The sequence below is a fragment of the Arachis duranensis genome, chromosome 9 (genome assembly GCF_000817695.3).
Source record: "Arachis duranensis cultivar V14167 chromosome 9, aradu.V14167.gnm2.J7QH, whole genome shotgun sequence".
Taxonomy (NCBI): domain Eukaryota; kingdom Viridiplantae; phylum Streptophyta; class Magnoliopsida; order Fabales; family Fabaceae; genus Arachis; species Arachis duranensis.
Genome location: NC_029780.3, coordinates 88,256,167 through 88,325,479, shown reverse-complemented (window position 1 = coordinate 88,325,479; position 69,313 = coordinate 88,256,167). Strand labels below are relative to the sequence as shown.

The following is a 69,313-nucleotide window of genomic DNA, read 5'->3' as shown; positions in this document are numbered from 1 at the left end:
AATTAAACAGAGACATAATTATTTAATATAATAAATTATTATAATTATTAATAAATTAAATACTGTTCTTGTGAGAGTAACCTGGATATAGCTCGGTCTCCGAAAGTCAACGCCGAGTTATTCCTTCAGCGCCGATCTATGAGCTTGAGAAATTCGAGCGTTCTATCTAGGAAGGCGTCACTGCATGGAGAGTATGAACAAGGGGGGATGTACCTGCAAAAGGCACTCTGATGCTTAAGTCAGTATTGAGAATTCAGTGTGTCTGTTAAGGATAAAACATCATACCTTTATAGGTGAGAAGTTATTAGGTTTAATAAGTAATAAATACATGGTCAGACAATTTTATTCCAGGATGTAGTTTGTTGAGTTTGTTTGTAACGCATAACGACTGAGTTATAACGCCAAATGCCAATTTATTACTCATATTGCCGAGTTATAGCTATTAATTTGTAACAGCCGTATCATAGCTCCTATGTTTAGCTTGAGGATTTTTAATGGAGCAGGTTGAGCTTTTAGATGAGCTATAACTCGGCGAGTGGGGTAGTTTTGGAGCCCCCAGTTCAACTTGCTTTATTAAAAATAATATTAAATAATTACTGTAAAAAAGGAATGTGGTTTTAAATGATGGCATTAAAAGGTTTGTCATTTCCAATGTCACTTAGACCGGTGAGTTGATGGATGGAGTGGATGTGGGGAACCTAACTAGTGGGGGTTACTTGTGGTTAATTTTATTGGAATGTAAATAGTTTCTTCCCCTATACCATTATTTCATTTTGGTTAAAAATTGCTTGTGAAGGTTGCTGAAAAAGGAATGAGTAAAAGAGGTATGTTCTAGCTTTCTCCCCCTGTATTTTGCTTCTACATCTTTTGATTTTGTTTATTTAGTATGGGTTTTGAGAGAGAGAAAGAAAAGAGGGAGATGGTGGACTGGTCAGACGATTAGGTGAGTGAGGATGTTAAGATGCGTACATCATTGTTCACGGATGTAGAGGCTATGAAGGAAATAGATTTGAGGAAGATAGTGAAGCTAGGTTTAGGAATTCATGTGAAACTGTTACCATGTACCAGCGATGACCGTGTGTATCATAGAGCAAAGGATTTTGAATTTTTCTTCATCAATAGTTGTGTCATGGAGGAACTGAGAGTGAAACTTCCATTCTCAGAGTTTTAATGTCAGGTGTTGAGGTAGTTGAATTGTGCCCCCTCTCAGCTTCATCCCAATGAGTGAGCATTTTTACGAAGTTTTGAGGTGTTGATGGAGTATCTGGAAGAGAAGCCTTCTTTGGAACTTTTCTTCTCGATGTTTCAAGCAAAAGGGGTTTGGAAGGGTGGGTGGATTAACTTGAATAGTTCTCCAGGTTTTGCTGTGTTTAAGCTGTACAAATCTTTGTTCAAGGATTTTAAAGAAATATTTCTAAAGGTGGCGAGTGTGGAGGACGAATTTCCTTTCTACTTAGATGAGAATTTGGGGGAGAAATTTCCTTTGTTTTGCTGTTCGGAGCCGTAGAATATTCTCGGCTTTGATCAGATTAGCCCAAAAAGTGAATGTATAATTGAGTATTCAGTTGAGGGTGTTGGCCGACAACAATTAATTTTTGCATTTGATCTGCTACAGTGGGATGAAAATAGGCAAGCAGTGATAGATTATTTAGGTAAACTTTTCGAGAAGTTGTGGTTTGAAATAAAATATGAGTATCTTGCAGACTTATTCAATTTTATTTCATTTTCAGGAGGAGAATATCCCGGGGTGTCTGCGGCAACCCTTAGAGCTCGGTTGAAGAGCAAAAACTGGAAAAGGAGGGTTCGACCTCTAAAGCTGAAAAATGGTTGCTGCTGGCGAAGTGAACTAGCCTAGGTCGAGGAGGAAGAAAGTTATTTTGAAGAAGAGGAAAACTGATGTGGTGGGCCTTTCTGAAGGGTTCGAGGAAGATAGGGATGCAGTCCCAACTAAAGAAATACAAGGTTTTTATGAGAACCAAAAGAAGTTGCATAACATTACCGATCAAAGTGATGGCTCGTCACTGCAGGGGAAGGAATATCCTTATATGGTAGTTGCCGATGAGGTTTGCCAGACGTCGGCAGATGTGACTATGGCAGACGAGGTTGGAGACATCTCCATTGATCAATATATGCAGGTAACATTTGATTTTGATTTGCATATTGATATATGTAGAAATATGTCTTTTATGTTATCTGTTTGGTTTTTAAAGGTATTGGTCTTCGGCTGGCGAGCATAGGGCGCAACCAAGAGAAGAAACATCGGAAGTCTGCCGAGCAAAAGCAATACCCAATTTTGGAAGAGGAATTGGCTTTAAAAAATAGCAAAGCTGCCGAACTCGAGGCTAAGTGATCAAAAACTGAGAAGGAGTTGAAACTGATGAAAGAAAATTATTCAAAAGAAGTGGAGGATCTGAAGAAAAAGGAAGTTGACCTTTCCACCATGAGTGCCTAGGTAATTGAGGTGACAGCAAGGTTGAAAGAGGTGGAAAAATAGAAGGGAATAGAGATCCTTGATTCGTTTGTGGAAGGGTTTGAGCAAGCATTATAGCAGGCCAAGTTTCTTGCTCCTGACTTTGATTTTTGTCAGATGAATCCAGGGAAGATCATCCAAGATTGAGCTATGGTGAAAGATGATGATGCTGCAGAAGAAGAAGATGAGAATGTTGAATAGTGTTTGCTGTCGTGTTTGTGTATTTGGTTTCAATGAACTATGTTTATTTGTTTTGAATTTTTTTTTTGCTTAAGATAGAGCTATTTTTTGGGACTTCGTTTATTTGACAGATTGTGAGCCCTTGTTGTGGCTGTGTGAAACTTTGCAAAGTTTAATATCTAAACACAATGTGACGGTTTAGATGCAACGGTTATAGTTTTTTTCGATTGATAGTATCTGTTTGGCATTTACGTTAGGTGCCCGATAGTGGTAGTTTTCACTGTATGTTTGTTTTGACCTTAGTCAGTAGTTGTTTGATAGATTCGTCTGATATAGATAATTTGATCAGTAAGGTCCGATTTGTTTGATTTTGGGTACAAATCCGCAATTTGATTAAAGATCGATAATATGTTTATCCAATTTGATTCTGGATAAAGATCAGTAATTTGATTATCCAATTTGGTCATGGATAAAGATCGGTAATGTGTTTATCGAAATTGTTTGATAAAGATCGGCAATTGATTTATCCAATTTTATTTGATTAATGGCGTCTAATTTGTTTGATAGATCGGTAATTCGTAATATGATCAGTGGAGACTGATTTTTTTGATAGATTGGTAGTATTTAATTTGATCGATGGAGACCGATTTGTTTGATAGATCGGTAGTTTGTAATTTGATCGGTGGAGGCCGATTTATTTGTTAGATCGGTAGTTTGTAATTTGATCGGTGAAATTTGATGAGTTTGACTCTGAATAAAAGTCGGCAGAATGACATCTTAAATTTGAAAAGATATTAAAATTCACAATGAAAGATAGTAAAGTGAAAAATGTTAGTTGTATTGATGGACCTTTGATTACAAAGGTGCAAGTAGGGAAGCCTCGTTAAAACCTCTCCAAGTAAAACCTTTGTGGGAAATATATTCTGAGTAGGAAAAAGTACTTGCCTATCCCTGACTTTTAACTGTAATATAGCTTTAGTGATGATACATTCCAAGTGTTTGGGAGAGTGTTACCATTTAAGGTTTGTATTCGATAGGCACTATTGCCGAGAACTTCAACAACTCGGAAAGGACCTTCCTAGGTTGCTGCTAGTTTACCGTGCGTTGAGGCTTATGAGATTTCAACAGGTATCATTGCATCTAAACCATAGACTAGACGGAAAAACGTTTCTTTTGTTGTTGAGTGTACCATTGTGTTGTAGCCCCATATAACCTTTGGGACTAATTCAGCCCAGAGACCCTTTACATTGTCAAGTTTTTTTCTCTAAGCATGTAATATGACTTTGTTGGCAACCTCGGCTAAGCCATTTGTCTGCAAGTATTCTACAGATGAGAAATATTGTCTGATCTTTAAATCCTGAAAGTAGGATGTGAGTTTATGATCGGTAAACTGGCGACCTTTATCAGTGATAATGTGTTGAGGTATGCCGAATCTACAAATAATATGTTTCCATAAAAAGGAAACTATTTGTTGCGATGTGATCTTTGCTAGAGGTTGTGCCTCTATCCATTTGGAAAAGTAATTAATTGCTACAATTAAGAATTTTACCTATCCTGTTGCTAGAGGGAAAGGTCCGAGGATGTCGAGCCCCCATTGATTGAAGGGCCAACTTACCTCGGAACTGTGGAGAAGTTCGGCTGGAAGGTGTGTAATCGGACTATGTTTCTGGCAATTGTCACAGCTTTTCACTTTTGTTTTACAGTCTTGTTGCAATGTCGGCCAATAGAAACCAGCTCGGAGTATCTTTGTAGATAAACTATGGGCTCCGAGGTGTGTGCCACAAATTCCTTTGTATGCCTCGACAAGCGCAAGTTCGGCCTCCAACCTGGAAAGGCATTTAAGCAAGGGACGAGAGAATCCCTGTCTATAAAGGCAGTTGTTATATAGAGTTTCTTTTATATTCGTGAAAATTTTTTTACATTCATCAGTCCAATGGAAAGCTTTTTTCTTTTTCAATGTTTGGAAAAAACAGAAAGAGTTAGAAGCTAGGCACGGTAGGAATTTAGAGAGTGTACCAAGTATCCCTGTTAATTGTTGGACTTCTTTGATAGTTTATGGGCTTGTCATATCCAACACAACTCAGCATTTTTCTGAGTTGGCCTCGATTCCTCAGTTGGTGAGCATGAAGCCGAGGAATTCGCCCTATTGTACACCAAAGGCACACTTTTCGGGGTTTATCCGCATGTTATATTTTCCGATTTGATCGAATATTTCTGCAAGGTCGTCAAGATGGTTGTCGCCGAGCTTTGTTTTGGCTACCATGTCGTCGATGTAGACTTCGAGGTTTCCACCGATCTGTGTGGCAAATACCTTGTCCATAAAGCGTTGATATGTTGCACCTGCATTCTTAAGACCAAATGGCATAACTTTATAATACTAATTTCTGTATTCAGTAATAAAAGCAGTCTTATTTTGATCGGATGGATGCATTAAAATATGATTATAACCAGAATATGCATCCATGAAACTTAAGTTTTTATAACCTGAAGCATTATCTACTAATGAATCAATAGATGGTAAGGAGTAGGAATCTTTTGGGCATGTTTTGTTGAGGTCGGTGAAATCGACAGACATGCGCCATTTACCGTTGTGTTTTTTTACCATGATGACATTTGCCAACCAAGTTGTGAATCTGATCTCTTGTATGAAGCTGGAATTGATTAACTTTTTGGTTCCTTCCAAAGAGGCTTGTTTTCGTTCAAGTCCAAGGTTTCTCTTCTTCTGTGCTATAGGTCGAACAGATGGGTCCAATGCTAGCTTATGAGAAATTATAAAATGGTCAATTCCTGGCATATCTAATGGGGTCCAAGAAAACAAATCGGCATTTTATTGTAGAAATCCTTGAAATGAGGTTTTCTCTTTTGAGCTTAGTGTAGATCCAACGATATGGGGTTAAGGTAGTTGATAGGGTGAACCTTCTGGGCAACACGAAGTTCATCACCTTGGCCGTGAATAGCCCAGGCGAATTATCTGGCTCGTCATCTTCATTTTCTAGCTGAGCTTCTTCATTTTGCTTAGGTTGGGCTTCTTCATGCCGAGCAGTTTTAGAGACGTGCGTCGGTCCAGATTGATATTCGGCTTCTGCTGTTCGCTCTTGCCAATCATTGTTGTTTTTAATCCGAGCATTGGTTAGCCTGGTGATCTAGTTTGCCATTATCTGGTTCTCCTCCGCCGTGTATTGGTTAGCTTGTTGTAACTCTGTTACCATCCAAAGGAGCTCGGATGGTGTAGGTGGAAGTTGTTCAGCCATGGTTGGAGGTGAAAATGTCGAGGCCGATGAAAATGAAAATAATTATATTTTCAGGCCCACTGTGGGCGCCAATTGTTCTTGTGAGAGTAACCTAGATATAGCGCGGTCTCCGAAAGTCAACACCGAGTTGTTCCTTCAGCGCCGATCTATGAGCTTGAGAAATCCGAGCTTTCCATCTAGGAAGGTGTCACGTCATGGAGAGTATGAACAATGGAGGATGTACCTGCAAAAGGCACTCCGATGCTTAAGTCAGTATTGAGAATTCAGTGTGTCTGTTATATCTTTATAAGTGAAGTAAGATAGGTCAGTTACGTTCTTGTTGATTATCTGAATTGATGAGCAGTTATTAGGTTTAATAAGTAATAAATACCTGGTCAGACAATTTTATTCCAGGATGTAGTCCATTGAGTTTGTTTGTAACGCATAACGACCGAGTTATAACACCAAATACCGATTTATTACTCATATTGCCGAGTTATAGTTATTAATTTGTAACAGCCGTATCAAATACAATTTAGTTATTTAATGTAATTATTTAATTAGTTATTATTTAAATAATTTTATTAAATAATTAACATAAATTAAATTAATTATGATTTAATTATTTAATATAATTATCTATTAATTATAAATTTATATAATTATTTATTTTTATAATAACTTACCAGGTGGTAAGTTATTATTGGACAATAAAAGTCCCTGCTCAAATGCACTCTCTCCTCTTGAAAAGCACGCAGGGACTCTCTTTTTTTCTTTTCCAATGGCTGGCCCCTGTTTTTGTAAAAAATAGGGCCTCATATTTCGGCCGTTGGAGTTACTCTAGATTTTCCTTCTTCTCTCACCATCTTTTTTCAATTCTAGATTTTTCTTCTTTTCTCACAATCTTTTTTCAATTCTGTATACAGTCTTATGAGACTTTTTCTTTTCTTTTTTTTTCTCTCACACTTCAACACCTCTCTTCTCATTTTCTCATATTATTCTTCACCTTTGTGGATCTCAGTTTAACACCTAGCCTCTACTTTAAACGTATTTCGTTGTCAATAAACCTAATATAGTTTAACATCTATCTCGCAGTGACAACAAAATATACATAAAATTTTATTACTTATCTCATTTGTAAAGGAGATATGTGTTTTATATTTTTTATTTATCTCGTTGTTAGTAAAAATGACATACATGTTTAATTTTATCAGACTTAATGACAACGATATAAGTAAAAAGATATAAAAATTTAATTTCTTAACATTACGTTTAGAGATGGAAATGGGTCTCCATGGGATAGTGACCATTCTCCTACCTCCCGTCCCTGTTAGTAAAATGTCTCGTCCCTGTCCATCCTATCATAAATCTCCATTTATTTTTTGGCGGATACCCGCGTATTCGTGGATACTTGGATATTATTAAGTCTTAAATTTTTTTTAAAAAATTAACACAAACATAATAAAATTCTATACACAATTTAAGCACAAATTTAATATAAGAACATACACAAAAATTTTTTAACATATAAATTAAAATAAAATAAATTAAAATTATTTATGCAACTTATATATATAAAGACATTTAAATAAATTTTTTTTGCGAGGATTTTTTGGATTCCTGTGGGACCAATACTTCAATCCTCCCCCTTGTTTCCGTTTTTATTTATTTGTGAGAAAGAGTTTCCATTAACTTCTTCTTTGTGAGAATGGATCCTCTCAATTTTTTTTTAACAATTGAAGGAGTAAAGTGTGATTTTTCATCGTTAATTTTATAAGACAAAAAAAAAATATGAGAGAAAGAACAATGAATGGTTAGAGATCACACTTTACTCTTTCAATTTTTTTTAACAATTGAGAGAATCCATTCCTATCCGTTACAGATAACTATGGCCAATGCGAGTTTTTGTTTTTTTTTTTTGTCATTCCTATGTACGTAATTATTTTAGTTATTTTATTTATTTATAAAAAACAAAAAGCCAAACGATGACTGATTCTGGGTGGCACCAACTGGTTGATTCAGGCTTTTTTTGAACCTTTAGAGTTTAGAAACAATAGCATAGCATAGCGAGTGAACTATCAATCTGGCTCTTGTCCATTTTTAAGAATGACAACGCGGCCTTTCAAAATAAAAATAGTTCACTTTGGTCTCTGTCCTCTAATTCCATCATACAATGTGGTCTTTGTGGATATTTTTCCGTCAACTCTGAACAGAAAATGCTGACGTGTTAGGTTCAGAAATGGATAGGGGTATAATTGTCTCTAAATTTAAATTGGTTAGGGGTTTATTTGTCCTTATTATTCTTCAAACAATATTTTTTTAAATTATTTTTTATTCATTATATTGATATTCTTTTTTGAATAAATTATCAAATATATGGTATAATAAGTACAAACTAATTAATAAATTATTAAAATTTAAAAATATTATTTATTATAAAATTAAATAAATAATTCTCAAATATAATTTTTAAATATATAAATAATAAATTTTAAAATACGGTTAATACATTAATAATAATAACCCTATGATATACTATTAGTATTATGATCTAGATAATTTTAACAATAAATTAAAAACTAATGAACATATTATTTGATATATAGTAAAATATTTTTGAGTAATAACAAATTTAATTTTTATCTTCTTTAAACTAAATTAATAATTCTAGTTGATATCTTTGTACTAAAATACACTATGACGAAGCTACTAATACTTATTCAGAGATTCATTTTCCGTTCATAGGCTCGGAGTTACCTCCTGTGAATTTCTTTGGAATAGCACGTCGATATCTTCAGAGATTATCTCTTCCTTCTGAAAAGATTCTTCCTCATGTAAGCCGCATATATGAATGGGCCATGCCTCCAGATTTGTGGTTATCCTTATCCGAAAGACATTTTAAGCTACCTATTCATGTTTGTGTGATGTCAATTCTGGTTGTAGCAATAAGAATGTTGTTTAACATAAATGGTTCGGGAGAATGGGAGAAAAGTTTGTCCAAAAAAAATAATATTAATATAACGAATAAAAAAATAAATTTAAAAAATATTATTTAAAAAATAATAAGAACAAATAAATTCTTAATCAATTTAAATTTAGAGACAATTAAATATTTGTCTATTTTTAAATTTAATACGTTAGCATTTTTTGTTCAAAGTTGATGAAAAAATATCTATAAAAATTACTTTAAGTGATTAAATTAAAAGACAAAAACTAGAATAGATCGATTTTATTTTAAAAGATCGGATTATAATTCTAAAAAATAGATAAAGACGGGATTGGTAATTCCTCTGGCATAGCCGGGCGTGTTGTATTGTTCCGTTAAGGCGTTCGGCACTTCGGCAGAAGGCTTAATAAGAATAAGTATGAAACAATGGAACACACTAATGCCACTGCTGTCCCTGGGAATTCTCGTCTCCCCAACAAGAACACACAACACCCAATTTTGAATCCCATTCCTTAATATTATTCTCAATCATCCCCCTTTCTCTTCTGCTTCTGCTTCCGCTTCCATTTTTCAATTTCATGCTGATCTCTTTCGTACTCTTTCTGCTCCGGATCTCTCGCGTACCCCAGGTTGTCATCTACTCTTTCTTTCTTTCTTTCTTCGGTCAAACACATTTTGACTTCCTTTGACTTCTCTCCTTTCCTTTTATGTCTTTTTTTTTCCTTTTCAATTTTTTTCTCGGTTATATATTCTGTGACATATGGTGTCCTATCTTTTTTAATTAGTCTCTTTTTTTTTCATTTGGGGAAAAAAAACTGCAAGATTTTGTGATGATAGGAATAGACTCTGTTTGTTTCGTTACTTGAGGGTGTGTTACTAATTTCTTTCTAAAGTGCTTTCTTTTTGCTCTCGACATTTATCTACTATGCATGTTGAACCGCCTCGAAGAAATTATTAATCATGTATGATTGCTGTTCTCTTTCGTGTTTCTTGTCTTCTTTGTTTGATGTCGTGATGGAGTAAAAAGAAGAAAAAAAATAGTAAATTTGAGTAATGATTCATTTTTTGTGAGCTTATTAGATTTTTGCATCTGGTAGTATCTAATTAGGAAACACTGTTGTGTATTCACAGTTCCAAGGATTTTGTGATGATGGATTTAAAAACAAAGAGGAGAACTATTACAGACAATGGTGATGGAGGGGATGATTTAGTCCTTGCTAATTTGATTGCAAATGGGGATGAGGTAGGTCCTCTTGTCAGGCTCGCCTTTGAAACAGGGCGGCCACAAGGGCTCCTTCACCAGCTGAGTTATGTGGTTAAGAAAAAAGAAGCTGAGATCGAGGAGCTGTGCAAAACCCACTACGAGGATTTCATCCTTGCGGTTGATGAGCTTCGAGGTGTGTTGGTTGATGCAGAGGAGCTAAAGGGCGAGCTGCAAAGCGACAATTTGAAGTTGCAGCAGGTTGGCAGCACCCTTCTAGTGAAGCTTGAGGAGCTTCTTGAGTCTTATTCTGTTAAGAAGAATCTGACCGAAGCTATAAAAATGTCAAAGAAATGTATGGAGGTGTTGGAGGTATGTGTCAAGTGTAACAGTCACATTTCTCAAGGCCAGTTTTATCTTGCATTGAAATATGTCAACTTGCTTGAGAAAAGTTACTTGCAGGATATTCCTGTAGACTCTCTCAAAATGGTCATTAAGAAGAGAATTCCGATAATAAAATTGCACATTGAGAAGAAAGTATGCAATCAGGTTAATGAATGGATGGTTCACATAAGGAGTTCTGCTAAAACTATAGGGCAAACGGCTATTGGTCGTACTGCAACTGTTCGTCAGAGGGACATGGAAATGCTGGAACAGCAGAGGATGGCCGAGGAGCAGAATGTTTCGGGAGTAGGGGATCTAGCTTATACTTTGGATGTAGAAGATATTGAAGAAGATTCCAACTTCAAGTTTGATCTTTCACCTCTCTATCGTGCTTATCATATTCATGATCATCTGGGTATCAGAGCGCGGTTTTGTGAATATTACTACACTAATAGACTGTTACAATTGAATTCAGACCTGGAGTTATCTATGGCACAACCTTTTGTTGAATCATACCAGACATATTTTGCTCAAATAGCCGGATTCTTTATAGTGGAGGATAGAGTCCTGAGAACGACTGGGGGGCTTCTGACAGTTGATCAGGTTGACACAATGTGGGAGACAGCTGTGACTAAAATGACATCTGTGTTGGAGGAAAAGTTCTCCCTTATGGACTCTGCCACTCATCTTCTCCTAGTGAAGGATTACGTCGTTCTCTTTGGGTTTACTCTCAGACAATGTGGACGTGAGATCGGCACACTTCTTGATATGCTCGATAGCAACCATGACAAATACCACCTTCTTCTTTTGGAAGAATGTCGGAAACAATTTGTTGATGGTCTGGACAATGACTCATATGAGCAACTGGTGATAAAGAAGGAAACTGACTATGAGAGTAGTGTTTTGTCGTTTAATCTTCAGACTTCAGACATCATGCCTTCTTTTCCATATGCTGCACCGTTCTCCTCCATGGTACCCGATGCTTGTCGCATTGTAAGATCCTTTATCAAAGGCTCTGTTGATTACTTGTCTGATTGTACGCATACAAATCTCTTTGATGTTGTGAGGAACTATTTGGATAAGTTCCTGATTGATGTATTGAATGGAACATTACTCAATACTATCAACAGTGGCAAGATAAGTGTACCTCACGCCATGCAGATTGCTGCAAATATAGCTGTTCTTGAAAGAGCTTGCGATTTTTTCCTTCGTCATGCGGCTCAACTGTGTGGCATCCCATTCCAATCAGTTGAAAGGCTTCAAGCTACTTTGACATCAAAGTTGGTCCTGAAGACGACAAGAGAAGCAGCTTATATTGCTGTGCAGAGTTTGGTAGACTCCAAAATTGACGAGTTTATGTCTCTTAGTGAAAGAGTCAATTGGACTTCTGAGGAGACAAATCAGAATGGGAATGGCTACATGAATGAAGCTATCAATTACCTCGAGTATGTTCTATCCACCGCGCAGCAAATTCTATCCATGGATGCTATGTACAAAGTTGGGGTTGGTGCTTTTGAGCATATTTCCAATTCCATTGTGGCTGCTTTCTCTAGTGATGCCGTCAAAAGGTTTAATGCAAACGCAGTCATGAACATAGAGAATGACCTCCAGATCATAGAGAATTTTGCAGAAGAAAAGTTCTATTCTCTTGGTTTAGGTGAAATTTACGCTGAAGCTAGTTTTAAGAGCTGCTTGATTGAAGCACGGCAATTGATTAATCTTTTGCTAAGTAGTCAACCAGAGAACTTCATGAACCCTGATGTGAGGGAGAAGAGTTACTATGCACTGGATTATAAGAAGGTGGCTGCTATTTGTGACAAATTCAAAGATTCTCCAGATAGAATCTTTGGGAGCCTTTCAAGTAAAAATGCAAAGCAAAGTGCTAGAAAGAAATCACTAGATGTGCTCAAAAAGAGGCTTAAGGATTTCAACTGAATGATTTCATTGCAGGTAGTAGGGCATATTTGAAGTGTTTCGTCTTGTTATGGATGTTTAACTTCAGGTTGATGTACTAGTTTTTCTATATTGTTCGACAAGATTGTTTGGAAATCTTGGAAATGAATTCATTCTAGAAATCGAATTCCATTCTTTCAAAGTACCCAAAATTAAATCTGGTCAAATAAAGGTCTAATTTGCTATAGTAACTCAGTGAATTAAAGTGAAGAATATATATGCTAAAAATGCCATTAAACCATAATGAATGAATTTGTTCTAGGTGAGTTTGTTGTCTTAATGAAGGGCAAAATAGTTGAAATAAAAAACAACTCATTTTTCATATATGTGATCTATTGATTTATTCCAAGGACATTTTAAATCATAGCTAAATGAAATTGTCAAGAACCAGGGCTTGCTCAATATAAATCATATGGGATTTACCTAAATTATATATACTTTTGTAGAGTATGTTAAGCATCAATTTGTCTGGTTTGAAGTTAATTTACTTTGCATTTGAGCATTTAAGGATCTATTTTCTAATGCAATAATTCAAAGTCTATATCTGAGTTTTATGGGACTTAATTAATAAGAATCTGGCCTAAGCTTTGCTTATGCCATAAGGTACTTCAATTTCAATTCGATTTTAATCTCCTCCATTACAAGTTTAAATTGTTAAACAAAATTTATTCTGAATTGTGGAGTACCACATACAAGAATGCTGGATCATAACCAAATCACTACCAACTAATGACCCTTTATTTAATTCTTCCTAGTTTATTCTTTTAACTATATCAAAGCCTAAGCCTTATAACATTAAACTACAATGGGTTGTTCTCCTTCAAGCTCAGATATGACTATCAATGAATCAGTCAATGCAAGAAAGAGAGGTTCAGACTTTGGAATTGGATTGATCACCTGAAAAATGGGAAAGCTTATGAGTGTGTTTATATATATTGGATGCCAAAATGAATTATTCAGAACAGAATAAATGTGAATTCACATCATTGGCATACCTTTCTGTCATTTTTTACATAACCTATGGCTACTTCTCTCCTTAAATGAGCTCTCTCAGAAAGCTCTGAAAATGATGGTTTCTCTCCTTCTTTCATGTAAAGGCCAATATCCTGTAAAACAATAAAAAATAAATAAAAAAAGAGACAATGATAAAGCTCCAAAGAGGAATTAAGCCCAAAATGGTCCCTGAGATTAGCCGCTTGCACTAAAAAGGTGCCCGAGATCCCAATTGCACCATAAACGTCCATGAAATTGAAAAAATTGTACCACATTAGTCTTCCACTCCCTTTTTGTCGAGTTACTCCGTGCGCCGTGGGTGATCTGGCACATCCTTTCCATGTTGGATTATAGACAAAACAATGTCGCTTCAGTTTTGGCACTAAATGCTTGATGAAATGACGCCGTTTAACCTTAATGGCCATACATTTGTTGTGGGGAATAAGACATTTTGTGGTATATTAAGGTGAAATGGCATTGTTTCATCAAGCATTTGGTGCCAAATCTAAAGTGACGTCGTTTTGTTTAGTCTAGCATGGAAGGTTATGTGTCAGATCACTTACAGCATGACAAGTATCTCGATGGAAAGAGAGTAGGGACCAACATGGTGCAATCTTTTCAATCTCAGGGACCTTTGTGGTGCAATTGGAATCTTATGGACTTTTTGGTGTAAGCGGGCAATCTCAGAGACCACTTTAGGATATAACTCCTCCAAAGAGCTACACTGAATGGACATTGATCTACATTGATCTAATTTCAAGGCCATATACTGCAATAGGGCAAGTAACATGTTTAGTTGATCACGTTTACATTTCTCAAGAATTGTATAATCAAAGGAATAGAGTGCTGAAATTATTTATATGATAAAACCCTCGTACATATTACTAGGAGACTAATCATTTTGATACACTTTCAGTATATAGAGTTTTATGCAATTAATCAATTATTTAGCAGCATGTTTAATTTGAGATACTTTGCTGAGAGCCAAACACTTCTAATGATATAACCTAACATGATTGCATGTAAACATCAAAATTTTATCCAATTATTATTAACCCTTTTGGTGGATGAATGCATATTACCTTTACATATATTTCGTCGCCTTCTGCATTTAGAATGTCTTTCCAAACTTCGTTCAATTCACTGTTCTCGGCCACTGTTTTACGAGTTCAAATACTTACTACGTTAACATTGACACAGCGAAGGAAGCAAAAGAAGCAAAGCTCAAGAAATAAGAGAACAAAAGAGTGTATAACCTTGAGCTGTTACAAGGCTCATCACTTCTTCTGCAGCAATATAGGCCATCGATGGTTTGATTCTATTAATCTGCAGCCAAATTTTTACATTATTACGAATTAAGGGATAATTAAGAAAGTTAAAATAAAATCAAAATATTAAGAGAATTACTTGCTTTCCCAATTTGGAATCAACAATTTCTGCAACTAGATTTTGGACCTATAAAAAAGAGCCAAATTAATCCAAACATATATAGATACTCTTTAAACTAAAAAGAACTAATTGTTGAACATTTTGAATTCAAACTATAGGATAAAGTAAGTGTAAAATACCAACCTTAACCCCAAGTTTGTTGCAGATATTTTCTGCAAGTAGGAGAGAATATGCAGATTGCTTATCAGCCTTTGATGGCTCTCCAAGAAGCCAGTCTCTGTCTGATATGACGGCGACCGAGAGAGGAATATCTTCATTCTTCAAAGAATTCTGAATATTCAAAATGGTCCCCTCTAAAGTGGCATAATCCATTGGATTTCCAATCTATAAATGTAACCAAAGCAATGATTACATGATTATACCAAATGCAGGAACCAACATAAATTCGAATAAATTAGTTGACAGCTTGAGATGATACCCTATGCGAAACTCGGACATTCTTGAGTTTGCTGTGACCAGTAATGTTATTTGTCCTGCTCATTCTTTCGTTTAATGGTGCATCTGATAATACTTCCTGCAACATTGTTATTGTTTATCAGAAATTACACTCTCACAAGAGTTTATATATCATCGAAATGATTCCACCATATGTAGGAACATACCAAAACACTACCAGGACCAAGATAGTTATCATACTCTTGAAGCATTTCTACTGCATCAGGTCGCCACCCAAGTAAAAGAATACATTCTTTAGGTCCTAGACTCCAATCTGATGCCTTAATGATTATCACCAAAGAAAGTTAGCATTTCATACAATCCACATGGTATGACACTAATCTGACATGTCGACACAGAATAGAAGTAACATACCTTGGAACCTGATCTATTTGGACGTTTTACAACATTAGCTTGTCTTAATTTACTCAACTCCATCGCATGACGCACATCCTTTTCGTGTACTTCCTTGTTATGGATTCCATCTTTTCCTTCTTGCCCATATGTGGTTACAAATTTTGGATTTTTAGTACCCTCAAGGGATCCAATGAACAATATCTAGCAAGGAAAGCTGAGTGATATGAGAGAGTATGCTTGCAAGCCTTAACAATTCATCAATGCCATAAAAGGAGAATCTAAATGAATACGCATCAACCTGAGCACAATGTTATAAACTACTTCAGAAAGCCAAATCAAAGACATGAATAGTCTATCCAAAATTCAAATTGAACTAGCATAGTAGATAATACAACAATCACATGATGCCAACAAGGCCCTTGGTTTCTTCTTCAAAGAAAGCCTATGTTATCACTATCGTAGATTTTCCCTTGTCCCTATTGTTCATAAAAGATGAGCTTTTTAAGTTAAGAGTGGATACACCCTTACCTTAACTAGCTTCCTAAAGGTAAACCAAGTTATCATCTTAAATTGTTTTCAATTGGAAATGAGTTAATCTGCAGGCATGGGATTCTAGTTATAATTGCCAATCTTTTTTTATCATAAAAAATTCTAAAACACTGCACCAATACCAGTCATTTTGTATATAGCCATCTAAACCTGGCACTCTTCACAAAATCCAAGACAGAAAGGTAGACAGGACAGATGAGATATAATTAATTTGAAATCAAACTGAGTTATGGTTAGTTGACATACTTTGTCAGTTTTCTGCAGAATTTCACCATCATTTGGGTGGAAAAATATCCTCCCACTACGATAAAGACCGCACACAACAGCCTGAAACAACATTAACGTAAAGATCACTAATGTGAAGTATGTAATATAAATGGATCCTTTGGTAAAAAAGAACTACGTTTGAAGAAAATAGTTACCTCTTGAAATCCACGTCTTATTTGCCTATATGTCATTCCTTCTAGATTAGGCAAGCTGCAAAGATTGAATACATTTTCTGCATGTGGAAATCTAGAAGTTAGAATTCAGAGGTGATTTTAGGTCATGAAGAAAATTCATAAAAGTTTAACATGATTTCAAATATTAGAGAAAGCATCTTAGTTTACTACTCTAATTTAATGTCTCACTGACTAAACAGCAAAGTGAAAATCATACTAGAATTTGGAGCTAGACCTGTCATTTTGAAATTATCTCCTACTTTGGTAGAGATGAAACATATAAAATAGCATTTTAAGAAGATATATCAAATAAATGACCAAGAGACTTTACAAACACAACATGTATAACATATAGAGCGCATGAGTGTAGTACTTCGATAATTTAGCAGGTGCCTGTAGATCTTTATAAGCCCTTTCTGCCGAGAGCACTGAACAAATAATTTGGATGCGACATTTTCTACCGGTGCTACATTCAATCCTGAGATTGACTTCAGCAATTCACATGTACTGGAACCTGAAACCTGCATTCGATAATTGAGAATCTGTTAGAAAAAGTTTTATTCTCGGCACTTTTTGTCCGGTTTCACTAAAGATACTCATAAAAACGATACCTCGACTATGGTGGGGATAGAATCCATCTTTGGAATTGGTTGAAGGGCTAATACAGAAAGAAATGCATCTGTGTCAACTTCATACCTAATATATGTAAGGATATGATATTATAAACTTCATTAAAGTGAAATTTAGCATGCAACAGAAGTCAAATTATGCAGAAATTTGTGCTACTAAAACAACTCAAACTATCGGTGTGAGAACTATGATGCCAGTAATTGGCCTACATTCAACAAATAGAGAAGTCAAAGAAAAAAAACTCTCCAACCATCACGACAAATGGTTAGCAGTTAAGTATTTTTGCGAGAGAACTTGAATCTAAACATGCATTTCACTACTTGTGCTCTTACCGATCCCCTTTTGTTGGCAGTATGATTATTGCACGTGCCTTATTCGCAGCTGCTCTCTCAAATGATTTTGTTAAACTGAGGCTACAACTGTAAGTCCAGAAATTTCAAATAAGCATGAAAGAAAGTAAGTTCAAACCTCAAATGTATCAGTAAAATACAAACATTAGCCATGCATGCAGAAAGATGTATGATTAAATAGGCAAAGGACTATGCATTTTATCTCTTTTTAATGCATATTTCTACAAAATTAAGTAAACCTTCATTTGTATTTTTCTTGTTGAATTTGATCACATTACACATTCTATCTTTTATTCTCTAAATAGAACCTTCTCCAAAATAACCAAAGGAAAGCAAGTAATTAATGCAAAATATGTTCCCATGATTAAAAGAAGGAAATTACCAAGCAATGATACCTCTTGGTAAGCACATCGATGTGATTTAAATCTTTTGCGATATTTTCAGCTATCCGATCCATCTGTTTTCTTGGAAGATCGGACATAAGAAGAATTCTCTGCTTCCTGCATAGAAATGAAAAGACATATTACAAAAGCCATCAAGCAGAGTGGAAGAAAAGGGAAATAGGCAACTACCTTGTCTGAACCATTTACCTAGCTGTAGCTGTGCCTAAGCGGACAGCGTATTCATGGTACTTATTTAGCTGCTTTAATATGAATGGTAGATGACTATTCATCCCACAAATAATGATATGATCAGTCTCTAGAACTTGTATTTGTGCCCCCTCCCTGAGTTTTTGCATATTATTCTGATTGGAAGACTTATAATTAGCAACATGCATTAAGAAACATTACTTGATGAATGCTTACGGCTTCGGATCTTACCCTAAATTGTTCAGTCATTGTACTTAGCAGGCGAGAGTAAAACAATATACCCCATATTGCAAGAAGAAATCCAATGATACGCTCAATGCGTGTTGATTGCTGAAGACCAAGAAAATGCATGCTATTTAGTCAACATAAAATGCTTACAAACAAAATTTAGAATAAGATTTATGTACCCTTAAATGAGTAGATGAAGAACAAAGACAAGCCCATGCTTCCCAGAAGCAATCTTCCAGAGATTGTTTACTACCCCTGGGTAATTGAATATTAACCAGATCAGTAAACACATATAATCAAATAAAAAAGGATATATTCTCCTCACTGGTGTGCCTAAAAATTCTCCTGATTCAAAATATCAATCACATACATTCAGTCGTCCTTTGATGCCGTGTAAATTACAACTCAACCGATGTGAGTGAAATATTGAATTAGGAGAATCAGTAAGTAAATTATTAGGAGACTACATCAAGACTCGCCTAGAGAGTGGATAATTCCATTTCGAAAGTGAATTTGATTACCGGAACTTGAAAAAAAGGAGACCACCAATGACAACAAATGAGAAGCATGCTACAAGGAGCACCACAAAGAACCTGAAAGAGCAAACTGATTCATTCAGATAACAAGGAGCTTAAATTTCGCGTAGCAGGAAAGATTTTGGAAAATAAACAAGATCCATTGATTTAAATCATTGCATAAACACAACCAAGTTAGACACTTTTTACTGGAAGTATTCAGATAAATTTTCTGTTACCCTTCTTGGCCTCTAACAAGTGACCTTCCTGGTTGCAAATAATTACCATTTGTTTAGATAACCAAAATACTAAAGGTGCATGCTGTTGCCATTCAGCAATAAGATTATGCATATAGCAAATTTTTGCCTTGTAGCCATGAATTGTCAAGAAATTCATGCTATATTGATAGAACCATCTTGTAGCAATATAAATAACACGAAAACTATTGAGGAAAGCTTAAAATCTATCTTAATAAATAGCATATAAAAAGGTTCTTGGCCCAAAATGAAGGGGATTAAAGCATTGACTTACGTGGCAACATTTCTCTCAAGTTGGATGTTAAATAAGTACAACAGCCGTGCTAAGCTCCATCGAAGATCTTCAAAAGAAGGCAAGGACACATCTAATTTAAGAGGCTTAGGTTTATTCAAGGGATTAGAAATACATGCAAGAGGCAACCTTGTTGCACTAAGAGTCCGAAGCACATCTGGAAGTAATGCTCGGACAACTTTTATTATCGGATTAAAACTTCCCTTATGCATCAATCTCAACAAGAAGTATAGCGACATAGACCTTATCATGTCTTTATGCTGTGGACCCTGCAGCTAAAAACAATGTCTTGAAAGATTTAGTAAAAAGATCCTGTGAAGTTTAACAACTCAAATCCTGTTAATACACTCATAGACAGCAGGTTTCAGCATAAAACAACCATGTTCTTTAAAGAAAAAGAATCTCAACAGAACAAGTTCCCAAGGGACCACAATATTAACACAAATATGTATTTCTTACCTGAGAACTAGTATTACTTTTCTCTGTTGAAATGAACTGAGTGGCCAATTTTTCTAGCACATTTTTGGAACGGATTTCATCAATTCGACTTTTAGTATTAGGAATGAACAATCCAACAAAATGTTGTACCACAGGACAATGAAAGAATAGTATACAATACAAACATCATAATTAATCAGGAAGACCAATAAATTATCAAACCATATGCAATGACATTTTCACAGATATGTTGTGGGGCGCTGATAAGAAACACGTAAATAAAAAAAATAAGCATAGAATTCTAACTCAGAATCCAAGGGAATTTGATGGCTTACTGGCCTTGCTCCCAAGTCTTATGCCTCCTCATAAATAAGTGTACTCTTATTTTTCTATCACTCAAGACACTAAATCATGGTTCCCCCCACGCCCAACAAACCCCTCTTTTTTTTTATAAAATGCAGGAACTCAGTAACTGACAAGTTTAAGATGTTATAAGCTCAAACAAAACAAACATTATCAGCTCTCTTGATAATGACTGAACAGAGGAAAAATTCTCTTGATAATGACTTAACAGAGAAAAACTATTGTTGTTTTCTCTTGACTCAAGAAACTCACCTTTATGTTGTACTATTAGAGTATGTGCATTCAATACCGAAGATTCGATGCATCTGAGGTGCCAGGGCAAAAACCACCTGCAAAGGCATTGCCAGAAATTAAATAGAGAATTTTCCAAATAAGGTACTAAATTAAAATCCAGTGTACTGAAGTGTTATTAGCAAAACTTGAATGCAAATCCATTCGGTCAAACATTAAAGTATTAATTATTATAAGCAGCATGAATTGCTATGTAACTGAACCATCTCCATGGAATTCTCTTCATGAGCTTGTGTTATCATCTTCAACAAACATCAACTCCCGCATCAACAGGAACCGAAATTCAACCCAAGGGGTTGATGTCATGGCTAAAATAATTTGTACTTAATGCCTTAAAGTCAAGTCAATGCCAATACAAGATTCAGGACATTATTACCATACAAAACTAATGATTAAAGATAGAAAGTTTAATATTTATACACCAAAACTAACTGTTTTACACTTTAGATTACCATTCAAATGATGAGTATAAAAGGTGATTACTTTTGCTTACATGAGAATACAAGATATGATAATTGTGTATAGATTTTAACTCCGGATAGATATAAAACTATTCAAAGTTGAGTGAATATCCCCAAAATAAAAAAGAAAGTTTAGCTACACATCTGGGGTAGTAAGGTAAGTGAATAAGGTAATTCCGAATCTCAATGCAAACAAAATGTCCATTGTTTATGATCATTGGCTATACAAATTGAGAAGCGTAGAAGTCAACGGAGTAATCCAGAATCTCTAACACTAAGACAGAAGGTAGTAAAACCAGAAATCTAATACGAATTTTGAAAGGAACAACAACATAAAGAACATGAACATGAATAGCAATAGTATACCTCGTACCCTTGACGGCTGATGAGAAGTGGTGAGAATGGGTTGGAAAGCGGGAAGAAGAGAGAATCCATGGCTGAGAGGTATGGCTATGCAAGTGAGGGAGAATCATAGCTCCTTCTCTCTACGCTGATCTGAGAATGGTGATTATTCTCGTACAGCATTTAATGTTGTAGATGTTGGAAGAGAGAAGCATGATGATGAAGAAGCAGAAGCACAAGGAAATGACGTGGCAATTATCGACTAAATAAATAAATAAATGGCAAAAATATGGAAGCATGGACAATCGCTTTCTAGATTTGTAACATCTTTACATTGACATAAAGCCATAAAGGTTAAAGGTGTTTGTTTGATGGTGGACCTATTGATTTGGTACCATCACACTTGCTTCTAGTATGTTATTGGGATTGGAGTAGATTGGATCAGAAATCGAAATAGAATATATTTACATCTACTCTCTCTCTCTCTCTCTCGATCTCGAATCATCCATTATCCACTTACATGCTTACTCTTGTGAGAATTACTTAAAACGTTAATTTGGATCTAAATTTAAGGTCTAGATTTTTTATGAAGTAATATCCAACTTGTTTTTGCGCTAAAGTGTAATGTGAGGGTAGTATCTACAAGAGACTTTGAGATTTAAGTTAACAAAGGTTTTAAGTATAATTTTAGTAAAGTAGAATATAAATATATCTGAGAGATATTAATATATTTATAGTAGAGTTTGATAACTACTTTTTTTGAAATAGTTTCACCTTTAGTTGAGAGATAACTGTTCTCTTTATATTTGAGAGGTTGTTGGAATCTATTTTTTAGGAGAGATAAAGATAGTAAGAGAGATTCAGGGAGGCAGTTACTTATTAGGATAAGTAACACTGGTCTTTGTCGCCGTGTCCGACCTTTTTAAAGAGGTCGGGTAAATGGTAAAGGCCACTCTTTTTGGGTGGGCCTTTTTGTCCTTGTTAGACCTGACTCTATGTTTTGGGTCAGGGTATGAACATTGCCCCTATTTGAGTCTGAGCTTTCATGAGGTCGGGTTCAAACATTTCTTGACGCCAATTTTCGTTGTCGAGTACGCCACCTTCAAGAAGTCGGCTACTCTGTGTGCTTTGAAATTTTGAACGTTACCACTTTAAATGAAGGGTGAACGTTATGTGGCAGTTCCCTTGGAATTCGCACATGGCTTTAAAGAGTGGTGTGAAATGGCTGTTTTGCCCCTTTTCTCTTATAAAATGCTTCGCGTTCTCCTTCTGTTCCGAGGGTTTCCTGAAATTGTAGGTCGATCTCGGACGAGATCTTCTGAGCTGGTCGAGGCTGTCGTGTCCGACTTGTTGGTCTTAGTGGTGGTGCTGATCCTTCGTCCCCGGAGGGTGAGGGTACCTTCAAGGGACTCCGATACTTAAGTTAGCAAGGGTATTAAGCAGATATTTTGTAGAATCAGAGTATGAGTTATACCTGGGTACTCCAGTGTATTTATAATGATGTAGAGTGATCTTTTTAGATAAGATAAGTTAGTTATCTTATCTTATCTTTATCTTATCCTTCGTGGGAACCACCCTTATCTCTATAGGCTTGGGCTGCCTTTGGATTTGGATCGTGTTCCTCTGTTTGGGCCTTTTATTGGGCTTTCCTGGCAGTTTGGCCGAGCTCTTTGAGAAGAGGTCGGATTGTCCTGACCTGAAGAGGTCGGTCGCTTTGTTAGTAGAACATCCCGGGTCGGACAGCTCGACCCAGGGTATGAACAGTGCCCCTGCTTGAGCTCGGTTTTCCTTTTGAGGTCGAGTCTTTAGTTTTAGGACTTCAATCCTTCTCGGGAGAAACCGAACTCGAGCATTTCGTCGATTTTATCTTTGTAAAGTTCCTTTTTTTGAATGCGGAACGTTTCTGTTCCGTTTCCTTTGAAAGTGCGCGCTTTTGTATTTAGCGTCCTTGCCTCGGGAATACGCGAGGGTTTTAATGCCCTCATTAATTGGTTTTCAATGCCCCGTTTCTTTTCTTTTATTTTGAACTTTTACACACAGAAACGGTTTTTTCTTTTCTCTATAACTTCCCATTTTCATTCTCACTTTTCTATTTTTGCCTGTGTTCCGCCCTTTCGCGTCTTCTCTTTGCGACGTTGCTTGGTGATCGTAGGTGCCCTCTTTTGTTTTCGACAACCGCTTCATCTTCAATCTCTCCTCCGTACGCTTCCCCTTTTTTTAGGTTGGTTCATCTTCTCTTTTGCTTGCATTGTTTTGTTTTCCTGGTATAGTAGGGTTTTTACTTGAGTAATTTTTTTGGAAAGTTTGAACCTTTTTTGCATTTCTATGCTTTTGCCACCGTGATTTCTGGTTTCTTCTTTTCTGACATTTCCTGAATGGTTGAAGCTTCTAGGGTTTTACATGTTGTTGCCTGTTTCTGTAAAAGTGACTTGTTTGATTTTGAAGAAAGATTGTGCCTTTGACAGTTTTTCCGCTTGGCATGTTCTTGCTGTTGGGTAGACTGAAATCGTATTTTTGAGAGGCGTCTGATTTTGATGACTTTATTTGGTTTGTGGCCTTTTCGAGTGTCATTCTTGTTGAAGTAGAGACTTTATTTTCTTATTGGGATGCGTAGAGATGTAGGCTTGTAGGCTTTCCTGAGTCCTTATCCTGCCTCCATAGGATGCCCCTAGAACTTTTTGGACTGGGTCCCGGGGTTTTCTTTTGTTGCTTTGCCTAGCTTCTTGACACCTATACGCTTTAGTTTTTGAGTTGTCTCCATTTATGTCCAAGTCGTTTGATTAGTGTTCCGAGATATTTTTGAGTAATCCAATCTTCTTTTCTTCTTGTAGGACTAGTTAACCATGTCTTCTAGCAAAAATATTGTTGAGACATCTTCCCAGGTTCCTGAGGGCATGGCCGATTGGGTGGATTCTATGGTCCTCTTGTGCGTCTCGTTGGTTGTCTTAGAGTTTTGTCAGTAACTTAGGCAGTTTCATAGGATTTGTGGCAACGGTAGTGATGAGAAGAATTATGAGCTCGTATCTCCAACTTCTGACGAAAGGGTTTGCTTTTCTACCCGGATTGCTGGAGAGCGCCCCTTTTTCTATGCCTATGACTTCTTTTTTAGTCAAATGAATATTACTCTTCCTTTTACCCCCTTTGAGACCAGCCTGTTATAGTCCTGTAATGTAGCTCCATCCCAACTTCACCCCAATTTCTGGGGTTTTATAAAAATCTTTCAGCTGTTGTGTCGTGAGTTTGGTATGCCTGCTTCGCAATCTCTCTTCTTTTATCTTTTCGTTTTGACAAAGCCTGGTGTAGTGAAGAAGAAAACCGCTTGGGTTTCTTTCCGAGCTTCCCAGGGCAGAAAGGTTTTCTCCATGTTTGATGAGTCTTTTCGCGATTTCAAAAATTACTTTTTCAGGGTCCGAGCTGTTGAATGAGCTCGGCCCTTTTTTCTGGATGAGAATGATGAGCCCGCTTTTCCTTTAGAATGGCAAAAGAATGTAGTGGTATTGAGATATTCGCGGGAGATGTTAGATGAGGCTGAACAAGCTTTTGTGACTGTGCTGGAAGAGAATTGGGGGCAGCCTCCTCATCTCGACACAAAGAAATTTTTAGCTAACCCCTCTCTCCTCCGAGCTGAGCTAGGTAGTGGCCGATTTTTCTATTGGTTTTACTTATCGTTTTGTCGAGTTTGTTTCTTTGTGAGATCTTTTTCTGACTCGTAGTTTAGTTTCCTGCTGTGATGTTTGTTTGCAGAGATGATCAAGAACAACGAATCCATGAAGGCTTTTAAAAGGGCAAGGAAGGCTACTGCAGCTCAGAATGCCTCAGCCAAGGTGGCCGGTGAGGGATCTTCTCAGGTTTCGTCTAAGCCTTTGGTTACAGGTTCTCTTGGGCCTAGGAAGGTTATCCCCACTCCTCGAGTTCGTTTGATTGATCCTTCACAAGCTTCTGCTGGTACCTCCTCTCCTTCTGCCGCTCCTCCTCCAAAAAGACCTCGGACTGTCGAGCCTTTTAATCTTGGTGCTCCCGACTTTGATGCTGTTGGGTTTGTGGATCAATAGCTTGCTCCCTATGGTGTCATGCCTACTGACGATGTATCCATTCTTCGTCATTTAGACTTCATTACTCAGAGTGTTATTACATTGGCACACATGGGAGCGGCTTTATACCGTACTGCTCAAGATCTTCCTATCCATGCTACCAAGGCCTTTATGGAGGAGGCAAAATTGGAGTTCAACTGAATTAAGGGTTTGAAGGAGGAGCTCGAGGTGAAAGTGGCCGAGTTGGAAAAAGAGTTGAAGGGGAAAAGGCTCAGGCTGTTGGTCTGGCGGCTGCTGTGCAACTGGCCGAGGATACATCGTTAAAACATAAGGATAGCTATGTTACTACTTATAGAGAGATGATGGAGCTCAGGGGTAGCTTGGAATCTGTCCGGTTCAATTATACCGAACTTCAAAGTCATCTTGTAAGCAGCGTTACTGCTGCTTATGAGAATCTGAAGGAACAAGTTCGAGTTCTTACGCCAGATCTCGACCTTTCCCTTTTTAGTCTGGACAACATTGTTCGGGATGGTAAGATTGTCCCTGACGATCCTGATGATGATGTTGATGATCGTCCTTCACTGCCTGCTATCAAGACCTCTGTTGTGCCAACTTCTCCGACTTCCACTGCTGAGATCAATCACCCAGAGGGGGAACCGGATTGCCAAATCTTGAACCGGGATGATGGGACGGTGGATGCGGTGCCTCTTCAGACTCGCCCTCCTTCACCCCGAGTTGATGTTGCTGAGAAGCCTTCGGATGTTAACTGAATTTTCTTCTTGCTCGTTGTAGATAGCCCGGCTTGTGGGCTTTTAAAACTCTTTATTTTGTAAAGGATATTTTGATGACTGTTGATACTCTTTTAGTTGCTTTGCTTAGCAACTTTAAAAAAAAGGTGTAGTTTCCGAACTTTTGGGGTTGCTTCTGGTGGCCTCTGAAGTTTGCCATTTATCTTTAACTAGCAGTTTTTGTATCAGGCCTGCTTGCACTTGGCTTAGTACCATTTCTAGGTCTTAGGAGTGTTTTAGAACTTTTCCTTTAGCTGATCTCTCTGGATTGGCTTGTTTTCTTTGATGCTATTTTCAGCAATTTGTTTTGTCCTTTGATTCGCTGTGATTGCTGATTTTGTTACGTTGATTTATCCAAAGAGTTGTTAGTGACCTTCTTTTAGGGTTACTTTTGTAGAGTTATGTTTCGGGCTGGCTTCGTCTTGTCGGGCCACGTTGAGTTACTTTGTAATCCTGTTTCCTGGACTTTTGTTCAGGTCTCTTTCAGGGATTACCTTTGTAGCTTTATGTTTTGGGCCAACTTTGTTATGTCGGGCCCTGTCGAGTTACTTTGGTAATCCTCTTTCTTGGATCTTGTTCGGGTCTCTTTCAGGGATTATCTTTGTAACTTTACCTTTTGGGCTGACCTTGTCATGTCGGGCCCTGTCGAGTTACTTGGTAATCCTCTTACTTGGACCTCGTTTGGGTCTCTTTCAGGGATTATCTTTGTAACTTTATCTTTTGGGTCGACTTTGTCATGTCGGGTCCTGTCGAGTTACTTGGTAATCCTCTTGTTTGGACCTTGTTCGGGTCTCTTTCAGGGATTATCTTTGTAACTTTATCTTTTTGGGCCGACTTTGTCATGTCGGGCCCTGTCGAGTTACTTGGTAATCCTCTTTCTTGGACCTTGTTTAGGTCTCTTTCAGGGATTACCTTTTGTAACTTGTTTGTAGGAGTCCGACTTCATCATGTCGGACTCTTCTAAGTTATAGTAATTCTCTTTTATAGGGCTGGCCAAGCCTCTTTCCAGGGATTTACTTATAACTTTGGTTATTGTGGCTGGTCCGACTTCTTTATGCCGGCCAGTCTTTAAGTTATTTTATAGCAATCCATTTTATTAGGACCTCGTCAGGTCCTTTTTATGGATTACTTTCTATAACTTCTTGCATTATTCTGTTTTCATCTTTGCCAATTTTGTAGAATTTGGGTTTTAACCTTCATTTGGTCGACCTTTCAATGAATTTGGTTTTCATTTTTGGTCTCTAACGTGATCGCGCAGTGAATTTGATTTTCACTTTCTATCAATTTGTAGCTTTATAATCGGACGATGAATGTTTCAGAATAATGTGGCTTGAGCGTTTGTAGAGAATCTAAACAGCTTTTAAAGGAAAATGCAAATATCTACATGCGGGGGGTTAATTTCCTAAGTCGGGTGATTCGTAGGTCTTGGCTTGGCGCCTCGACAAAAAACTTTTTCAGGAAAAAGAGTGCGCCTTGTCCAAGGTCCTTTATCATCCCTAACTATAGTACCTTCTTAGGTTGCAGGCGTGCCACGACCTAGGAAGCTCTCGCCCGTCAAGTTCGGAAAGCCTGTAGTAGCCCTTTCCCAGCACTTCTATGACTCGGTAGGGTCCTTTCTAGTTTGCTGCCAGCTTTCTTTCTCCAGGTCGAGTTGTTCCGATGTCATTTCAGATTAGAATGAGGTCGTTCTCAGCAAAGGCCCGCTGTATTACCTTTTGATTGTATCGGGAAGCCATTCGTCATTTTAATGCCTCTTCTTTTATCTGAGCTCTTTCTCGGACTTCTAGAAGTAGGTCGAGCTCTTCCCTTTGAAGTTGGGAGTTGGCTTCTTCGCTATAGTGGATTACTCTAGGTGACCTTTCTTCAATCTCTACTGGGATCATTGGCTCCATTCCATATGCTAATTGGAAGGGTGATTCCTTTGTGGTGGAATGTGGCGTTGTTCGATATGCCCATAAGACCTGTGGGAGCTCCTCGGCCCAGGCTCCCTTTGCATCCTGTAATCTCTGCTTCAGCCCAGCCAGTATGACTTTGTTGGCAGCTTCAGCTTGTCCATTGGCTTGGGGATGTTCAACAGAAGTGAATTGTTGTCTTATATTTAAGTCGGTCGCTATCTTTCTGAAGCCTGCATCTATGAACTGAGTACCATTGTCTGTCGTGATGGAGTATGGAACCCCAAACCTTGTGACGATGTTTTTATATAAGAATTTTTGACTTCTTTGAGCAGTGGTGTTAGCTAGGGGCTCTGCTTCAATCCACTTTATGAAGAAATCTATTCCCACTATGAGGAATTTGACTTGTCCCGATCCTTGAGGGAAGGGTCTGAGAAGATTGAGTCCCCATTTTGCGAATGGGCAAGGTGAAGTCACGTTGATGAGTTCCTCTGGTGGGACGATGTGAAAATTGGCATGTTTTTGACATGATGAACATGTATTTACAAATTCTATAGCTTCCTTTTGTAGAGTTGGGTAATAAAATCCTGCCCGAAGTACTTTTTTGGCCAGTGCCTGCGAGGTGAGGTGATTGCCACAAATACTGCTGTGTACTTCGTCAAGGACTTCCTTTGTGTTGGAAGTCGGTACACATTTTAGCAGTGGTATTGAAATTCCTCTTTTGTATAGAGTATTATTTATGATAGTGTAATATTGTGCCTCTCGTTTCAACCTCTTTGCCTCCTTTTTCTCTGTGGGGAGTGCTTCTGTTTTGAGGTAGTTAATTATGGGGATCATCCATCCTTGATCACAACCTGTTATGGTCAGGACTTTTTCTTCTTCTAAGATTGATGGATTCTGTAGAATTTCTTGGATGAGGCTTCTATTGTTGCCCCCTAGTTTGGTGCTAGCTAGTTTTGAAAGTGCGTCAGCTCGGACATTCTGTTCTCGGGTATGTGACGGACCTCATATTCTCCGAAGAGTCCGAGCTGTTCTCTAGTTTTGTCCAAGTACTTTTTCATTATGAGGTCTTTGGCTTGGTAGCTTCCTGCTATTTGTGAAGTAACTACCTGTGAGTCGCTGAAGATGATAAGCTTTTGAGCTCTAACCTCTCTAGCTAGCTTCAAACCAGCTAGTAGTGCCTCATATTCCGCTTGATTGTTTGAGGCAGGGAACCCGAATTTGAGGGAGAGTTCAATTTGGGTTCCTTGGTCACTTTCAATTATCACACCCGCGCCGCTTCCCGTTTTATTTGAGGAACCGTCCACGTAGAGATTCCATTCTGTGGGAATTTCCGGTGTGTCTGTGAATTTCGCAATGAAGTCGGCTAGGTATTGTGATTTGATTGCTGTCCGAGCTTCGTATTGAATATCAAATTCGGACAACTCGACTGCCCATTGCAAGATTCTGCCCGCCAGGTCTATTTTCTGTAAGATTCCTTTTATGGGCTGGTTGGTCCGAACTTTAATGGTGTGGGCTTGAAAGTGTGGGCAAAGTCATTGTGATGTTAGTATGAGAGTGTAAGCAAACTTTTCTATTTTCTGATAGTTCAGCTCGGATCCTTGTAATGCTTTGCTGATGAAGTATACGGGCTGTTGCCCCCTTTCGTCTTCTCGGACTAGTACTAAGGCTATCGCCCGACTTTCGACCGCGAGGTACACTATGAGTGGCTCTCCTTCCCGGGGTCGAGTTAGTATAGGTGGTTGTCCCAAGAATCTTTTGAAATCTTGGAAGGCTTGCTCGCACTCCACTGTCCATTCAAACTCCTTTCCTTTCCTTAGAGTGGCGTAGAAGGGGAGAGATCTTATTGCCGATCCGGCCAGGAATCTGGACAAGGCTGCCAACCTCCCGTTGAGTTGTTATACCTCTTTGACACAAGTCAGACTTTTCATGTCGAGTATGGCCCGGCATTTATCCGGGTTTGCCTCGATTCCTCTCTGTGTGATCATAAAACCCAAGAATTTACCGGCTTCTACTGCGAAGGTGCATTTTGCGAGATTGAGTCGCATACCGTGCCGTCTTATAGTGTCGAATACTTGGGTCAGATCGGATAATAACATCTTTTCGCTTCGTGTCTTTACTAGCATGTCGTCTATGTAGGCTTCCATAATTTTTCTGATGTGGTCCAAAAAACTTTATTCCTTAATCTTTGATAAGTGGCTCCTGCATTTTTAAGACAGAAGGGCATGACAATGTAGCAGTAGTTTGCCTTTGGGGTTAAGAATGAGGTTTTCTCTTGGTCGGGTGGGTTCATTGGGATTTGGTTGTATCCCGATTATGCATCCATAAAGGAGAGGTATTTATATCTGGAGGAGGCGTCTACCAGTGCGTCGATGCTGGGGAGTGGATAAGGATCTTTTGGGCAGGCTTTGTTGAGATCGGTGTAGTCAGTGCACATTCGCCACTTTCCGTTTGATTTTTTCACCAAGACGACGTTAGCAAGCCATAGTGGGTATTTGACTTCTCTTATGAAACCTGCCTCCAGTAGAGCTTGTACCTGCTCTTCCACAGCTTTGAGAGCATTTTGGTCCTAGTTTTCTACACCTCTGTTGCACCGGCCTAGATCCTGGGTAGACTGCTAGCTTGTGGCACATTAGCTTCGGATCTATGCCTGGCATGTTTGCGGCCTTCCACACAAAGAGGTCGACGTTATCTCGTAGAAACTGTATGAGGGCTTCTTTTATGGCTCCTTTTAGGAGTGTGCCGATATTGGTCGTTTGGTCCGGGGTATCCCCGATCTAGATTTTCTCTATTTCACCTTCAGGTTGTGGGCGGAGTCTTTCCCGCCTTTGAATTCCACCGAGTTCGATCGTGTGGAATTCTTCTCCTCTACCTCTGAGGTTTAGACTTTCATTGAAACAGCGGCACGCCATCTTTTGATCTGCTTTTATCATAGCTATCCCCCTACAGTTGGGAACTTCATGCATAGATGTAGGGTTGACACTATTGCGCCAAGCTGATTTAACGTTGTCCGACCTATTAGGGCATTGTAGGCTAAACTTACGTCGACTACGATGTAATCTATTTTGAGCGTTCTTGACTGACTTCCTTTTTCGAAAGTTATGTGTAGCGAGATGTATCCCATCGGTTGAACCGGGGTATCTCCTAGTCCAAACACGCTGTCCGGATATGCTCTGAGTTCTTTTTCTTCCAAGCCAAGTTTGTCGAAGGCAATTTTGAATAAGATATCGGCGGAGCTCCCTTGGTCTATCAGCGTGTGGTGGAGATTTGTGTTTGCCAGTATAATAGTGATGACCATAGGATCGTCATGTCCTGATGCATTGCCAGATGCGTCTTCCTTGGTGAAAGTAATCGCGGGGATGTCGGGTGCATCCTCTTTTCCTACGACATGACATACGTCTTTGAGATGTCTTTTGCGAGATGATTTAGAGATTCCTCCCCCGGAAAATCCACTGTGTATCATGTGGACATGTCTTTCTGGTATACGAGGTAATCGTGCGGTTTGTCCAACATCTTCTGCTCTTCTTCTTTTTCTTTGCTCATCGTCACGGGTGGCCAGATATCGATTTAGCTTTCATTCTCTTACTAGTTTTTCTATGACATTTTTTAAATCGAAGCATTCATTGGTAGAATACCCGCGGATCTGATGGTATTCACAATATTCATTTCAGTTTCCTCCTCTTTTTTTGCCTTTGAGTGGCCGAGCTAGAGGTATTTTTTCAATGTTGCAAACCTCTCTGTAAACATCCACAAGAGACACCCTGAGGGGGGTGTAATTGTGGTATTTTTTATTTTCTCTCTGTATCGATCTTCCTTCTTTTTGGAATCTTTGTTTATATCCCGGGAGGTGAATCCGGCTTTCGAGGTTTCTCCTAGTCGGGAGTTTTCCTCCATGTTGATGTACTTCTCAACTCGTTCCTGCACCTTGTTCAGAGATGTGGGGTATTTTTTTATATAGATTGGCTGAAAGGTCCTTCTCGCAAGCCATTGATGAGGCCCATAATGGCGGCCTCTGTTGGTAGGTTTTGTATGTCTAGACATGTCTTGTTGAATCTTTCCATGTAGTTGCGAAGGGTTTTCCGCTCTCCTTGCCTGATTCCTAATAGACTTGGAGCGTGTTTAGCTTTGTCTTTTTGGATAGAGAATCTGGCAAAAAATTTCTTGGCCAAGTCGTCGAAACTCGAGATGGACCTAGGAGGTAGATTGTCGAACCATCTGATTGCCGTCTTCGTCAAAGTAGTCAGAAAGGCTTTGCAACGAACTGCATCTGATGCATCGTTGAGGTACATTCTACTTCTGAAATTGCTGAGATGATGGCCGGGATCTGTAGTGCCATCGTATAAGGTCATATCTGGGAGTTTAAAGTCTTTTGGGATTTTGGTCTTCATGATCTCCTTGGTGAATGAATCTTGTTCCTTGTGGGAGCCGTCCTCAGGAGAGGATCGGTTAGCTTTGGTCTTGATATCGGCTTCAAGTTTTAGGAGTTTGTCCTCCAATTCCCGGCATCGCCTTATTTCCCTCTGTAGATCTTTCTTGGCCTCTTGTCGACGTAGGGCTTCTTCTTCAAGTTGTTTTAAACGGTCTTGAAGTGCATCCATGGCTCCCGCGTTTGGAGAGTTCTTCTTGTTGTTAAGTTGGGAAGTATCTTTTGGTGTAGCGTCCGCATTTTTGTGCGGTGTTCTATCTTCTAGATCTAAAGTGTGGTCATTGTCATGGTCGTCCGCCATGATGATAGGATGACTTCCAGGTCCCTGGCAACGACGCCAATGTTCCGAGGGTTTCCTGAAACTGTAGGTCGATCTCGGACGAGATCTTCTGAGCTGGTCGAGGCTATTGTGTCCGACTCGTTGGACTTAGTGGTGATGCTGATCCTTCGTCCCTGGAAGGTGGGGGGTACCTGCAAGGGACTCCGATGCTTAAGTTAGCAAGGGTATTAAGCAGATATTTTGTAGAATCAGAGTATGAGTTATACTTGGGTGCTCCAGTGTATTTATAATGGTGTAGAATGATCTTTTTAGATAAGATAAGTTAGTTATCTTATTTTATCTTTATCTTATCTTTCGTGGGAACCGCCCTTATCTCTATAGGCTTGGGCTGCCTTTGGATTTGGGTCATGTTTCTCTGTTTGGGCTCTTTATTGGGCTTTCCTGGCAGTTTGGCCGAGCCCTTTGAGAAGAGATCGGATTGTCCTGACCTGAAGAGGTCGGTCGCTTTGTTGGTAGAACATCCCGGGTCGGACAGCTCGACCCAAGGTATGAACACATTCTTCTCCCTTTTTCATTTCTGAAAAGCTCTATTTAGTTCCTTTATCACAAAAGCTTCTTCAAATTCTTTCTTTGTTTCTTGTTTCGTAACCATTTTTCAATTTCAAGATTTTCTTTATCTTGATTCATTTGAAGAGTTCTTGGTGCTTCGAAGAGGATCGCTCGTGATTTTGCTACTTGAGGTGTCCCTCTGTTTTTCGAATTTCATTAAGATTGGTGTTTTTATCCACTTTTGTTTGTTGTCTCAATTGTCCTGTATTCATGAAACTGTTCTGAATGGTCCCCTGAATAGTAGTGTTGGTAATAAATTTTGTTTTTATGTAGTTGATACTCGTTTCTTTGAGATTTTGATAACTTGTTTAACTGTTGCTGTTTTGTTTATTGCTACAAAACCCTTTTTAAAACTGTTTTTGCTGTCTGGGATCACTGTTATGAACTTTGGCAGTGTCTTTGGAATTTTTGAGAAATTGTTGCCTTTTGTAGAATGCCATCGTGTTGTCCCCTAATGGCGTTGCTGGTGCTACTGTAGGAGTGACGCCATTTCTAAAAAGATATTTTTAAATCGTATATTTGTTTTATTGCGCTTACCTGAATTCTTTTGATTGGTGTCTGATAAACCCCATTTGTAGGGTTTATCTTGTGCTTGATTTAGGGGATTTAATAACCTTTTACCCACATTTATCCATTGAAATAGCATGGTTTAACTTCTCCTTTAATTGTGCTTAAGAGTGAAAACATGCTTTTTAGGACTTAAAATAGCTAATCTAATTCTCCTTGATTCCATTAGATGCCTTGATATGTTTGTTAAGTGATTTAAGGTTTAGGAGGCCAAGATTGGATCAAGGGAATAAAGAAAGAAAGCATGAAAAGTTGGAGAACTCATGAAGAAATGAAAGAACCGGAAAGCTGTCAAGCCGACCTCTTCGCACTTAAATGACCATAACTTGAGCTGCAAAGGTCCAAATGATGCGGTTTCAGTTGGGTTGGAAAGCTAATATCCGGGGCTTCAAAACGATATAAGATTTGTTATGGTTTAACTGCGCATGGTGACGCGTACAGGCATAGTACGCGCACGCGCCGTTGCTGCCACCTGGTTCACTTAAAGCAAAACGTGGCCAGCGAATTCTAAAGCCTTGTGGGTCCAATCCAACTCATTTCTGATGCTATTTAACCCAAGGAGTGAAGAGGAAAACACATGTTAGTTACCATTAGTCATAGTTTAGTTTTAGAAGTAGTTTCTATATAGAGAAGCTCTCACTTCTCTTTAGGATTAGGATTAGGATTAGGTTTATTTCTTAGATCTAGATTTTAATACATCTTCTTCTACTTCTATCTTCTCAATTCCTTGTTGTTACATTCATTCTCCTTCCATTCTTTTTTTGTAATTTCCTTTATGTTGTTCTTGTGTTTTGTTGTAGATCTACTTTTGTTTCTTCTACTCTCTTTCAATTCAATCAAGGTAATTCATAATAAATGTGTTTCTTTTGATTGTTGTTGTTAATTCATTTCAATAATTGTTGTTAGATTCTATTCTTGTTATCAATTTACTATGCTTTCCTTTTATGCCTTCCAAGTGTTTGATGAAATGCTTGGTTGGATTTTAGAGTAGAGTTTTATGTTCTTGGCTTGGAAAGGTAACTTAGGAACTCTTGAGTTACAATGTCCAAGTAATTGATGATTGGGATCCATTGACTCTAGTTCTCACTAATTGAATTATTGGAGAGTTAGGACTTATGGACTAGGATTGATATAGCTCATTTGACTTTCCTTTACTACTAGTTAGAGGATGATTTAATGAGATTAATCCTTGCCAATTCTCATATTGTGGTTAGTGATTAGGATAGAGATCCTTGACCACCAACCCTTGCCAAGACTTTTTTAGGCCTTAGTTTACTTTCTTGCCATTTATCTTTCATGTTTCTTATTAAAACCCCAAAAATAACTCACAACCAATAACAAAACATATCATTACAATTCCTAGGGAGAACGACCCGAGGTTTGAATACTTCGGTTATTAATTTTAGGGGTTTGTTACTTGTGACAAACAATCTTTTGTATGAAAGGATTATTGTTGGTTTAGAAACTATACTTGCAACGAGAATTCATTTGTGAAATTCTAAACCGTCAAAAATCCGATCATCAGTGTCCAAGCTCTTTAGTGATGACTTCTTTTTGTTGTATTTGTAGGCATAGCTTTATATCTCGATCTGTTATTCACGACATGTTAACAAAAGTCCTTCCGTCCCTTTTAGCTTAGGTAGATACTTTTGTCCTTACCGTTGTTCCTGTAGTTGATAGAGAATATGCCAAGACCTTCCATAGACATCAGAAGTTCTGTGAGAATTGTGAGGATGAGCGAAATTATGAAATAGTAGTGGCCGATTTTGAGGAGAGGGTATGCTTCCCCCGTTAGATAAGTCGGAGCGTCCATTTTTCTATGCTTATGATTGTCTTTTCTCGAAACTAGATGTTAGGCCTCCTTTCTCTGATTTTGATATTAATGTTCTTTGGACTAGCAATGTTACTCCTTCCCAAATTCATCCTAATTATTGGGCCTTTCTCAAAATATATCAACTCCCATGTCGAGAGCTTGATGTCTGCCTTCTTTTATCTTTTTGTTCTAACCAAGCCTTTTAGCTCAAAAAGCTAGCTTGGCTTTCCTTCCACGCCGTTCAGGGTAAGAAGATTTTTTCTATTCTTGATGAATCCTTCCACGAATTCAAAAATTATTTTCTCAAGGTCTGAGTTGTAGAGAGTGCTCGACCTTTCTTTTTGGATCAGAATGATGAACCTTGTTTCTCATTATACTGGGAAGAAAAACCTATGATAGTCAAGTATAGTGTAGATTCCTTATATGATCTTGAGAAGGCCGTAGTTGACTTGTTCCAAGAGTGTTGGGGCCAAGCTCCTCACTTGGACACCAAAAAATTCTTAGGGGACCTTGGTCAGCTTCAGTCCGAGCTAGGTAGTTTTTTACTTTTACATTTTTTATTTTTGGTTGTGATTTGTGCTGGCAATTAATGTACTTTTACTTTTGTTTTTGCAGAGAAAATGGCTCCAAAATCTGTTGCTATGAAGACAATACAGGCTACTAGGAAGAACATCGTGGCTCGAAATATTCAGGAAAAGAAAGACAGGGGCACATCTGTCCGATTTACTCCCGAGAAGTCGGACTTGGGTCCTTTAGTTCCAAAGGAAGTTATTCCCGTTCTAGCTTCTCGGTTAATTACTCTTGATTCTCCTTTAGAGAGTGCTAGCCCGTCCTTCTCCTTCATCCTTGGAACCTACTCCCAAAAGGCAAAAGACTGTTGAGAGAGAAAGTATTTATGATAAAAGATTTGACGGGCTTACCTGGAGTGAGAGAAATAGAATTTGGACGGCGGGTGTGTGTGTGTTGCCCTGGCCAGGGAGTTAGAGAAGCCTCCTATCAATGCCACGCACAGCTCTCTGGTGGCTGCTCGAGTTGAAGTAGAGAGGCTAAAGGAGATCAAGAAGGAATTGGAAGATGAGAGGGATGGGCTGAAGAGAATATGCCGAGACCTTCCGTAGACATCATAGGCTTTGTGAGAATTTTGAGGATGAGTGAAACTATGAAATAGTAGTGGCCGATCTCGAGGAGAGGGTATGCTTACCCCTTTAGATAAGTCGGAGCATCCATTTTTTTATGCTTATGATTGTTTTTTCTCGAAACTAGATGTTAGGCTTCCTTTCTTTGATTTTAATAGTAATTTTCTTTGGACTTGCAATGTTGCTCCTTCCCAACGTCATCCTAATTCTTGGGCCTTTCTCAAAATATATGAACTCCTATGTCAAGAGCTTAATGTCTGACCTTCCCTCAAGGTTTTCTTTTATCTTTTTGTTCTGATCAAGACTTTTAGCTCAAAAAGCTAGCATGCTTTCCTTCTTCGCTGATGAGCGGATAATTTATACGCTTTTTGGCATTGTTTTTAGGTGGTTTTTAGTATAATCTAGTTAATTTTAGGGATGTTTTCATTAGTTTTTATGCTAAATTCATATTTCTGGACTTTACTATGAGTTTATGTATTTTTCTATGATTTCAGGTATTTGTTGTTTGAAATTGAGGGACCTGAGCAAAACTCTGATAGGAGGCTGACAAAGGACTGCTGATGCTGTTGGAATCTGACCTCCCTGCACTCAAAATGGATTTTCTGGAGCTGTAGAACTCCAAATGGCGCGCTCTCAACGGCGTTGGAAAGTAGACATCCATAGCTTTCCATCAATATATAATAGTCCATACTTTATTCGTAATTAGATGACGTAAACTGGCGCTCAACGATAGTTCCATGCTGCATTCTGGAGTCAAACGCCAGAAACACGTCACGAACCAGAGTTGAACGCCCAAAACACGTTACAACTTGGTGTTCAACTCCAAGAGAAGCCTCAGCTCATGGATGGATCAAGCTCAGCCCAAGCACACACTAAGTGGGCCCCGGAAGTGGATTTATGCATCAATTACTTACTTCTGTAAACCTTAGTAGCTAGTCTAGTATAAATAGGATAGTTTACTATTGTATTAGAGATCTTTGATCAGTTTATGCAATCTTAGACATTGGGGGCTGGCCATTCGGCCATGCCTGGACCTTCATCATTTATGTATTTTTAACGGTGGAGTTTCTACACACCATAGATTAAGGGTGTGGAGCTCTGTTGTACCTCAAGTTTCAATGCAATTACTACTATTTTCTATTCAATTTCGCTTGTTCTTATTCTAAGATATTTGCTACACTTCAACATGATGAATGTGATGATCCATGACACTCATCATCATTCTCACCCATGAACGCGTGACTGACAACCACTTCCTTTCTACCTTAGACCGGGCGCGTATCTCTTGGATTCCTTAATCAGAATCTTCGTGGTATAAGCTAGAATTGATGGCGGCATTCATGGGAATCCGGAAAGTGTAACCTTGTCTGTGGTATTCTGAGTAGGATTCCGGGATTGGATGACTGTGACGAGTTTGAAACTCGCGATTGTTGAGCGTGATGACAAACGCAAAAGAATTAAGGGATTCTATTCCAACATGATCGAGAACCGACAGATGATTAGCCGTGCTGTGACAGAGCATTTGGACCATTTTCACTGAGAGGATGGGATGTAGCCATTGACAACGGTGATGCCCTACATACAGCTTGCCATGGAAAGGAGTAAGAAGGATTGGGTGAAAGCAGCAGGAAAGCAGAGATTCAGAAGGAACACAACACCTCCATGCACTTATCTGAAATTCCCACAATTGAATTACATGAGTAACTCTATCTTTATTTTCTGTTTCATTTATTATTCGAAAACTCCATAATATTTATTATCCGTCTAACTGAGATTTACAAGATGACCATAGCTTGCTTCATACCAACAATCTCAATGTGATCGACTCTTACTCACATAAGGTATTACTTGGACGACCCAGTGCATTTGCTGGTTAGTTGTGCGGAGTTGTGACTAAGTGTGATTCACGTTTGAGAGCGCTACCAAGTCTTTGGAGCCATTGTTTATGATCACAATTTCTTCCACCAAGTTTTTGGTGCCGTTGCCGGGGATTGTTCGAGTATGGACAACTGACGGTTCATCTTGTTGCTCAGATTAGGTAATTTTCTTTTTATTTTCTTTTCAAAAAAGTTTTAAAAATTCTTTCAAAAATTTTTTCTTTATTTTCGTTTTTCAAAAATATAATTTTCGAAAAAAAATACAAAAAAATCATAAAATCATAAAAAAATATTTTGTGTTTCTTGTTTGAGTTTTGAGTCAATTTTTAAGTTTGGTGTCAATTGCATGCTTTAAAATTTTTTTTCTTGTATTTTTCGAAAATTCATGCACTCATGGTGTTCTTCATGATCTTCAAGTTGTTATTGGTAAGTCTTCTTGTTTGATCTTGATGTTTTCTTGTTTTGTATTTTTTTGTTGTTTATCATATGCATTTTTGGTTTGTTAGAGTCCAAGCATTAAAGATTTCTAAGTTTGGTGTCTTGTATATTTTCTTTGCATCAAAAATTTTTCAAAAATATGTTCTTGATGTTCATCATGATCTTCAAAGTGTTCTTGGTGTTCATCTTGACATTCATAGTGTTCTTGCATGCATCATGAGTTTTGATTCATAATTTTCATATTGTGAGTCATTTTTGTTGTTTTTCTCTATCATCATTAAAAATTCAAAAATAAAAAAATAATATATGTTCCTTAATTTTCTCATAATTTTCGAAAATTTGAGTTGACTTAGTCAAAAAATTTTAAAATTAGTTGTTTCTTACAAGTCAAGTCAAGTTTTCAATTTAAAAAAAAATCTTATCTTTTCAAAACTTTTTCAAAAAATCAAATCTTTTTCATTTTTTTATTTATTTTCAAAAATTTTAAAAATATTTTTTTCAAAAATATTTTTCCTAATTTTATCTTTATTTTCGAAAATTATGCCAACAATTAATGTGATTGATTCAAAAATTTAAAGTTTGTTACTTTCTTGTTAAGAAATGTTCAATCTTTAAATTCTAGAATCTTATCTTTTAGTTTCTTGTTAGTTAAGTAATTAATTTTAATTTTAAAAATTAAAATCTATCTTATCTTATCTTTTATATGATATCTTTTTCAAAATTTTATCTTTTTCAAAAAATTTGATTTCAAAATATCTTATCTAACTTCTTATCTTCTTATCTTTTCAAAATTTGATTTTAATATCTTTTTCAACTAACTATTTGACTTTTTGTTTGTTTCTTATCTTTTTTAAAACTATCTAACTACTTTTTCCTCTCTAAATTTTGAAAATATCTCACCCTTTTTTTAAAATTCTTTTTTAAATTAACTAATTGTTTTAAATTTTAATTTTAATTCTATCTCATCTTTAATTTTCGAAAATCATTAACTCCTTTTCAAAATTAATTTTCGAATTTTCTCCCTCTTCTCTTATTCTATTTATTTATTCATTTACTAACGCTTTTCTTCACCTCTCTTCATCTCAAATCACTACCCCTATCCTCACCCTTCTGTTTGGATTCTCATTTCTTTATTCCCTTTCTTCTTCTACTAACAATAAGGGACCTCTTTACTGTGACATAGAGGATTCCTCTTCTCTTCTTTTCTTGTTCTCGTCTCTTTCATATGAGCAGGAACAAGGAAAAATGCATTCTTGTTGAAGCTGACCCTGAACCTGAAAGGACTCTGAAGAGGAAACTAAGAGAAGCCAAATTACAACAATCCAGAGACAACCTTACTGAAATTTTGGAACAAGAAAAGGAGATGGCAGCCGAACCTAACAATAATAATGCAAGGAGGATGCTTGGTGATTATACTACACCTACTTCCAAGTTTAATGGAAGAAGCATCTCAATTCCTGCCATTGGAGGAAACAATTTTGAGCTAAAACCTCAACTAGTTGCTCTAATACAACAGAACTGCAAGTTTCATGGACTTCTATCAGAAGATCCCTACCTGTTTTTAACTGAGTTCTTGCAGATCTGTGAGACTGTCAAAATGGAGTAGATCCTGAAGTCTACAGGCTCATGCTTTTCCCTTTTGCTATAAGAGACAGAGCTAGAACATGGTTGGATTCTCAACCTAAAGATAGCCTGGACTCCTGGGATAAGCTGGTCACGGCCTTCTTGGCGAAGTTCTTTCCTCCTCAAAAGCTGAGCAAGCTTAGAGTGGATGTTCAGACCTTCAAACAAAAAGATGGTGAATCCCTCTATGAAGCTTGGGAAAGATACAAACAGATGACCAAAAGATGTCCTTCTGACATGTTTTTAGAATGGACCACGATAGATATATTCTATTATGGTCTATCTGAGTTCTCTAAGATGTCATTGGACCATTCTGCAGGTGGATCCATTCACCTAAAGAAAACGCCTGCAGAAGCTCAAGAACTTATTGACATGGTTGCAAATAACCAGTTCATGTACAATTCTGAGAGGAATTCCGTGAATAGTGGGACGCCTCAAAGGAAGGGAGTTCTTGAAATTGATGCTCTGAATGCCATATTGGCTCAGAACAAAATGTTGATTCAACAAGTCAACATGATTTCTCAAAGTCTGAATGGATGGCAAAATGCATCCAACAGTACTAAAGAGGCATCTTCTGAAGAAGAAGCTTATGATCCTGAGAACCCTGTAATGGTAGAGGTAAATTACATGGGTGAACCTTATGGAAACACCTATAATTTATCATGGAGAAATCATCCAAATTTCTCATGGAAGGATCAACAAAAGCCTCAATAAGGCTTTAATAATGGTGGAAGAAACAGGTTAAGCAATAGCAAGCCTTTTCCATCATCTTCTCAGCAACAGATAGAGAATTCTGAATAGAGCACCTCTAACTTATCAAACATGGTCTCTGATCTTTCTAAAGCCACTTTAAGTTTCATGAGTGAAACAAGGTCCTCCATTAGAAATTTGGAGGCATAAGTGGGCCAGCTGAGTAAGAAAGTCACTGAAACTCCTCCTAGTACTCTCCCAAGCAATACAGAAGAGAATCCAAAAAGAGAGTGCAAGGCCATTGACATAGTCAACATGGCCGAACCTAGAGAGGAAGGAGATGACGTAAATCCCAAGGAGGAAGACCTCATGGGACGTCTCTCAAGCAAAAAGGAGTTCCCTGTTGAGGACCTAAAGGAATCTGAGGCTCATATAGAGACCATAGAGATTCCATTGAACCTCCTTTTACCATTCATGACCTCTGAGAACTATTCTTCCTCTGAAGAGGATGAAGATGTAAATGAAGAGCAAGTTGCTCCATATCTAGGACCCATCATGAAGCTAAATGCCAAGTTATTTGGTAATGAGAGGAAGCATGAAAAGCTTCTCTCAGTACAGAGTCAAACAGAGCCCCCACAGTCAAACTCTAAGTTTGGTGTTGGGAGGCCACAACCAAACTCTAAGTTTGTTATTGAATCCCCACAACCAAATTCTAAGTTTGGTGTTGGGACTATATAACATTGACCTGATCACCTGTGTCGCTCCATGAGAGCCCACTGTCAAGCTATTGACATTAAAGAAGCGCTTATTGGGAGGCAACCCAATTTTTATTTATCTAATTTTATTTTATTTTTATTATTCTTTTATGTTTTATTAGGTATATGATCATGTGGAGTCACGAAAAAATATTAAAATTAAAAATAGAATCAAAAACAGCAGAAGAAAAATCACACCCTGGAGGAAGGACTTACTGGCATTTAAACACCAGTAAGGAGCATCTGGCTGGCGTTCAACGCTAGAACAGAGCATGGATCTGGCGTTGAACGCCAGAAACAAGCAACACCCTGGCATTCAAATGCCAGGAATGCACCCTGAGGAGAGCTGGCGCTGAACGCCAAAAACAAGCATGAAACTGGCGTTCAACGCCAGAAACATGCTGCAGTTGGGCGTTGAACGCCCAGAACATGCATCACCTCGGCGTTTAAACTCCAGAATTGCATGCAAAGGAATTTTACATGCCTAATTGGTGCAGAGATGTAAATCCTTGACATCTCAGGATCTGTGGACCCCACAGGATCATCTCAGGATCTGTGGACCCCACAGGATTCCCACCTACCATATTCTCCCCCTTCTCAACATTCATCCTCTCTTTCCAATAAACACTCTTCCCCAAAACCCTTCACCAATCACCTCAATCTCTCTTCACCCATCACCTCTTCACCACTCACATCTATCCATCTCTTCCCACCCAATCCCACCCATATGGCCGAAACATACACATCTCTCCCTCTCCTCCATATCTTCTTCTCCTTCCATTCTTTCTTCTTTGCTCGACGGCGAGCAACATTCTAAGTTTGGTGTGGTAAAAGCATAGCTTTTTCTATTTTTCCATAACCATTGATGGCACCTAAGGTCAGAGAAACCTCAAAAAAAAAAAAAGAAGAAGAAAAAGGGAAGACAAAAGCTTCCACCTCTGAATCATGGGAGATTGAGAGATTCATCTCAAGAGTCCATAGCTCAGTAGTAGAGCATTTGACTGCAAATCAAGAGATCCCTGAGATACCTCAGGGGATACATGTTCCTCCACATAATTATTAGGAGCAACTAAGGATAAGAGCACCAAAATCACTAGGGATCATGCAACAGAAGCAAGGAAGAGACATAAAGGAGCTCAAAAAGCACCATTGGTCCTTCAAAAGGCGCCACCCTCACTAAGGTGGACTCATTCCTTAACTTCCTTGTTCTTATCTCTCTGTTTTTCGATTTTTATGCTATATGTTTGTTTATGTTTTGTGTCTCTACGTCATGATCATTACTATGTAGTAACTATATCTTAAAGCTATGAATAAATTCCATAAATCCTTCACCTCTCTTAAATGAAAAATGTTTTTAATTCAAAAGAACAAGAAGTACATAAATTTCTAAAATTGTCCTTGAATTTAGTTTAATTATATTGATGTGGTGACAATACTTTTTGTTTTCTGAATGAATGCTCAAACATTGCATATTTTTTATCTTGTTGTTTATGAATGTTAAAATTGTTGGTTCTTGAAAGAATAATAAAAAAGAGAAATATTATTGATGATCTGAAAAATCATAAAATTGATTCTTGAAGCAAGAAAAAGCAGTGAATAGCAAAAGTTTGCGAAAAAAAAGAGAAGTGGCGAAAAACAAATAGAAAGAAAAAGAAAAAGCAAGCAAAAAAAGCCAATAACCCTTAAAACCAAAAGGCAAGGGTAAAAAGGATCCAAGGCTTTGAGCATCAATGGATAGGAGGGCCCAAGGAAATAAAATCCAGGCCTAAGCAGCTAAATCAAGCTGTCCCTAACCATGTGCTTGTGGCATGTAGGTTCAAGTGAAAAGCTTGAGACTGAGTGGTTAAAGTCGTGATCCAAAGAAAAAAGAGTGTGCTTAAGAGCTCTGGACACCTCTAACTGGGGACTCTAGCAAAGCTGAGTCACAATCTGAAAAGGTTCACCCAGTCATGTGTCTGTGGCATTTATGTATCCGGTGATAATACTGGAAAACAAAGTGCTTAGGGCACGGCCAAGACTCATAAAAGTAGCTGTGTTCAAGAATCAACAAACTTAACTAGGAGAATCAATAACACTATCTAAAATTCTAAGTTCCTATAGAAGCCAATCATTCTAAACTTCAAAGGAAAAAGTGAGATGCCAAAACTGTTCAGAAGCAAAAAGCTACAAGTCCCGCTCATCTAATTAGAATTAATATTCATTGATATTTTGGGATTTATAGTATATTCTCTTCTTTTTATCCTAATTGATATTTAGTTGCTTGGGGACAAGCAATAATTTAAGTTTGGTGTTGTGATGAGCGGATAATTTATACGCTTTTTGGCATTATTTTTAGGTAGTTTTTAGTATAATCTAGTCACTTTTAGGGATGTTTTCATTAGTTTTTATGCTAAATTCACATTTCTGGACTTTACTATGAGTTGTGTATTTTTCTGTGATTTCAGGTATTTTCTGGCTGAAATTGAGGGACCTGATCAAAACTTTGATAGGAGGTTGACAAATGACTGCTGATGCTATTGGAATCTGACCTCCCTACACTCAAAATGAATTTTTTGGAGCTGCAGAACTCCAAATAGCGCGCTCTCAATAGCGTTGGAAAGTAGACATCAAGAGCTTTCCAGTAATATATAATAATTCATACTTCATTCGTAATTAGATGACGTAAACTGGTGCTCAACGCCAGTTCCATGCTGCATTCTGGAGTCAAACGCCAGAAACACGTCACGAACCAGAGTTGAACGCCCAAAACACGTTACAACTTGGCGTTCAACTCCAAGAGAAGCCTCAGCTCGTGGATGGATCAAGCTCAGCCCAAGCACACACCAAGTGGGCCTCAGAAGTGGATTTATGCATCAATTACTTACTTCTGTAAACCCTAGTAGCTAGTCTAGTATAAATAGGATAGTTTACTATTGTATTAGAGATCTTTGTTCAGTTTATGCGATCTTAGACATTGGGGCTGGCCATTCGGCCCGCCTGGACCTTCATCACTTATGTATTTTTAACGGTGGAGTTTCTACACACCATAGATTAAGGGTGTGGAGCTCTGCTGTACCTCAAGTTTCAATACAATTATTACTATTTTCTATTCAATTCCGCTTGTTCTTATTCTAAGATATTCGTTGCACTTCAACATGATGAATGTGATGATCCATGACACTCATCACCATTCTCAACTATGAACGCGTGACTGACAACCACTTCCGTTCTACCTTAGACTGGGCGCGTATCTCTTGGATTCCTTAATCAGAATCTTCGTGGTATAAGCTAGAATTGATGGCGGCATTCATGGGAATCCGGAAAGTCTAACCTTGTCTATGGTATTCCGAGTAGGATTCCGGGATTGGATGACTGTGACGAGCTTCAAACTCGCGATTGTTGGGGGTGATGACAAACGCAAAAGAATTAAGGGATTCTATTCCAACATGATCGAGAACCGACAGATGATTAGTCGTGCTGTGACAGAGCATTTGGACCATTTTCACTGAGAGGATGGGATGTAGCCATTGACAATGGTGATGCCCTACATACAGCTTGCCATGGAAAGGAGTAAGAAGGATTGGGTGAAAGCAGCAGGAAAGCAAAGATTCAGAAGGAACACAACACCTCCATGCACTTATCTGAAATTCCCACAATTGAATTACAAGAGTAACTCTATCTTTATTTTCTATTTTATTTATTATTCAAAAACTACATAACATTCATTATCCGCCTAACTGAGATTTACAAGATGACCATAGCTTGCTTCATACCAACAATCTCCATGGGATCGACCCTTACTCACGTAAGGTGTTACTTGGACAACCCAGTGCACTTGCTGGTTAGTTGTGCGGAGTTGTGACTAAGTGTGATTCACGTTTGAGAGCGCTACCAAGTCTTTGGAGCCATTGTTGATGATCACAATTTCATCCACCACTCGCCATTTAGGGTAGGAAGGTTTTTTTTATTCTTGATGAGTGATGCGCGAGCATCTTTCCTATCTTTTCCAAGTGAATTTGTATTTAATTTGTTGATTTTAATCAAGAATTAATTATCTTTTAGCCACTATAGATGTTACTTTGATTCGTGTGCAATTCTTTTTATTTTAGGTATCCTTCGGATGGATTTGATGGAGTTTCCACAGAAAAAGAGAAGAAGGCGAATGATGATGTCAACCCTGACCTCTCTGCACTCTAACCTGAATAACTTGAGCTACAGAGGTCCAATTGATGTGCTTTTAGTGACGTTGGAAAGCGAACTTTCAGAGCTTTCTAATGATATATAATAGTCCATACTTCTCTTCCATCAACTCTGCCAAGGCTGCGCCTAACTTGAGAAATTTCAAGTTAGGCACAATGCACAACAACAACACACAAGATTGGTTCTGCCCACTTCAAGTTAGGCGCAGCATCACTCAAGTAAACTCTAATTCATGCTGCCATGCCCAAGTTAGGTGTGCTCCACTCCAAGTTAGGCGCCAGTTAGTCAATTTAGCAAGTGGTTCCAGCACCAAATCAAGGATTGCACGAGTGTTTAATTAAATTCTTATTAAACTTTATTTTATTAAAAAATAGAAAAAGATATTATTTAGTTTTAGAAAATATAATTTACATTAATTAGAATTAGATATAAAAGGGAAAAGAATCAGCCCTTGGGGCTCTTCTCTTTTTTTCTACCTCATTTTGCACTTTACAGTTTTTCAGAATCCTAGTTTTCTCTTTGAACCATGAGTAACTGAACGTCCACTGTTAAGGTTAGGAGCTCTGTCTATTGTATGGATTGATACTATTATTTTCTATTTTAATTCATGTACTAATTTCTATTTCAAGAATTATTTTCGTTCTTTATCTTATGAATTTGGGTGAACGGAAGTATGACCCTTGTTCTAATTGAGTTCTTGTATAACTTGAAAAAGCTCTTTACTTGAACAACAGTTTGAAAACAATTTCTCATAAATTTCTAATTATCTAGACTTAACGGGATACGTGACATATAATCCTCTTATATTTGGGTAATTAGGTTTTTGTGGCATATAAACTAGAATTGAACTTCACCCTCTAATTGGAATTAGGGTTTAGTCACATATAGTTTTCCATGAATTAAATATTGCATGATTAAAATAGTTAGTAAGAAAAGTCAATCCAAAAAATAGATAACTCTGAAGTCTTAACTGTTTTCTCCATATATTATTCACAACCCATTTACTGCTTGCTTTATTAATTCTCTATTTTACTGTTTAATACAATTGAAACCCAAACACTCTTTTCTGCTTGTCTAACTAAGTAAATCACTCAATCATTGTTGCTTAGCCCATCAATCCTCGTGGGATCGACCCTCACTCACCTGAGGTATTACTTGGTATGACCCGATGCACTTGCCAATTAGTTTGTGGGTTATAAATTCCGCACCAATGAGTCCTTCCACGACTTCAAAAATTATTTTTTCAAGGTCCGAGTTGTAGAGAGTGCTCGACCTTTCTTTTTGGATCAAAATGATGAACCCTTTTTGTCGTTATACTGGGAAGAAAAACTTGTGATAGCCAAGTATAGTATAGATGCCTTATATGATCTTGAGAAGGCCATAGTTGACTTGTTTAAAGAGTGTTGGGGCCGAGATCCTCACTTGGATACCAAAAAATTCTTAGGGGACCTTGGTCAGCTTCGGTCCGAGCTAGATAGTTTTTGTTACCTTTACCTTTTTTATTTTTGGTTGTGATTTGTGCTGGCAATTAATGTACTTTTACTTTTATTTTTGCAGAGAAAATGGCTCCAAAATCTGTTTATGAAGACAATACGGGCCACCAGGAAGAACATTGTGGCTCATAATATTCAGCAAAAGGAAGCCGGGGCACGTCTGTCCGATTTACTCCCGAGAAGTCGGACTCGGGTCCTTTAGTTCCAAAGGAAGTTATTCCTGTTCTAGCTTCTCGGTTAATTACTCCTAATTCTCCTTTAGAGAGTGCTGGGGCCCGTCCTTCTCCCTCATCCTCGGAACCTACTCCCAAAAGGCAAGTGACTATTGAGAGAGGAAGGATTTACGATAAGGGATTTGACGGGTTTGCCTAGAGTGACAAAAATAAAACTCAGATGGCGGGTGTGTGTGATGCCCTGGCCAGGGAGTTAGAGAAGACTCCTATCAACACCACGCACAGCTCTCTAGTGGCTGCTCGAGTTAAAGTAAAGAGGCTAAAGGAGATCAAGAAGGAATTGAAAGAGGAGAGGGATGGGCTGAGGTCCAATCTGGAGAAAATTTGGACCAGGGTGAAAAAGTGGAGGCGGCGATGGCCATAGCGGAGGGAATAAAAAAGAAGGCGAAAGAGAGCTATACCCAAGTTTTCAGGAAAAGCTTGACCTTCAGGAGGAGTTGGATAAAGCCAAGGAAAGATATGCCACACTTGAGGAGTCAGTGGCTGAGGGGATGGACGAGATGTTCGCCAACCTGAAGGCCCAGGTCCAAGTTCTTGCCCTTGAAGACAATCTTTCCGTGTTTAGCCAAGATAACATTATGGTGGATGGTAAGATTGTCCCGGCTCCTGAAGATACGAGGAAGGTCCTTTTCTCGACCCGAAGTCTTCGGGTGCAGGGGTCAGTGAAGCCTTTGAGACTAGTGATGCGTGAGCATCTTGTCTATCTTTTCCTAGTGAATTTGCATCTAATTTGTTGAGTTTAATTAAGAATTAATTATATTTTAGCCACTATGGATGCTATTTTGAGTTTTGTGTAATTTTATTTATTTCAGGTAGCATTCGGCAAAATTTGATGGAGTTTCTGCAGCACAAGAATCAAAAGAGATGGCTGCGAGGAGCGACGCGCACGCGTGCCTGATGCGTGCGCGTGATCTCGAAATTTCCACGGCGATGTGTGCGCGTGACTGACGTGCACGCGTGAATTGAAGATTTGCTCAGTGACGCGTCCGCGTGACCGACGCGTCTGCGTGACTTGCGAAGAAGACCAGCGACACGTACGCGTGACTGACGCGTACGCATGATGTGCACGATCTGCAAAAGTTACAAAAATCACTGGCGTGGATTTTGGGCCGTGTTTTGACCCAGTTTCTAGCCCAGAAAACACAGATTGGAAGCTGCAAAATGGACAATCAAGTGGTTCCCACTCATCAGCTGAAGACTTGTTAATTAATTCGAATTTAAATTCAAATCTTATCCTTGAGGAAGAGATATTATTTTTAGTTGTAGATAATTAGATTTGAAGATTATTAGGGTTAGTTATAAATAGGAACTCTGTACATTTAGACAGGGGGAGATTGTTATCAGAATCCTTATTTTTCTTCTCTGAACCTTGAGCAACTAAACCTCCATTGTTAAGGTGAAGAGCTCTGTCTATTTTCATGGATTGATTCATTTGATCTTTTTAATTTAATTCATGTCTTGATTTATATTTCAATAATTGTGTTCGTTCTTTATTTTATGAATATGGGTGGAACGGAAGTATGACCCAAGTTCTAATTGAGTTCTTGTAAAACTTGGAAAAGCTCTTTACTTGAACAACAGCTTGAAAACATTTTATACTAAATTTTTAATTGTTTGTATTTAAAGGGATACGTGACATATAATCCCCTTATTTGTGGATAATTAGGATTGTTTTGGCATATAAACTAGAAATTGATCATCACCCTCTAATTGGAATTAATTGACCAAGGAATTGGCAATTAATGAATTTTAGAGGAGACTAGAAAAGTCTAAGGAATTAGGGTCTAGTCACATATAGTTTGCCATGAAATTAAATTTTGCATGATTAAATTAATTAGTAATAAAAGTTAATCCGAAAAATAGATAACTCTGAAACCTTAACTGCTTTCTCAATACTTTATTCTCAACTTATTTATCGGCCTGTCTTTAATATTCCAAATTTGCTGTTTAATGCTCTTTGAATATCTAAAAACCATTTTCTGCTTGCCTAACTAATCCTATCAAACACTATTGTTGCTTGATCCATCAATCCTCGTGGGATCGACCCTTACTCACCTAAGGTATTACTTGGTACGACCCGGTGCACTTATCGGTTAGTAGTGTGGGTTATAAAATACCGCACCAAGTTTTTGGTACCATTACCGGAAATTGACAGTGATTAACAACTATTAATTTTTTGATTGTTTATATTAGATATTTTAGTTTTAAATAGAAAAAAAGTAATAATAATAATAATATATATAAATAAAAATAAAAATAAAATAAAAATAATTTTATCTCTTTACACAGGTTACCTTATTAGGAATTCTCTACACTCTGACGTAGAGATTCCCATCTTTTCTTGTTTTCTATTTGTTTATACGCAGGAACACAGACAAAGAACATTTCTTAGACTTTGATCCTAAACCTGAAAGGACTTTCAGGCGGCGTTTACAACAAGCAAGACTTTACAAGGCTGCAAAATCAACTATGGATCCAAATAATACTGATAATGCCAATGTGGCAAACCCGAATGGAAATGAACAACAAATGAGAGTACTTGGCTCTTTCTCTGCTCCTACTACAGATCTGTATGGAAAAAGTATCATGGTGCCTCCTATTACTATGAACAACTTTGAGTTGAAGCCTCAACCGGTCACCCTGGTGCAACAAAACTGCCAGTATCATAGTCTTCCCCACGAAGACCCAAATTAATTTATTTCTAGTTTTCTACAGATTTGTGATACTGTGAAGACAAATGGAGTAAGCCCAGATGTGTACAAACTCATGCTCTTCTCGTTTGCTCTGAAGGATGGAGCAAAGCTATGGCTAGATTCTCAACCCAAGGAGAGTTTAGATACTTGGAACAAGGTGGTTACTGAGTTTCTCACTAAATTTTTCCCACCAAAGAAGCTGACTAAGCTTATGATGGATGTTCAGACCTTTAGACAGAAGGATGGTGAAACTCTGTATGAAGCTTGGGAGAGATACAAGCTAATGACTAGGAAATACCCTCCAGACATGTTCTCTAAATGGACTCAACTAGATATTTTTTATGAAGGCTTGGGTGAAATATCCAAGATGTACTTAGACAATTCTGCAGGAGGTTCATTGCACAAGAAGAAGACACCAGAGGAGACTATTGAGCTTATAGAATTAGTTGCTAGCAACCAATATTTATACTCATCTAACAGAAATTCTGTGAACTCTAAGGCTCCTCAGAAGAAGGGTGTCATGGAAGTGGAAGCTCTTAATGCTATTCTTGCTCAGAACAAGCTTATGTCTCAGCAAATAAATCTACTTACTCAACACATGGGTGGCACGCAAGTCTCAGCTATCAACACCCAAAATCTACCTCAAGAGATCTCCTATGACATGGCAGGTAACTTTATGCAAAATGATAATTATGATTATGCTCAACCATCTTCTGAACAGGTGAATTACATGGGGAGTGGTCCTAGGAATCCCAACAATGATCCATATATTCTAAGACATACAATCAGGGGTGGAGGAATCACCCAAATTTTGGATGGAGGGACCAACCTCAGAGACCTCAGAACTTCAACAATAGTTCTCAAGGCGGTGTTCAGCAGAACAATGATTTGGAAGCAATATTAACAGGTTTTAGACAGGAAACCAGAGTGTCCATCAAGAACCTAGAGATTCAAATAGGTCAAATAGCCCCCAGAGTTAATGAAATTGATCAGAGAACCAATAATAGCCTTCATGGTAACACGATTCCAAATCCAAAAGAGGAATGCAAGGCTATCACCTTGATAAGTAGACAAGTGGCAAGTACGGAAGCACAAGTTATGCAAGAGACCAGAGCCTCCATTAGAAATTTAGAGGTGCTAGTGGGCCAACTGAGCAAGCAATTACTTGAGAGGTCTGCAAGTACATTTCAAGGTGATACAGTGGTGAACTCAGGAGAAGATTGCAAGGTTATTCAATTGAGAAGTGGTAAAGTAGTTGGCTCTGAGACCAAGGCCAATGATGAGGTAGTTGAAAAGGAAGCTCCAGAGGAGAAGAAGGGAGAATTGGAGCACGCCCCTCCAAAGCGTGCGGACAATCCATTCCCAGACTCTCTTGACACTCATCCTACATTGCCAAAGGCTCCTGAGTACAAGGCTAAGATGCCATATCCTCAGAGATTTCAAAAAGAGACCAAGGACAAGCAGTTCTCAAAGTTCTTGGAAATCTTCAGAAAGTTACAAATCAATATTCCTTTTGCTGAGGTTTTGGAGCAAATGCCTATCTATGTCAAGTTCATGAAGGAGCTGTTGTCAAAGAAAAAAGCGTTTAAAGGGAGATGAGACAATAGTCCTGACTAAGGAATGTAGTGCTGTAATTCAGAATAGCTTGCCAAGGAAGATGCCAGATCCAGGGAGCTTTCAAATTCTATGCACCATTAGGAGGACAACCTTTGAGAAATCCCTATGTGATATGGGGGCAAGCATAAATCTAATACCCTTATCTGTGATGAAGAAGCTGCAAATCCAAGAGGCATAACCCACAAAGATAGCATTACAGATGGCAGACAAATCTATGAAGCCTGCATACGGATTAGTGGAGAATATCTTGGTCAAAATGGGTAAATTCTTCCTCCCAGCAGATTTTGTGATTCTTGACACAGGGGAGGATGAGAATGCCTCTATAATTCTAGGAAGACCATTCCTAGCCACTGGAAGAGCTCTGATTGATGTAGAAGTGGGCAAATTAGTGCTTAGAGTGCATAATGAGCAACTGGTCTTTCATGTCTTCAAAGATATACATCCAACAGGTGAAGAAGAGAGGTGCATGCAGGCTGAGCTTATTGATCCAACCCTTCAAAAACCCCTGATGATACACAGCAGAATCTGTAGCTCAAACCTCCCTTGGTAACAATCAATAAAACTCCTCCTGATATCAAACCTAAGTTTAGTGTTGGGAATGCATCATCTACCAAGGAGGAGGTTCCCAAAAAGAAGAAAATACCCAGAGGATGGAGAAACAAAAAGATCCCCACTGAAGGTTTCTCCCCAGGAATGAAGGTGGTGTTGACCAGCAATCCAGCATGGGTTTATACAGTAATCAGAATCCTCTCTCTGGAGCATATTGAGCTACGTTATGGAGACACAGGAAAGAAGTTCAAAGTAAGGGGTGAAGAGCTGATCCCCTATGATCCTCTTCCTTAGAGGAGCTGACCGTCAAGCTAGTGACGATAAAGAAGCGGTTGTCGGGAGGCAACCCGATAATTTCGTATACTTAGCTATTTTTATTTTTTGTAGTAGTTTTCCTATTTATTTCATTTTTCTAGAGTTTTTATTAATTTTCTGATTATGTAGCTATGTTATTCCAGGAACCGAACACCTCAAGTTATAAAAAAAAAGAGAAGATGAGCACATGACGCGCAAGTGTCGCTGACGCGAATGCGTCATATGCATGTGCGTGAAAAATAACATTTAACAGAAAGATGCGTGGGAGTGACGCAGGAATGGAGCCTTTCGCACAAATGATCCCACACGTTCGCGTACCCCACGTGTTCGCGTCATTTGTGATTTTCACCATTCACGCGGGCGCGTCATCGACACGAATGCGTGACCTGTAAATTCGATGTAAAAGAGTATTTGGGCTGAGAATTGTGCTGGCTTGGGGTAGGAAGTGTGCTAAAAGCATAAGTTAGAGCATGCGGATGCGTGACCGACGCGTTTGCGTCAGTCGCACATATGGCCATCCACGCGAGCGCGTGTATGACGCGAACGCGTCGTATGAAAAATTGGTTCCCAAGCCATGCGAACAGAAAGTCGCGCGGGTGCACGGCTGGCTTCACGCGAATTGCACAATGTCCAGGGCACGCTGACGCGTGCCTGACACTAACGCGTCATTATGAAGAATCTCTGATTAGTTAGAATCTTAGGACTAGTTTAGTTTTCCTTTAACTGCTTTAATGCTGAAAAGATGTTTCATGTACCACTCACTGAACTTGAATCTAAAAAGAAAAGAAAAAGAAGTGATGTATTGCATGAGAAATTGAGTTAATTTTAAGAATAGTCTGATTTACTTAAAGGTGGTGGTAGTTTCTGTGATTTTTGAATGCATGATATGAATAGTACATAATTGAATTTGAATCAAGGGATGTTAATGTATAAGGAACAGGAATTTAGAGAATTATTATGACTTCTCTGAAATTTAGAAAAATTTAATCCTTGAAGCAAAAGAAACAGCAAAAGAAAAAATTATATATAAATAAATAAAATAAAAGCAATGTCCAAGGCTCTGAGCATCAATGACTTGGGAAGTCAAACATGATTAAAAGCTCAAAGAGTTGTTTCCCTAGTCATATGCATGTGGTGTGATTGTATCAAGTAACTCTTGAGATAGAACACTTAGAGTCGAGATCAATTGTGTTTAACAGAGTATGCCAAAGGCTTTGAGCACCACTGTCTGGGAGTAATTGAAAGAAAAATCAGGACTCAAATAGAGTCCCCCAGTTAAGTGCTTGTAGTGTTTTTGTGTCAAGTAATCATTGAGACAAAACATTTAAAGTCACGGCTAGACTCAAGGTGCAAAGCACCAAAGAAAAATAAATTAAAGTAAATTTTGCTGTGTTCAAGAATTAAACTGAAATATAAAAGATCAGAGAATTCATAATATTATCTGGATTAAAATTCCGAATGACATTAACATTCTTCTGATTCAAAGGAGAGTGAGATGCCAAACATATTCAGGATTACAGTTGTAAACCCCACTATAAGAAGAGACACGAGCTTAATCGAACTCTCATTCTCATGCAAATTCACATCATAAGCTTATATTAGTTTTGGTTGCTTGAGGACAAGCAACAGTTTAAGTTTGGTTTTGTGATACGTGAGCATCTTGTCTATCTTTTCCTAGTGAATTTGCATATAATTTGTTAAGTTTAATTAAGAATTAATTATATTTTAGCCACTATGGATGCTATTTTGAGTTTTGTGCAATTTAATTTATTTCAGGTAGCATTCGGCAGAATTTGATGGAGTTTCTACAGCACAAAAATCAAAGGAGATGGCTGTGAGGAGCGACGCGCACGCGTGCCTGACGCGTGCGCGTGATCTGGAAATTTTCACGGCGACGCGTGCGCGTGACTGACACACACGCGTGAATTGAAGATTTGCTCAGGGACGCGTCCGCGTGACTTGCGAAGAAGACCAGCGACGCGTACGCGTGACGTACGTGATCTGCAAAAGTTACAAAAATCGCTGGCGTGGATTTTGGGCTGCGTTTTGACCCAGTTTCTGGCCCAGAAAACACAGATTGGAAGCAGCAGAATGGACAATCAAGTGGTTTCCACCCATCAGCTGAAGACTTGTTAATTAATTCGAATTTAAATTCAAATATTATCTTTGAGGAAGAGATATTATTTTTAGTTTTAGATAATTAGATTTGAAGATTATTAGGATTAGTTATAAATAGGAACTCTGTACATTTAGACAGGGGGAGATTGTTACCAGAATCCTTATTTTTCTTCTCTGAACCATGAGCAACTAATCCTCCGTTGTTAAAGTGAGGAGCTCTGTCTATTTTCATGGATTGATTCGTTTGATCTTTTTAATTTAATTCATGTCTTGATTTATATTTCAATAATTGTTTTCGTTCTTTATTTTATGAATATGGGTGGAACGGAAGTATGACCCAAGTTCTAATTGAGTTCTTGTAAAACTTGGAAAAGCTCATTATTTGAACAACAACTTGAAAACATATTATACTGAATTTTTAATTTCTTGTATTTAAAGGGATACGTGACATATAATCCCCTTATTTGTGGATAATTAGGATTGTTTTGGCATATAAACTAGAAATTGATCATCACCCTCTAATTGGAATTAATTGACCACGGAATTGGCAATTAATGAATTTTAGAGGAGACTAGGAAGGTCTAAGAAATTAGGGTCTAGTCACATATAGTTTGCCATGAAATTAAATTTTGCATGATTAAATTAATTAGTAATAAAAGTTAATCTGGAAAATAGATAACTCTGAAACCTTAACTTCTTTCTCAATACTTTATTCTCAACTTATTTATCAGCCTGTCTTTAATATTCCAAATTTGCTGTTTAATGCTCTTTGAATATCTCAAAACCATTTTCTGCTTGTCTAACTAATCCTATCAAATGCTATTGTTGCTTGATCCATCAATCCTCATGGGATCGACCCTTACTCACGTAAGATAATACTTGGTACGACCTGGTGTACTTTCCGGTTAGTAGTGTGGGTTGTAAAATACCGCACCAACTACCGAGGTTCTCCCCAAGGTCGTCAACGCCGAGCTCCCTCCTTCTCCACCTGGAGTATGACCCGACTCTGTCCACCGAGGCAAGGACGTCGTTACTGGGGATGACCTTATCCCTTTACTTGGCTCTTCTTTGTCATTTTTTTTTCTGTCTCTAATTTTTTGGATGGCCCAGCTTGTGGGACTTTATGAACAATTTAACTTGTAATAGCCAGTAGTTTTTGAACAAACTTACTTTGCTTTAAGTTGTTTTCAAATAAATTTTGGAACCTTTCTTCATCTTAATATTGATTTTAGGTTTTTCAATAATTGTTTTTCAAATTACCTTTTAGCTTATACGGCTATTTAGTTTGGGATTATACCTCGACAACTTTTAATGCTGTTCCTTTGCTAAGTTTAAGTGGTAAGCTTATTTATATAGATTCCCTTTTATAAGTTCTAACTTCGTGTAATCGGACTTTATTAAGTTACTTCTACACTTCGTTTTTGTCCCGCCTTAACTTTAAGGTCAGTTTTCACAAGTTGTTTGTATAACTTCTTACATTAATTTGTATCTTGTCGCCTTATCTTGCCGACTATTTTAAGTCGGGCAATAATTTTTGTGTTTTATTGAACTTAAATTAATGTGTTTTTATAGAAAACTTTGAAGAGGAAGTGGAATTATTATTGATAAGAAATTCCTTTACACAGATTTGCCACTAAGGGTTTTGACTACCCTTAGCCGTTGCTATGATGCCTTGTTAAAACCTCCTTTAGAAAAAACCTTTTTTTAGGGAAAAATCTTAAGAATGGGAAAACGAGTACACTAGGGAGTAAGGCACACTATCTAACTGTAGTAATTCTTCATGTTGCAGGTGACCCATGACTTCGGGAGCTCCCGTCCTTGTAGGTCAGACACTTTGTAATAGCCCTTTCCTAAAATTTTGATAATCTTGTACGGTCCTTTCTAGTTTGTAGCCAGCTTTCCTTCACTAGACTTCTGAATATCAATGTTGTTTTAGATCAGGATAAGGTCATTTGTAGTGAAGCTTCATTTGATCACCTTCTGGTTATACCTCGAAGCCATCCTCTGTTTTAGCGCCTCCTCTCTGATCCCAGCTCGTTCTTGAACTTCTAAAAGGAGGTTGAGCTCTTTCTTTTGGGTTTGGGTGTTATCCTTTTTATTGTAGAATATAACCCTGTGTGACTCTTTAGTAATTTCTGTGGGAATTATGGCTTCTATCTCGTAAGCAAGTCGGAAAGGTGACTCCCTTATTGTAGAATGGGGGGTTTTTCGATATGCCCATAAGACCTGAGGGAGCTCGTCAGCCCATGCTCCCTTTGCGTCTTGTAGTCAGTGCTCTAACCCGACTATAACTTTGTTTGCAGCTTCAGCTTGTCCATTAGCCTGAGGATGTTCCACCGATGTGAATTGGTACTTTATCTTGAGGTCGGCCACTAAATTCCTGAAGGTCGAGTCGGTAAATTGAGTCCTATTGTCCATGGTGATGGAATGGAAAACCCCAAACTTTGTGACAATATTTTTGTAGAGAAACTTCTGACTTCTCTAGACAATGATATTTGCTAGTAGTTCCGTCTCAATCCACATAGTAAAATAGTCAATCCCCACTATGAGGTATTTGACTTGTCTTGGAACTTGAGGAAATGATCCAAGGAGATCGAGACCCCATTTTGTAAATGACCATGGTAAGGTAATGCTACTCTTCGGGAGGTGCAACATGGAAGTTGGCATGCTTCTGACAAGATAGGAACTTTTTAACAAACTCGACCACTTCTCTCTGTAAGGTCAGCCAAAAGAAGGCAGCACGGATCATCTTTTTGGCTAATGATTGGGATCCCAAGTGGTTTCCACATATGCCATTGTGTACTTCCTCCAGGACCTCCTTTGTATTGGAGGCTGGAATGCACTTTAGGAGAGGTGTTGATATTCCTCTTTTATATAGAACATTGTGGACCAGTGTATAATTTTGTGCTTCTCTTATGAGTCTTTGATCCTCCTTTTCATTTTCAAGAAGGACATCAAATTTAAGATAGTTGACTGTAGGGGTCATCCATCTCAAATTCTGGTTGGTTATGACCATTATGTCTAAGTTGTCATCCTCCTTTGATATTGATGGTGCGTGGAGAGTTTCCTGAATGAGACTTCTATTGTTCTCCTCTGGCTTGGTGCTGGTGAGCTTGGAGATGGCGTCTACTCAAGTATTTGACTCCCGAGTTATGTGTCGGACCTCCCTTTCTAAGACTCTGCTAGTTGTTCCCGTGCTTCATTTAAATATTTCTTCATGTTGGGGTCTTTGCCTTGATAAGTGCCATTAATCTGTGAAGTTATCACTTAAGAGTCACTAAACACTATCAACCTTTTTGCCCCCACTTTCTTATCCAGCTTCAAGCCAGCAAGTAAGGCCTCATATTCTGCTTGGTTATTAGAATTTGGGAACTTGAACCTTCATGAGAGCTCTATCCGAATTTCTTGTGCACTTTTCAGGATGATACCTACTCCACTGCCGGCTTTATTAGATGATCCGTCTACATATAGGTTCCACATTGTTAAGCTTCCCCGACTTTCAGTGTATTAGGCTACGAAGTCAGCCAGATATTGAGATTTGATTATTGTTCGAGCTTCATCCTTCAAGTCGAACTCGAACAGTTCTACAGCCCATTACAACATCCTTCCTGCTAGGTCCGTCTTTTGTAGAATATGTTTCATTGGTTGGTTAGTACGGAACTTTATAGTGTGAGCCTGGAAATAAGGTCGAAGCCTTTGAGAGGTAAGGATAAGGGCATATGCGAACTTATCTATCTTTTGATATTTTAGCTATGCTCTTCGTAAAGCTTTGCTGACAAAGTAGTTAGGTTGCTGCTCGTTTTTATCTTCTCGAATCAAAGTTGAAGCTATATCTCGGGTTGTCACTGCCAGGTGGAGAACGAGCTCTTCTCCTACAATAGGTCGGGTGAGTATGGGTGGTTAGCTCATGAATGCTTCAAAGCTTTAAAAAGCTTATTCACACTCCTGGGACCATTTAAATTGCTTCCCTTTTCTAAGGATTGAATATAAGGGTAGGGACTTCAATGTTGACACTGCCAAGAATTTGGATAGTGCCACTAGCCTTCCATTTAACTGTTGGACTTCTTTGAGACAAGTTGGACTTTTCATCTCTAATATGGCTGCACACTTGTTCGGGTTTGCTTCTATGCCCCCTTTAAGTGAGCATGAAACCTAAGAACTTTGCCTATATTGGGAAGGTGCATTTTGAAGAATTTAGCCTCATCTCATGCTTCTTTATTGTAGAAAATACCTTGGTGAATTCGAACAAGAGTGTTGAGTCAACCTTAGTTTTAACGAGCATGTCGTCTGATAAACCCTATTTTTAGGGTTTATCTTGTATAGATTTTGAGGGTTTTATCAATGATCTTTCACACTTATTCATATAAAAAGGCATGATTTTGTGTTCCTTTCCCAACTTTTCTTCATGAATGAGAACATGCTTCTTCTACACTAAATTAGATACATTTTAATCCTCCTCTATTACCACTCGATGCCATGATCTGTTTGTTAAGTGATTTCAGAGCTTATAGGGCAAGGATAGCCTAGAAGGAGGGGATGAAGCATGCATAAAGGGAAGAAGCATGGAAAAATGAAGCTTTGGAGTTTTGGGCAGCAACACGTACGCGTGCCTTGCACGTATGCGTGAATGCGAGCTACCAAGGTCAGTGCGAAGAAGGCAAAGCCAGAAGCTAGCGCATTTTCATGGCCAAGCCAAATCCTCATGGACGCGCATGCACACTTGACGCCTGCGCGTGAATCGTAAAGCTCTAGGGACGCATATGCGTGCTGTGCGCGTACGCGTCGATGCTCGCACATGATTTTTAAAGAAAAAATATGACTGGCGATTTCAGGCAGTTACATCCCCTGTTTGGAGCAGAGTTCTAGTCGGGAAAAGCATAAGAAGACCAAGGATTAAGGGGATCCACATCCATTCACTCATATTACAAACATTTTTAGATATTTTTGAGAGTTAGTTATATTTTGTAGAGAGAAAAACTCCAACTTCTCTCTAGGATTTTTCTCTTTCCATTTCAATTTCTCTTTGATTCCTTTGGTGAGATCAATTGCTAATTCATTTTTACTTTGATTCGAGTTGTAGATTTACTCTCCTATTCTCAATTAGTGTTCTTTTGATTCATTCACTTTAGATCTTAGATTTGTGACTTTGTTACTTTGACTTTGATCAATGAATTGTGGAATTTCATTTAATTGTTTGATTGTTGATGATTGCTTAAAGTAGATACCTTGAATTCAATCTCTTTCTCTCAATTTCATAATGCTTCTCACTATTGTTCACCAATTGTTTGAGGAAATGACAACCCTAGTTATGGAGTATATTCCTCTTACTTGGCTTAGGGGTTGAGTTGTTGGAGACACTTGAATAGTTAATATCATTTGTTGGTTATCAATTGAGAATTGCCAATTGACTTGTGTATCACGAAAGCTAGACTCCTTTAAGGTTAGGCTAGGACTTGTGACTCAAGTTGATTACTTTCACTAGACCTTCCTCCATAATTAGGGGTAGACTAAGTGAAACAATGATCAATTGTTGTCACAATTGATGAAAGCTATAATGATGGAACTTCCAATGCTCACCCTTAGCCAAGGCTTTTATCATAATTGATTGTTGTTCATTTTTGTTAGCTTAAATTCTTACACCAAACCCTCAAAACCACAAAAGACTTCCTAATCAATGATGTGTATTCTAAGGCAATTCCTAGGGAAGACAACTTGGGACTAATACTTTCGGTTATTGATTTTAGATTTGTTTGATGTGAAATTTGCATGTCGGTTAGACTATACTCACGATTGAATTTATTGCTAATTTCTATACCGGCATAAAAATTCTCTCATCATCGTCCACATATACTTCCATGAGTTTTCCTAAGTGAGGAGAAAACACCTTTTCATCAGTTGCTGGTATGTGGCTCCGACATTCCTTAATCCAAAAGACATTACTACATAACAATAGTTAGAATTTGGAGTGATGAATGAGGTCTTTTCTTGATTACATCGGGATTTGATTGTATCCTGATAGACGTCCATAAAGGACAGGTATTGATAACTTAAGGCTGAGTCAACCAGGGCGTCAATACTCGGGAGAGGATATGGATCCTTGGGGCAAGCCTTGTTGAGGTCCGTGTAGTCTATACACATTCTCCACTTTCCATTCTGATTCTTCACTAGGACCATGTTGGCTAGCCACAATGGATATTTTACCTCTCTTATGAATCCTGCTTCTAATAAGGCTTACACTTGTTCTTCCACGACCTGTGTCCTTTCGAGTCAAAGTTTTTGACGCTTTTGTTAGATAGGTCAAGAACCCGGGGATACAGCAAGTTTATAAGACATTAGGTCGGGATCTATACCAGGCGTATCAGAGGCTTTCCAAGCGAATTGAAGAGGTCAGAATTTCTTCGCAGGAGATCAATAAGTTGATTTTTTAGGCCTTCTTCTAAGTAAGCTCCTATATTAGTTGTCTTTTTAGGGTGATCCCCAATTTGTACTTTTTCTACCTTTCCTCTAGGTTGGGGGCACAGTTCTCCCCGAGTCCAAATACCACTAAGTTCGATAGTGTTGACTTTTTTCCTCCTAAGCTGCTTTTTAGATTAAGGCTTTCGTTGTAACACTTTTGTGCTAACTTTTGATCTCCTTTTTTGTGGCAATTCCTTCCGCAGTGGAAAATATCATACACAAATGAGGTGTAGAAACAACTGCTGTAAGTCGGTTCAAGGTTGTTCGACCTATTAGGGCATTATACGCTAAAGTGACGTCAACCATGATATATTCGATGCTTAATATTTTTGACTTCGTGTCCTTTCCGAAAGTAGTGTATAGAAAGATAAACCTAAGAGGTCAGATCGGCGTGTCTCCCAGTCCGAAGAGGTTATCTGGGTACGCTTTTAGATCCTTTTCTTCCAGCTCGAGCTTGTCAAAGGCGGGCTTAAATGATATATTTGCCAAGCTAACTTGGTCCACTAGGGTTTTATGGAGGTTGACATTGGCGAGGATCATTGTTATCACCACTGGATCATCATGGCCTAATGTTACCCCCTGGACATCTTCTTTAGTGAACGAGAAGGTTGGTTAGTCGGGAGTTCTGTTTTCCTCTCCGACTTGGTACATCTCTTTAAGATGTCTCTTTCATGATGACTTCGAGATTCCTCCTCTGGCAAACCTGCCATTGATCATGTGTATGTGTCGTTTAGGGATTTGAGGTGGTTGTTCTTGTCGTCCTCCATTTTCATCTCTTTTTCTTTTCCTTTAATCATCTGACCTTTCCGCTAAGTACCTGTCTAGTCGACCTTCTCTAGCCAACTTTTCAATAACATTCTTTAAATCATAGTAGTCTTTAGTAGAATTCTTGTAAAGCTTATGGTACTCACAGTATTCCGTCCGACTTCCGGCTTTTTTATGTATGATTGGTCGAGGAGGCAGAAGTTTCTCGGTGTGATATATTTTCCTGTAAACGTCTACAGGAGAGACTTGAAGTGGGGTATAATTATGATACTTTTGAGATTTTTTCGAGTTTTACTCTTCTTTTTTCTTAGCTTCTTTCTCCTTTTCCTAAGGTGGGTAAGGCAGGATGGACCTGGGGAGAGGCTCTCTAAGTTGGAAATTCTCCTTCATATTAATATATTTTTCTATCCTTTCTTGTACTTCGTACAAGGAAGCCGGGTGTCGTTTAGCTATGGATTGAGAGAACGACCCTTCTTTAAGGTCATTAACTAATCCCATTATCACTGCTTCAGTAGGTAGGTTTTGAATCTCCAAACATGTTTTATTGAATCTTTCCATATAATCTTAAAGTGTCTCCCTAACTTCTTATTTAAACCCTAGCAGGCTCGAGGCATGCTTTATCTTATCCTTTTGAATCGAAAATCTAGTAAAAAACTTCCTTGCCAGGTCATCAAAACCAGTTACCGACCAGGGAGGGGTAAATTATCAAACCATTTCATTGCAACTTTAGTCAAAGTTGTCGGAAGGCTTTGCAATGGGTAGCGTGGAGGCGTCGGCTAGGTACATCTGGCTTTTGAAATTGCTAAGATGGTGTCTTGGGTCGGTTGTTCTGTCATAGAGATTTATGTCAGGGGTTTTAAATTTTTTTGAGACCTTGGCTCGCATAATCTCTTCAACAAATGGGTCTTCTTCTCCCAGAGGGCTTTCTTCTTGATCTGCCCGATTACTTCATTTTCTGAGATCGGCTTCTAATTGTAAAAGCTTTTCTTCCAGCTATTTTCATCATCGTACTTCCCTTCGTAGTTCCTGTTAAGTCTTTTGTTTGTTGTTCAGCTTCCAGCTCGAGTTACTCTAATCGTCCTTGATGACCATGGACTCAGCATAGTATCTTTGTTGGATGAGAAGGTCCCTCATCCTCGAGCGGGTGGATCTATGATTGGATCTGCTGCGGCTGAGGGTTCCCCGATGTTCCTTCTCCATGAGGAATGTGAGTTCTCTCCCAAGGTGGGGGTATCACAAGTGTGAGGTCATCATAGTGGGGTTATGGTTCTGACTCAGATGTCGTGTGATCGTCTTCGTATTGGCCATCCGCCATTATTAAGGGTTGAATCCTAGGTCTCCGGCAACGGCGCCAATGTTTTGAGGGTTACCTGAAATGTTGATTTGGGCCTGAACGTGAGGTCCAAACTCCTTATGAGGCAGTGTCCAAACTATTCTTGTGCCGAGGTGCTGCCGTCCGAGTTCCTTGTGAGAAGGTGGGAGTGATACCTGCAAGAGACTCCGATGCTTAAGTTAGTAATGGTTTTAAGCAGGATTTTAGTAGAATAGAACGTGAATATACCTAAGGGGTGTTAGTATATTTATAGTAGAGTTTGATGACCACCTTTTTTGGTGTAGTTCCACCTTTACTTGATGAATAACCGTTCCCTTTATCTTTGAGATAATTTGTTGGGATTTATCTTTTAGGAGAGATAGAGATAGCAAGAGAGATTCGAAAAGACAGTTACTTATTTGGATAAGTAACGTTGGTCCCTATCGCCATGTTCGACCTCTTTAAAGAGGTCGGGTAAATGGTAAAAGCCATTCTTTTTTGGTGGACATTTTTATCCTTTTTGGATCTGACTCTATGTTTTGTACTAGGATATAAACACTTACTAACAACTAACCTCTAAGTCCATTAAAATGTTATTAATTTCTTTTAAAATAATTAATTTTGATGCATTGTAAAAAAAAAAAGTTTATACATACATTTAATAATTAGTTTTATATTAACTATATAAATAATCATTTACATGATTCTGTAAAATAAACTTTTTCTAATATTATTATTTTAAATAAATAAATAAATTTAAAATTTTTCATTAAATCAAATAACTTTATGATTAAACTTATTTTATAATTGATACCTTTTTTTTTTTTTTAATATTTGAAACTTATGCTACGTGTATGTGTGAGTTAAGATCATATGAATACTCATACACAAGTTTAAGCAAAGTTTATATCTAAGCACGTGGGTTGAGATTAGATAATAGAATAATGCTTCACAAACAACTCAACCAAACAATTACATAGACGATAGTGGTTGAAAGAGGAGAAATACGTATTTAACTGGTATTTGTACGTGGAACCCATATGAAGCCAAAAATAAAATCAGTTAATATTAGTCGTCTTGTAATGGTTTAGTTTGAGGTTTTTGTTCATGTATTGTTGAAAAGATGAGCTTCAGTTTTAATTAAGTGGTGTTGGTTCGAAATAATTCAAATTGGTAAAGATTATATTGAGAACATTTGTTTGAATTCTGTCGAGCAGGCTTTCGAGTATGTTGAAAAAGGGTCATCGATGAACAAAGTGGATTGATAAAAAATGCATATCAAAGATAAGATTTTGTGATTGAAGTCATAGGGAGATTAATAATTAAGACAGATGAAGACAGCTATTATCATTTATGTGGCGAGAACAATTATATTTAGTTTTCTCACGTATGAAGTACGTGATGAAATTTAATTAGTTAAGAGGGGTTATAAATAGATAAAATTTAGAAGGAATAAAAATTAAAATTTTTATCTAGAAAACACTTCCAATTTTATATTTCTAAAGACTTTTTTATTTTATTCAGAATTTATTTTTCTAAAAGATTCCTTTTATAATCTTTATATTTCATTTTAGTTTTTTTGTAAATTTACTTTCTCTTTGCAAAGATTTTCTTTCTTTACTTTACGCTTATATAATGTATTTGAATTCAAAATCTTTTAATCATGTTAGAGATATTTTATTATGTACAAGTCAGTTATTTTGTTATCTTTGATTTTTCATTGATTTCATTTTTTTTTTAGTCTTCTTAAATTTGTCCTTTCCATTTTAAGTCTTTTCGATCCAGATTTACTAAAATCTGCATATCAATGCATAACAAGTGGAAAAGTAGGTGAACGGAAAATGCAGAATGCAATGCATAAGTGGGTCGACGTATACATAACATAGTGAGTGAGTGGGGCTTGTAATAGTAAGAGTGCACATGTAAATGAAATCATTTGGCGCACACTTCATACTCTCACGGTGATAGCTCAGATTAATGGCCACGTTCCTTGCTCCGTTACTACGATCATTCATACCTAACCCTATCACCCTTCTTCACCCAATCACAAGTTTTCAGTCCGTTTTGTCAATTTTTTTTAATTTCCAAACTTTTTTTGGTGCAATTAGAATTATAAACGACTAATTTTAAAGACTATTTTACCGTTTAACTCAGCATAATGGGGAGGAACGTCCTAATTTTGGAGTTAAGTTCATTTAAAAGGCTCACATATACACTACTTTTATTATTTATCAATATGATTAATTAATATTTACTAATAAACCTTTTTTTTGTTTGATAATTCACGGTCCTATATCGACAAAAACAAAGGAGCAACAATCAACGACAAACCAAATACAACCACAGCCACAAGTCCTCACAACACAAAACACAAACGAAAATAACCTGCACAATACAAGCAACAACTAAGCACATTCTAAACAAATACCAGAAAAGAAAACCAAAGCAATACAGCAACAGTCCCTGTAGTGATATTTACTAATAAAAAACAAAACCTGTGTGATGTTTTTCATTAGTTTGACTAAGTTTAGTAAAGCATTATTATCTTTATCAAAAACAGAGAAGTTGGAAGATCATATAGCCTATAGGCTGTAGAAGTTTGTCCAAGTTAATAAGTAATATGTTTGTTTTTGTAGTGGATGTATTGAATATCTCCAGTTTTAGTAAGTAAGGATATTATAGAAAATTATCACGTTTATAGTTTGTAGATGACACTATTTTATTCTGTTTACTAAAATAGGAGACAATTAAAAATTATAAAAGACTTTTAAGGTGTTTTAAAATAATGTTTGGATTGAGCTTTAATCCACTAATTTTGAGAAGTCCATTTTAATACCAATAAATTATAGTGAGGAGTGGATTAGACGGACACTATTATATTTTAAACATTTAAAATATTTAGTACTTAATATTTATTAAAATATTAGTAATTATGACAAAATTATATATTAAATAATATTTATGGAGTATGTCTAAAATAAACACAATAATTTTATGTTTATTGAATGTGTTTTATTGTTATAAACTATTGAATTTCATTAAATATAAATCAAAAGTTACTATTAAAAAAGAACATTAATAAACTATAATAAATTTTTTATAATATCAAAAAATTATATTAAAATGATATTTTAAACTCTAATATGAAAGTATAAAATAATTAAATTTTATTTTATATTATTTGATAAATAATTTAGATTTTTATATTAAAATTTTATTAAATAATTATTTTATTAAAAATATTATTATATAATATAAATTTTGTGTGTGTGTGTTTATATAACTTGACCCAAGAGCTCTCCTAAGATTTTGAAGGAGTGTAGTGAACCCATCCGTATAACATGTGTGTGTTTGTGTTTATATAACTTGATCCAAGAGCTCTCCTAGGATTTTGAAGGAGTGTAGTGAACCCATCCGTACAACATCGTGCATCCATCGCCATAGTGCTAGACACACGTCTGTAGTGAACCCATCCGTACAACATCGTGCATCCATCGCCATAGTGCTAGACACACGTCTAGTGCTAGACACACGTCGGTAAAATTCTGTTCCATTGCCAAACCAAATGTCAAACAATAAAGAACCCACACCACACACCTCAACAACTGAACATGAAGAAGAAGAACCACTAATACTATTCAATAATGAAGATGTAGAAGAGGGGCTACAGAATTGTAACAATAGCTTAGTTGGAAAACTGCTCTCAGACAAAAACATCAATGTCTCATGGATCCAATCTGCTATGCATAACATATGGAAGAAACCGCAGGGAATGAGGATCGTTAAGCTGAAACCAAAACTCTATTAGTTCTTTTTTCATCATGAAGCTGACCTAGAAAAAATCCTAAAAGGGAACTCTTGGTCCTTTAGAAACTCGTGGCTGATATTAAAGAAGTGGGATAGAAAAGAAGAGCTAGAAGGGGAAAGACTGGACCAAGCAGACATCAACGTCCAAATGTGGAACTTGCCTGAACATTGTAAGACAGCCAGATTAGGGAGGAAAATAGCAGGATGCTTAGGAGAGGTAAAGGAATGTGAAATATACGAAGTCACAAGAGACCAAACAAGATTTCTTAAGGTAACAGTTACTGTGAACATCCATAAACCTCTTCTCAAGGGAGCAAATCTGGGCAGCAAAGAAGATGGACTAATTTGGGTGGATTTCAGGTATGAAAGGCTACCAAACTTCTGCTATTACTGTGGAGTCATAGGACATGAGGAGAACAACTGTGCCAGCGCTGTTGAAGACCAGGAAAAAGGGACAAATAGATCCAAAAATATGGGTCCATGGCTAAAAGCAGATAGTCTGGGTACCAAACTAAACAAAGGCAAAATGCAAAACAAGAGCGATACAGAGGAGAAGAAGGGGAGAAATGCACTCAACCTGAAGAAACTTGAAGAGAAAATGCTGGAAGGGCTGGCAAAGCTAACAATGGCTGAAGGGAACGATATAGAAGGAGGAACTGGAAGCCCCGCGGAAAGAGGAAGCATAACACCAACAAAGCTCCAAGAAATAAAAGGAGCACAAGAATTAAACCTGACACAGAACCACAAAGACACACAAGAAGTAGAAGAGCCAGACAGAATGATTATGGGCCTGGATGACATCATAACTGGAGATAGTGTAGAAACGAAAGAAAAAGGGAAGCAAGGGAAAGAAGAGCACAAGGTGAAAGGAATGTCGAAGCATCTAAAAGACTCGATCAACACAATGAGCACACCAACCAAAGCAGGAACCAAAATGTGGAAAAGACAGGCCAGACAAGCAACCCCGATGACAACACAAGGAAAAGAAAATAGTGCAGGAGGGGCACAGAAAAGGAAGATACAAGAAATTAATGAGATGGAACTGGACAACCCAGAGCCAAAGGTGAGGAAAGGTGCACCAGAAGATACAGTCACAACGGCAGCGGCTGCAGAGCAGCCCTGTTGAGATCAATGAGACTCATCAGTTAGAACTGTCGTGGGCTTGGAAACCCATGGGCAGTCCGAGCTCTGTCAAAGCTCATAAGGCAAAAAGGACCCAACTTAGTCTTCCTAATGGAGACAAGGAGAAAGGAGGCTGAAATGCTAAGATTAAGGTATAAATGAGGGCTAGCAAATATAGTAGGTGTCGACTGTGAATGTGAAGGAAAGTAGCGGGCAGGGGGTTTGGCGGTATTGTGGGATGAAACAATCAATGTAATGATCAGATCTATGTCTATTAACCACATAGATATGGAGGTGGAAATCAAAGAAACAAGCCAGAAATGGAGAGCCACAGGATTCTATGGATGCCCAGAACAAGAGAACAAGAAACTCAGCCTAAACCTC

The 69,313-nt window shown here is 37.9% G+C and overlaps 2 protein-coding genes and 1 non-coding gene across 3 annotated transcripts; 1 reads left to right on the top strand and 2 right to left on the bottom strand.

Annotated features, from left to right (window-relative positions):
• Window positions 1–9,185: 9,185 nt before the first annotated feature.
• On the top strand, window positions 9,186–12,507 carry LOC107466140 (exocyst complex component SEC15A). Its single transcript, XM_016085125.3, has 2 exons — window positions 9,186–9,456; window positions 9,959–12,507. The coding sequence occupies exon 2, from the start codon at window positions 9,975–9,977 to the stop codon at window positions 12,345–12,347; it is 2,373 nt and encodes a 790-aa protein (XP_015940611.1). The 5' UTR covers window positions 9,186–9,456; window positions 9,959–9,974; the 3' UTR covers window positions 12,348–12,507.
• A 403-nt stretch (window positions 12,508–12,910) lies between these two features.
• LOC107466141 (putative ion channel POLLUX-like 2) lies at window positions 12,911–19,978 on the bottom strand. Its single transcript, XM_052254825.1, has 21 exons — window positions 19,910–19,978; window positions 19,433–19,719; window positions 18,908–18,979; window positions 18,566–18,641; window positions 18,390–18,488; window positions 18,159–18,313; window positions 17,964–18,068; window positions 17,551–17,637; window positions 17,200–17,284; window positions 16,962–17,109; window positions 16,571–16,647; window positions 16,395–16,475; window positions 15,618–15,800; window positions 15,410–15,523; window positions 15,226–15,321; window positions 14,931–15,131; window positions 14,766–14,813; window positions 14,615–14,684; window positions 14,441–14,514; window positions 13,361–13,471; window positions 12,911–13,262 (listed from the first exon to the last, which is right to left on the bottom strand). The coding sequence occupies exons 2-21, from the start codon at window positions 19,699–19,701 to the stop codon at window positions 13,161–13,163; spliced, it is 2,253 nt and encodes a 750-aa protein (XP_052110785.1). The 5' UTR covers window positions 19,702–19,719; window positions 19,910–19,978; the 3' UTR covers window positions 12,911–13,160.
• Window positions 19,979–40,960: 20,982 nt separating this feature from the next.
• LOC127742331 (small nucleolar RNA R71) lies at window positions 40,961–41,064 on the bottom strand. The gene has a single exon (XR_008003520.1). It is a non-coding gene; the product is annotated as a small nucleolar RNA R71 (small nucleolar RNA).
• Window positions 41,065–69,313: the final 28,249 nt, after the last annotated feature.

Bases quoted from the DNA above. Each gene is read 5' to 3' on its own strand.
- LOC107466140 (XM_016085125.3), top strand. From the start codon at position 9,975: ATGATGGATTTAAAAACAAAGAGGAGAACTATTACAGACAATGGTGAT.
- LOC107466141 (XM_052254825.1), bottom strand. From the start codon at position 19,701: ATGATAAGGTCTATGTCGCTATACTTCTTGTTGAGATTGATGCATAAG. The intron at 15,801-16,394 runs GTATGTCAACTA...TTTCCTTGCTAG, and splicing joins TTCTGCAGAAAACTGACAAA to ATATTGTTCATTGGATCCCT. The intron at 15,524-15,617 runs GTATGTTACTTC...ATAATCATTAAG, and splicing joins CAAATAGATCAGGTTCCAAG to GCATCAGATTGGAGTCTAGG.